This window comes from Galeopterus variegatus, unplaced genomic scaffold (assembly GCF_000696425.1).
Source record: "Galeopterus variegatus unplaced genomic scaffold, G_variegatus-3.0.2 Scaffold1274, whole genome shotgun sequence".
Taxonomy (NCBI): Eukaryota; Metazoa; Chordata; class Mammalia; order Dermoptera; family Cynocephalidae; genus Galeopterus; species Galeopterus variegatus.
Window position 1 is genome coordinate 201,958 of NW_007727385.1, and position 55,647 is coordinate 257,604.

Genomic DNA, 55,647 nt, shown 5'->3' on the forward strand with positions numbered 1-55,647 from the left:
GTGTGAGTGTGTGCGTGTGGTGTGTGTGAGAGTGAGTGTGTGTGCGTGTGTGTGCGTGTGGTGTGTGTGAATGTGTGTCTGAGATAGCAAGAGAGAGGGAGAGAGAGAGCAGGAGAGAAAGCAAAAATAGATTCAGAGAATGGGGGAGAGGGGAAGGAAGGGGAGAGAGAGACGGACCCAGGGACAGAGAAGAGGATCACAGAGGGAGAGGCAGCAAGAGAGGGAGGAAGAAGAGTGAGTCAGGCAGATCCTCTCCCCTGTGAGCCTCAGTTTTCTCATCTGCTCCCCCAAGTGGTGGGAGACTGCACAGCAGGGAGGCCTGGGGATAGGAGGGAGAAGCAGAGGAAGGAAACTGGAGGTCAACAGTGAAGTCCAGGGAAATAACTCATAATGTAATGACCAGCAGAAGGATGAGCATCTGCTCTGTGGTCACAGACTGCATCCCAGGGTCTGTTCCAGCACTTTCTTTCCTATTTTCTCTTGTGACCTCATTCAGTCATCCCCTCCTTCCCCCAACATGCGTGCGTGTGCATGCACACAGAGTGGCTGTTATCATTCACATTTTTTTCCAGTGGAGAAAGACTGTAGCCCAAATCTGCTGTCATTTCAACCTGCCCAGCACTGTACGTTGAAGTTGACTTGCCTCTTCTACAGCTGTGATGGCCAAGATTCCTAGAGGACACCTAACCCCCTTCCATCTGGAAATTTGGAACTTCCACTGCTGAGAAGAAAGGAAGAGAAAGAGAGGGGACCAGTGGATAGGAGAGAAAAGAGGGTCTAAAGAGAGGCATCAGTGTGTGTCAGTTACCTGGTACACAGTTGGTGCTCAATTAGTGCCCCTTCACACAGCAGGAAGGGAGAGGTGGCAGAAGGGAGGGAAAGAAGGAGTAGAGTGTGAGAAGGGGAGGCAGAGCATATAAAGAGCCTGGCACACAGTCGGTGCTCAATAAATGCCCATTCCCTTTTTAAGGAGAGAGGAGTCAGTGAAAAAGGGGAAGAAACCACTGCTGAGAAAAATGGGAGGAAAGATGGCCTAAGAGAGGGGCCATGAGTGGAGATTGTTAGGCATACGGTAGGTGCTTGTTAAGTGTTAGTTCTTTTCCATAGAAGAAAAGAGAAAAGAAGGAGGGGGAGGAGAAAACCCCAGCAGAGAGAACAAATAGAAGAAAAACTCTGAGGGAAGGAGATAATATATGTAAACCGGCTATACACTGTAGGTGCTTAATAAATGTCCATTTCCCTTCCTGGCCGCCAGCACAGAGAAGGAAGGCAGGAGGAAGGAAGCAAGCAGAGAGGAAGGGAGAGGAGAGAACAGAGCCCGTGCGGCAAGCGGATGGTGCACATGAAGGGGCAGCACACAGCAGCTGCCCAACATCTGCCTACTTTCTCCCCCAGGAGAGGACTGGCAGGGCAGAGCGCATGGGGCGAAGCTGGGGCAGAGAAGGAGCAGGCAGAAGGGAGGAAATGAGGACAAGTGTGCAGGGCAGGTGGTGGGCACACAGGTGGTACTCAGTAAATGCATACTGTCTTCCTCGGAGGGGAGAGAGAACAGGAGAAAAGGAACCCACAGTTGCAGGCGAAAGAAGAGGTACTGGCTGAGGAGGTAAAGGCAAGAAGACTTGGGCAGAGGAGGGAACACACAGGGAGGGGCAGTGCAGGCAAGTTATGGGGCAAGAGGAGATGAGGGGTGGGATGTTAATTGCCTGGGATACAGTGGGTGCTCCATAATTGCTTGTTTTCTTCCCCAAGAGAGAGCAGATAGAGCAGAAAAAATAAGTCAGAGATGAGGGAACAGGGAGAAGCAAGGGGAAGGGGAAGTGTAAGAGAATAGTGTGGTGCACAGTAGGCACTTAACAAATGCCTATTTCCTTCCTTGGCAGAGAGCAGAAAGAAGCAGAGGCCGCGGAGATCACAGGTCGGTGGAGACTGAAGGGCCGGAGGAAAGGAAAGAAAGCACATGGTTGCTTGGCATGCCAGAAGTGCTCAAAAAATGTGTCCCTTGACTTGGAAGGGCCCAGAAAGACAGAGAGGACAAAGGAGGAACAGGAGAGGGAAGAGGGTGTGAGGCAAGGAGAGAAGGTAGATAAAGTGCCTGGTACACAGTACCTGCTTAAGATGCGTCCGTTCCGTCCCTCAGGAGAGAGCAGAAAGGAAGGAAGGAAACCAACAGACAGGAAGGGCAGGAAGTGGGGGAGAGGAGAGTACAGTAAGAGAGGGGACAGTGTTCGTAAATTCCCTGGCGCGTAGTCGGTGCTCAATAGATGCCCATTTCCTTCTCAGGAGAGATCAGGCAAATAAGAAAGAAAAGAAAGGAATCAGGGTGGAAGGGACAGGAAAACAAAAAGGGTGGAAGGCGCAGAGGCGTGTACAGAGACAGCCCGTCAAACGTTAGCAACTTAGGAAATGCCCATTTCCTCCAAGGGAGGAGCCAGAAGCTCAGGAAGCGCAAGCAGAGGGCACAGAGCAAGGGACAGGCGAGGCTGGAGGGTGTAAAGAGAGGTGAGGAGGCATTTGGTGGGCTTACGGCAGGCGCTCCATGGTGTCTGTCCCCTTCCCCAGGCAGAGCAGAAAGCAGGTTAGGAGTAGACAGGGACTCTGGTAGGGAGGCTAGATGGAGGAGGGGGAATTGGGGGGCCTCCGTGTGGGGGCTCCAGAGCCTCTGCTGTGGCTGCCCCTCTCCCACGGCCCAGCCCACGGGCCACCCCCCAGCTGCCCCACTCCAACTGTGGGCAGGTGCCGGGACAAGGGGCCATTGTCTTGGGCCTGGCACAGCCTGGCTGGGAAAGGGAGGGAGGCTGCCCAGCCCTGCCAGGCCCTCGTCCCCTGTGTCTGTGTGCATGGGGGATGGGCTCTGCCTGGTCTCTGTCTGTCAGTCTCTGAGTCTTTCCGTGTCTCCCTGTCTCTGAGTTTCCATCTCCCCATCTCACTGTCTCCCACTCTCTGCCTCTGTGACTTGTCTCCCTCTCATCTCTGAGTTTATGCCCTCCCATCTTGGTCCCTTTCTCTGTCCCCGTCTCTGGTCTCTCTCTGCACGGATCTCTGTCCTTCTCTCCCTGTCTCTTGCTGTGTCTGGGAGGCAGGAGCCCCCACCCCCAGCCCTAGGGTCCCCCCGCCCCAGCTGGCCCAGGATCAGGGCTGGAGGCAGAGGAGTGAGGAAGGAAAGAAGGAGGCGAGAGGAGCGGAGCTAGATGAGGACAGAAACAGCTTTATTCAGCAGAAAACGGCAGCAGAGTGGGGGGGCTTCCATCCGGGGAGCTGGAGAGAGAGTCAGAGGGAGACAGCGAGGCCGACAGAGACAGAGAGAGAGGACGGGAGAGCGGCAGAGACACACACAGAGAAAGTCAGGGAGAGACAGAGAGGGAGAGGGACGGGAGTGGGAGCGAGGAACAGAGGTGGGGAGAGCTGGGAAGACAGACGAAGAGAAGCAGAGACAGACGGCGCAAGGCAGGAAGAGACAGGAGATGAGAGAGACAGAAGGAAGAGGAGACGGAGAGAGACGACTGGAGGAGAGAAACAGAAATAGAGCAGGACAGACAGACTCAGAAACAGGGAGCTACCATCTGGGTCCCTCCCTCCCACTCCTGTCTCGCCCCTGCCCCCACCAGGGAGAGAGAAATGGTGAGCAGGAGACAGGCGGGGAGAGCAACACAGAGGAGGACGGGGACAGAGCGGAGGACGAGACCGAGACAGGCGGGCGAGAGCCGCGGCGCCGTTGGGAAGTCGAGGAAAGTGCGGCCCCTCTCACCTGGCATCGGCGGCGGCCGCCCCCGGAGCCACCGAGAGATTTAAAGGGTGTCCCAGGGGCAGGACCGTCCCCCCACCCCGCTGCCTTATCTGGCCAGACCCAGGCTCTGCGAGCTAAATCGGGCCTCAGCTGTCTGCACCCAGGGGTGCGGGACAGCTGTCACCCCCCTCCCCCAGCACCTGCCGCATGACTGCAGCCCCTCCCCCATCCCATCTCCCCTCCCGCAGACTGGCTGGCGCCGAGAGGCCTCTGGGGTCCGCATGGGCTGCACCCAATGGGCAGCTGGGGACCAGCCTGGCTGGGTGTCCTGGTGCCAGGCGCAGCCCTCTGAGTCCCTGTAGCTTCCCTGAGAAGTGGGGTGTCCAGCGGGTGGGGGGCAGTGACAGTGGATGGGCGTTCTGCACTGTAAGGGGCAAACAGTAAGCACTCAAGCAGTGTGAGGCCCGGGCTGCCCCTGCTGTCGCCTGCGCGGAGTGGGAGGGGTTAGCACCCGAGGGAGGGGAGGAGAGCAGGAGGGGAAGGGCCTGGCCCCCGTGCCCCTCCTAAGTCTCACTCTCCACTGAGCTCCTCAGTCTGGACCTTATTTGGCCACAGCTGAGGAAGCACCTGGGGAGGTCACAGCCCCGCCTGCCACTCAGGCCCAAGAATAGAAACACTCAGGGAGTCCCGCCAGTCTGTCTGGGACCTGGGATGGGACAGGCGATAGGCACAGAGTGCAGGAGGGAGGGTCTCATAGGGGCAGGGAGAGCAGAGACAAGGGAGACAGAGGCACAGAGAGAAGGTGAGAGACACACAGAAGAGACAGAGATAAAAAGAGACAGTGAGACAGAAACAGAGACATAGCAGGAGAGACAGTGGGAGAAGGAGACAGAGATAAAGACACAGTGGAGACAGAAACAGAGAGATGAGAGGGATTATATCAAAGACACAGACAAATACCCAGAAAGAGAGACGAAGGGAGAGACAGAGTTAGGTAAGGAGATAAAGAAAAGCCTAGCGAGCTGGGGACTCTGAGACCCAGACTGGGGGGTCAGAGGAGAAAGAGACACCAGGACAGGCACAGAGGGAGGAAGGACAATGAGAAGGAAATGCGGGGGTCTGAGTGGGGCTGGGTGTGGGGGCTGCCCCAGAGTTGGGATGTCTGGACACCCCAACAGTTTTCCCTCATGTGCTGTTTGGGTTCTCACTTTATAAGCTGCCCTTTGACATTGGGAGATCTTGGAAACCAGACCCCACCACGCCCAAGCCCCTGCATCCCCTGCAGCAGCATCCGCTCCCCGCCTCGTTTTGGGTGTTAGGGTGTCGCTTGTGGTCCTGGGATGAATTCACTGCCTAGATGGATCCTGCCCTGTGGCTGAGTTGGAGAGTCACACCCCAAGCCAGGTTCCCTCCTGCCTCTCCCCACCTGCAGCCTCCCTGCACCTCTTAGGCTCCCACTTCTGTCCGGCACCTACTGGGGGCCCCCAGTTTTGGTCAGGCCCCTGGGCACTTTCTTCACTCCCTCCCTGTTCCTCACCCCTGCCTTTCCCCAGCCCACCAGGCTCAGCCCGTCCTCCTGACTCTGTCACCTCTTCTCTCTCCTTGGAGTCCTGACTCGAGCCTCATCCTCTCCCATCTGAACTCTCCTCCAGCCTTCTCCCGGGTCTCTGGGCCCCCAGTCACTCCCTACATGGCTCCAGAGGGGTCTTTCTATACCCAGGGCTGCCCTGCCCTTGCCCTGCTCAGAGCCCCCCACCTGCCCCTGGAGGCCCTGCCTGATTTGGTTCCTGGCCAGGACTCACCCTCATCTCCCACCACCTCCACAAATAACTGCTGTGATGAGTGGCTGTGCTTGTGTCAACAATCGAGGTCTCATTTAGGGTTGTTTCTAATTCTGGAAAGCCCACCCCTACCTTGGCCAGCCCTCTGCAGAGTCCTCCTCAAGCTTCTATAGCCAGTCTTGTCTCTGGGCCATTTTTTGTGACCTGCCCCTGTCTGGATCCATTCACCTCCCTCTGGCCCCCAAAGCAGCCTGTGGGATCCCCACAAAGTGATACAAGGAGTCTTGGCGTCCTCTTGTGCCCCCCTCCGCCATCTAAGGAGCTGGGAGGGAAGGCCAGGCCCAGAGGAGGGGCTTGGAAGGACAAGGGAGATGCAAGGAGAGGGACAACAGGCCTTGGGGGAAGGACACAAAACAGGAGTCCCGAGGATGAGCCTGGCTCAGGTGAGATGTAAAGAGAAAACATCCAGGGCCGGCCCGTGGCTCACTCGGGAGAGTGTGGTGCTGATAACACCAAGGCCACGGTGAGGATGAGCCTGGCTCAGGTGAGATGTAAAGAGAAAACATCCAGTCAAAGCCCCCAGCACACCCAGAGTCAAAGCCAAGCCCTCACTGCGGCCCTTCCTCTTCACCCCCTCTGCCCTCACCTCCCAGCGTCTCTCCCTCCGTCCCTCGGCTCTAGCCACACGGGCCTCCTCACTGCTCCTCGAACATGCCAGGCACATGCCTGCCTCAGGGCCTTTGCCCTGGCCGTCCTCTGCCTGGAATGCTCTTCCCTCTGATATCCCCATCTCTGCTCCTGCATCTTCTCCAAGTCTTTGCTCAAACAACACTTCTCAGAGAGGCCCAGCACCCTCAGTGAATTGCAGCAACACTATTAGTTTCCTATGGCTGCTATCATGAATTACCACAAATTCAGTGGCTTAAAATAACACACATGTATTCTCTGACACTCCTGGAGGTCAGAAGTCCAAAACGAGTTCCACTGGGCTGCCTTCCTCTTCCACTGTTAAGGACCCGTGTGATGGTCTCGGGCCCACCCAGGCAATCCAGGATCATCTCCCTATTTTGAGGTCAGCTGATTAGCAATCTTGGTTCAACCTGGAACTTTACTTCCCTTGTGCAGTGTAACGTAACACACGCACAGGTTCCAGAAGTCAGCACGTGCACATCTTTGGGAGCCTTTTTTTCTTCCTACTACCAATCAACAGAACAGAACTGAGCGTCAGAAAATACACCCTTGCTTTCCCCTCAGCACCTATCTCCACGGAACACACTAGACCGTGCCAATTTGTTTGTCCCTGGTCTCTCTTCTGCAGTGGAAAGTTAGCTTCCCGAGGGCAGGGATTCATGTTTTCTGCTGTGCCCTCAATGAGAGGACATGGGGGTCCAGAGAGGTGAGTGACTGGCATGAAGGGACAGAGAGCCAGGATCTAAGACAAAACTGGCTGGCTTCTGGGCTCTCTGATGAACAAGAGTCACTGAATGAAAGGGGACCTCAGCAGCAGCTGGGGGTCAGTCAGACACAGGCCGAGCCTGGAGCAAATCAGCAGATTTATTGAGGCAGCAGTGGCATTGGGCAGCAGGGTGTGCGGAAGGGGCTGGAGCCTCCTAGGGGACCGTGAAGTGCAGGCCCTTCTCCAGCACTCAGAAGCTGGATGTGGCCGTGCAGGGACCGTGCTAGGCAGGCAGCCAACAGAGTCAGCTGGGGGGTCAGTCTGTCCGCAGCCAGCTTCCTTTCTCCTCCACCTCCTTGGTCACCACCAGTAGCACCTCGCACAGGCCCTGGGTCAGTGCAGCCGCTAGGAAAGCCCTGGGTGGGAGAAATGGGGAGACTGAGGCACAGACAGCTTCGGAGTTCCCTTCCAGGGAATGGGGCTCCAGTACCGAGGCCCTGCCTTCGGAGCTACCTCTATCTGGGCTCACCTGACGCCATCCTCGCCTCCCAATGCTTCAGGTGCCCGCAGCTTGGAGTCCAGGTTGTAGTAGATGCCCTCCACCTGGCGCAGAGCCACCCAGTGCCGCCGGCGCAGCGGCAGGGACAGCAATCCCAGAGACACGGGTGAGGGCAGGTTCAGGATCAGCCCCAGCACCTGGGGCAGGGCCAGCTGGGACAGGGGTCTGTGTGGGCGGGGAGGGGGACACTGCAGTCAGGACTGGCACCCACTGGCCAAATGTTTGTGGGGCCCAGGCTGGCATGGACAACCCAGCTTCCTGAGCCCGCCAAAGGGCGTTTCTTAAACAGCCCAGCCTGTGTCTCTCTACTCACCCTTTCACCCACTCACGCAAACCTCCTGCCACCCACCATCCATCTGTCCATCCAGCCACCCACTCTTTACCCATCTGCCATCCATCTATCCATTATCCATCCAGCCCATCCGAGTTCTCACGTACCACTCACACATTCACCCCGATCTATCCACCTCCATCCACCACGCCGTCCACCCACACACTCACACCTGCCAGGCAACCATTTACCAGCCATCCACCACCCAGCTATCCATCCACTACTCACCCAAGCACCACCTGCCCACTCTGTGACACACCAGCCGCCACCCGGCCGGCCATCTGTCCCACAACTTATCGACCCTTCCCCCAACTCCTCATCTACTGTTTACTCATCCACTATCCATGCGTCCACCCACCCAGCTACCGTTCATCCATCCGTCAAAACCTCCCATTCACCCATCCAACTACCCAGCCGCCTCTTTGCTCTCCACTGCCTACAACTATGCATCTTTTACTCACTCAGTCACCCATCCATTCATACCCGCCAACACCAACGCATCCCACCGCCCCTTCAGCGTCCTCTTATTCACCCAGTTACCGCCATTCTGCCCATCACCCATCCCTCAACTCATTGACCATCCCACGTGAGTCACCCCCTTGTCCTTTTACCCACCAACTGATCCATCAGTCTGTTGACCACCATCTGTCCATGCAGACCCTGTATGCATCTACCCTTCCTTCCTCCTATCCAACCATTCCCCTCCCCCTGGCTCTATCCCACCCTGACTGACACACACTGTGACCTCTGTGTCCAGCCCAGCACTCAATGCAGCACTCTGGTCCTACCTCCTCCTGTCCCACCACACAGCGGCCAGGCCCAGCCCCTGCAGGGCAGCCATGATCACATTGACATCATAGTTGCCGGTGCCCAGGAGGCTGCGATGGGGGTTCAGCCGGGAGTCTGGGGCCAACCTGGTGGGGGTGGGGTGGTCAGAGCTTGAGTTGGGGACCCCTGGAAAAGCCTTACCCTTCCCACAAAGCAGGGGGAATCCCAGGGTTCATCAGTTAACGCAGCCTTAGACTCTTCCCTCTCTTCAATCCCCACAACTTATCAGCTCCCAAGTCTTCTCCCTCCTGTCCCCTCACTCTGCCCTGTCCCCAAGACCCCAGCTCGGGCTCTGTCTTTTCCCACTCGAACCCTCACCCAACCTCCAGTTTCCTCCTCTAGTCCATCTCCCACAGAGCCCTTGGCGACCACCGCACCTCCCCTGCTCACAGCCCTTCCATGGCTTCCCAGTGACCCTCAGCCTTTCTCGTTATGACCAATCCCTTCCATCGTCTGTCCTTCAAGACCCACTTTAGATGTCACTCCCTCTGAAAGGAGTCTCCTGACCTCCAGGCTGGGTTTGGGGCCTTCTCTGGGCTCCCCCAGTGAACTGAGCCACCTCAATAACGGTTGCTCATGTCACCTTGTTTTAACACTGTTTGTCTCCCACACGGGGCTGACCCTGCTTACAGCCCTCCCTGGCTCCCTATCACCCCCAGGATAGAGTCCCACCTCCTCAGCCTGGTGTTCGAGGCCCTGCATGGTCTGGTTCCGGCTGGCCTCTGAGCCTCACCCCTGCCACCTGTTCCCTAACCATGTTCCGTATGCTCCTGCCTCCCAGCCTTTCCTCCAGCTCTTTCCCCAGCCCAGGAGGCCCACCCTGTACCGCTTATCTCTCTGGGTCCTGCCTCCTCTGAACAACTGTATCTTTGTTCCCTATCCGGGCCCCTGGTGGAAAGGGCAGGGGGAGGGGAAAGTTTATGCATTATGTTTCTCTGTATCCTTTCCCTTCACCTCCCTCAGGGCATAGCTCGTATCCGACTCATTTCTGGGTCTCCAGCATAACCTGGCATGAAAAAGTTGATCAATTCCTGTTTTGAATGGTAGTGGAAGTGAATAAATTCTATAATAATCAGTCTGAGGGGCTGAGACTCTGCCTGAGGATGCTAGGGAGCCACAGGATGTTGTGAGCAAGAGGGGAGGGAGGTAGGGTCATCTCTGAGTATAGAAAGATCCCTCCAGGATCATGTTGGGGACTGACTGAAAGGGAGACTAGAGGCCAGGAGGTTGGGTAGAAGGTCGAGGCAGGAGAGGATCGGGCCTGAGCTGGGGCCAGAGCTGTGGGGACAGAAAGGAGGGAATGAGGCAGAGATTATAAAGAAGCGATGTTTGAAATCTTGAATAGTGAGGAGGAACATTGCAGGAGGAGGAAGCCATACCAGGCAGAAAGAACAGCTCGCGCAAAGGCCCAGAGGCATCATAGTGGGGCTCTTTCAGGGACTGGATAGGAGTCTGGTCTGAGGGGCACAGTGAGAGATGAAACTGCAGAGAGGGTGGGGACCAGAGTATTTGGGGCCTTGGATATCAGACTGAAGAACGTGAGACTTTTCCTAGGGGGACTGGAGAGCCATGGAGGACTATGGGCAGGGGACAGGGCAGGGTCAGCTCTGGGGCCGTGTGTAGGATGAACTGGAGAATAAAAACTGATAGTTGGAGGCTATGACAAGGCCCAGATAAGAGAGGGTGAGGCCTGAGCTGGGGCTGAGGCTGTGGGGATGGACGAGTGGAGGATGCGACATCTCCACCTGTGAGCCCCAGGGTCCAGCTCGGGCAGGTGAGCAAGGCAGAAGAGAGCCCCCAGGTTCTGTCCTGTCCTCACTGTGACTCCCAGTTGGCTTGCTCTGCCTCTCTGAGCCTGCTTTTCCAAGGGTTAGGATGAGTGGTGGTCACCTCTTGCAGATCTCATCAGCAGCCTCCTGGCTAAAGAGCTGCTGCTGCAGGACGTTGTTGAGGGCGTGGACAGCACACAGCTCCAGGCGTTGCCTTTCGTGGTACACGGAGGGCGGGCTCGGCCGTGCTCCCGGGGCCTGGGACATGCCGTCCTCGGCTCCTGCTGGGGGAGAAGGCACTCAGGGGCCCAGGATCTTGAGGCCCAGAGTCTGAGGTCCAACCTCCCAACAGACCCTTGGGGCATCGCCATTGAACTGGGGGCTTGGGAAGCCTGGGAGGGTACTGGGCCCCTGACTTGGCTCCCTGGGCCGTTTCCCGGCAATATTCCTAGAAAAAAAAAAAAAGCTCTTTCTGTTCACCTAGCAACAGAGTACCACCTCCACCACGTCTCTTACTAAAAGGGTTCCTATCATGGTCACCTAGTAACAGAGGAACCCACCTCCCCTGTCTCCAGGTAACAGGATCCCTCTCTGGTTACCTAGCAACAGAGCTCCAACCCCCCCACTAGGTAACAAAGTCTCTCTTCTGATAACCTAGCAATAAAGGAATCTTCCTCGCCCGTCTCTAGGTAACGGGGTCTCTTCTGGTCGCCTAGCAACAAAAGAATCCTCTTCCCCGGTCATTAAACAAGGTTCTCTCCTCTTGTCACCTGGCAACAGGGTCCCCTGCCCAATCATCTAAGCAACAGGATCCCCTCTTCCTATTACCTGGTAACCAGGCCCCCTCCACGAAAATCAATAGAGCCCTTTCCCGACCTGTACCCCAACCGCGGCGCTCGCCCTTTGCCTGGCAACGCCCCTCACCCCGCCTGCCTCTCCGCTCCCCCGAGCCAGGGGCTCCCGCATCCCCCTGGGCGGCGGCTCTGGGCTCCGAGTGCGGGGCGGGAAGCACCGCGCTGACTGAGCAGGCGGGACGGACTACAGCTCCCGGCGACCCCCGCGTGCCGGACTACGACTCCCGGGGGCCCCTGCGGTACTGGTGCGCCACAGGGAACGTCTGGGCCGTGTAGTCCGGAAGTCCGCAGTCGCCCCTAGAAAATGCGAGACTACAACTTCCGTCGGCTCTCGGTGCAGCTCCCAGAAATGCACCCAAGTAGCCGTCCGCCTCGCGTACTGCCACGCCCACTGCTTCTCCTAGGATTCTGGGAAATGTAGTGAGGAGGCTATCGCGATAGCTTCCGGGAGTTGGGCTACCGTGCGTGCCCGCCCACTGCGATGGCGTCATGCACTGTATGTAGACGTGGCGTGACGTCACGCAAAGGAAAGTAGGGATCCGAAATGCCAGACCATGCAGGTGGGAGAACCTCTGATCTTTACTGGAACGGGAGAGTGATAGTGGGAAAGTGAGAGCAGGGCAGGCGTGGGACAGTGGTGTGGGGAGGTAAATCAGAGGAGGATGTCCTCTCCGCAGGAGGAGGCTTCTCAGCAGAGATGGATTCCCGGCCTGGAGGGGAGCTGGCAGCAGCCTGCGGGACAGAGACGGGGAATAAGAAACTGAGACAGCCCTCTGAGATGAGAAGAGACAGACACCTGAAGGAGGGGATAGTGATGGGAGGAAGGGACAGACCAAGGTGGGGGCGGAGGAAGACCCAGATAGGCAGGGACAGAGACCCAGGGACACAAAGACAGAGACTAAGGGATGGACAGACACACACACACAAGAGTCCCAGAGACCAGGCACAGAGACGCAGAGAGAGGAGACCTGGACAAAAACAGACACACAAACATTCAAAGTTGTGGAGTGAGAAGGTTAAGGAGATTCAGAAATAAAGACCAACAGAGACAGAACTGCAGATCCAGACAGAGCCCGAGACCCCAAGCTCTGCAGAGCACGAGAACCTAAGGCCCGGGAGAGGGGCCTGGCCGCACCCAGGAGGCTGTGCCAGAAGGCTGTGACAGTGGCAGAGCCAGTGACAGCTCCTGGTTCAGCAGGGTTCTCTCTGTGGATGTGCACAGCAAAGCTTCGGCCTGTGGGGCCCGGGGGTCCACTCAGCTCCACATCCACCACGTGCATGTCTGTGAGGCTGGGGCAAGCAGGGGCTGTCAGTTTGGCTGGCTTAGACCCAGCCCAACCCCCTGCTTGGCTCTGCTCACCTGAGATCTGCCACAAGCACCCCAATCACCTGGTCGAAGCCCAGGCTGGGGGCAGCCAGGGCAGCGGCTGCCATGGTGTTGGAGTTTCGGGGGGCAAAGGGGCAGAGCCCACGGACAGGACCTTCATAGAGCACAGTGCGAGGCTCAGTGCTGTGGGCTGCTGCCAGAGGTCCCTCAAGCCGGAAGCCATCGGGGTGTGTGGCCATGGTGACATGAAGGCTCTGGAAGCAAGAGCTAGGGTCAGGGGGGCCAGAGTATTTTCAGGCCCCCTCCTGTTCCTGGGGAGCCCGGTGGGCCCCCACCTGAAGGCCTCCGGCTGCATCCAATCTGGTGATGTCCTCTGTGCCCCAAAGGGCTCCTCGGGCCACAAACACGGCATGGCCCCAGTGGTGTGAGGCCTCCAGGAGCTGTTGCTCTGTGGTCTGGTCAGCCAGGGCTGAGGGGGACCCCACCTGGGACAGATGGAGGTGAGGAGGGTTGAGATTAGGGCTTAGGGTGGGGTGAGACCAAGACAGAAGGGGTAGGGGCCTGGGTTATGGGGTGGAGTGGGGCTCACCAGGAGATTGGCATGGCGTAGGATTTGTGCCCCAAATTCGTGAATTATTTTGGGATGGGCCACTTCCACCACTAGATCAGGATGCCTGAGAGAGCGGAGAGAGAGGGGAAGGCCTTGGAGAGGTATTAGGCTTCCCCTCCCCTAGGTTCCCTCAGAGTCTATAGAGGGCTGTCACTCTTCACTGTGGCCTGGGAGGGGACATGAGATGGATAGAGTTTTCCCATTTCACATTTGGGTGAACCAAGGCCCAGAGAGGGTAAAGGATTTGCCTGAGATCACACAGCAGCTAAGGTAGGCCCAAACAGGAGCTTCAGGGCCCTACTCTCCCATGGCAAGCTCACTGACCTTTCCCCAAGGGCACCAAGGTTCTGGAGCTGCAGGGAAGGGGGCACACTCCCTGCCATTCGTCCTGAGTCACGATTCCAGACAAAAACAAGTTCTAGGCCCAGTTCCAGTCCCTGAGCCAGCAGGTGGGAGACAAGGGACTGTCCTGGGCAGAGGTAAAGGAGAGGGTTAGAGACTTGAGAGAGGAGAACATAGATCCAGAGAGAGGGGGACAGAGACCCAGAGAGAGGGACAGAGACCCAGAGAAGGAGGGAGACAGAAATCCAGAGAGAGGGTGAAAGAGACCCAAAGAGAGGGACAGAACCTGAGGGAGAGAGAGACAGAGACCCGGGTGGGTGGAAGATAGGTAGGCAGACAGACACAGCCAGGGGCAAAGATTAAAGACAGGTGGAAGCTCTGTTTGTGGAGGGCAGATGGGGTTTTGGGGCTTTAGGAAGGGGCCTGGAGAAGGAGGCCCAAGATGGTTCGGCACTCACCAAGGCGGCCGTAGCCCACCACCCCCACCCTCAGCGGGATCCTGTTGAGGGCCATGCCTTGAATCTGGTGGTCTGTTGCCCGAGCTCCCTCGGCTGCTCAACAACCCCGCACCAGGCCTGGGCAGCTGCTGATCTTTGGACATTTGACCCTTGAGCCCCTTCCGAACCTTCTCCCTATGGGCCCAGAGGCGGGGGAGTGGGTTTGCTGGCATGGGGGAGGGGTGAGAATCCTTCCCTGCCTTCCCTTCACTTTCCCTGAGACTGGGGGCAGTGGGTATGATGATTTGGGGTTCCAGGGTCCCTGCATGCCCCCCTTTACCCAAGGCTGTTCCTTCTTCTGCAACACGCCCTCCTCCCTTCCTGCTGATGTGGAAAATTTCCTCTGCAGTCCCCCACCCCTTTCTGGCCAGCCAGGTTGTCATGGAAACTGCATGTTGCTTGGGATGCGGAGAGATGGTGACAGGGACTCTGGGCTCAGTCCATCCCCATGCTCCCAGGTCCTCATCTCCTCTTCCCCACCCGTTTGGGTCCTCGAGTGGCCGTGGTCTGAAGGAGTCCTCAGCCTGGTCATGCCCCCATCCCCCCCAGATGGCAACTGGAGCTGGCGTTTCAGCTTACCCTACCTGTGCCCTTGCCTCGGTGGGCCCAGTCTCCCCCAGGTCCACGGAGGGGCTCCCCTCCCAGCACCCCTCAGCCCCCATCGAGACCCTCCCTCCCTCCAGGCTCTGATCATCCTTTCGTTCGCTTTGACTCTCCACCCTTCACTGCCCCGTGTTGCATTCTCACTCCCACATCCGTCTCTCTCTCCCCATTTCTCATCGCTGCAAGGCCTGGGGAGTCCAGTTTTCCCCAAACGAGCCCCGGCCACTGCGCCTTGCAGGTGCCTGGCATCGGAAATGGTGGAGGCTGCGGCAGTGCCGGCTCCCTGCCCCCAGCCACCACCTGGTACCCGCTGCCTTGTTACCATGACAACCAGGATCGGCACTGAAAGGGGACTGACGAGAAAGAGAGCATGAAAGAGAGAATGAGGGGGAGCGGGCACCAGGCGGCACAGAGAGTCCCAAGTTGACAGGCGGCGAGAGGAGATAGACGCAGACAGATAGGGCCAGAGACCCCAGACGCGTTGCTGCGGGGCGGGTGCTGCCAACGGGAGGCTGCTGCCACCGATAAGGGAAGAATTTGCTTGAAGAGCCCTGGATCCCAGAGTAGGGGACAGATAAGATACTGTGGGTATAGAAACAGCCAGGAAAGAGGGGCAGGAGACGGGCACATGGGCCCCTGTCCCGACCCTCACAGAGCACACAGGGTGGGGACGGGGGTGTGTGTGGGTCATCCTGCCCTCCTACACTTCTGTCATGGACTCCATTGGGGGCCTGGCTGTCCCCACGGTGCCTAGAGCTACCAATATGGGGGACAGGCTGGGCCAAGGAGAGGGGAGAAGGGGGGTTGAGCCCTGGCCTGCCCCTTGGGGCTGTGTCTGCCCAGGGGTGTCTCATTCTCAGTGTGGGAATGCGCTGCAAGGCCAAGTGTTGGCTCTGGTCACTCCCTCTACCTCTGCTGGCCTCTGTCTCCCTGGATAGCATGAGACAGCCCTGGCCAGCCCCTGCCCTCCCCTTGAGGCTGAAACTCGGCACATGTGTCCCCCAGAGACATCACACACTCCCCCCACCCCAGCAGCTGCCCACTGTCCTGGCTGAACCCCCATGCTTGCTCCCTGTCTCTGGCTCCTGACACTCTGGGAGCTCTGTCCCTGTGTGTGGTCCCTGCCCTTCTGGGCTACACTGTAGCCTGTTCCCACTCCCCAGAGCAGACCCCATCCACCCCTCCTGCGTCTGCCTTAAACAAGACCCTCAGGCTCTGCTGGCCACAGCCTCCCTCTCATGCCCACCCACATCACACCCCTTCCTCTTCAAGACAAACCGCTTTCTTCCAGAGCAGCCTCGAATGGGTTTGCAGTGGAGACAAACACTCCCTATTATGGGTTGAACTGTGTCACCCAGAATGAGATATGCTGAAGTCCCGACCTCCAGTTCCTCAGAATGCGGTCTTAACTGGCAATCAGGTGTTTGCTGATGACAACAAGATGAGGTTGTATTGGAGGTGGGGGGGATGGGGGCTCCTAATCCTAATATGACTGGCATCCTCGGAAGGGGAAAGGTGGATGTCCACAGACATACATAGAAAGAGGGAAGACGGAGTGAAGGCCATGTGAGGACTGCAGTGATGCAGCCACCAGCCAAGGAACACCTGGGGCCACCAGAAGCTGGAAGAGGCTGGGAAGGACCCTCCCTTACAGGCGTCAGAGAAAGCATGGCCCCACCAGCACCTCAGTCTTGGACTTCCAGTTTCCAGAACTGTGAGACAATAAATTTCTGTCGTCCTAAGTCACGCAGTGTGTGGCATTTTGTTATGGCAGACCCAGGGGACTAATACAATACAGGCGCCCTCAGTTTCTTCTGCTGTCATTGGAGGACGGGGTGGGGGCTGGGGAGGCTTGGGTGGGTAGGGCATGAGGCGGGCGAGGGAAGCCCAGTACAGACCTCAAAAGGGCTGCCAGGGAGATTAAATGTGAGTGGGACGTGTGTAACGGACAACCGAGCCCCTCTGGGGTTTCTGGGTTGCAGGTTGAGGGGCCTAAGACGCCCTGGAGGTGCCGACCCCCGCCGACCTCCAGGGCAGGCTTCAGTTTCCCTCCTCTCACTCTGCTCCCCACCCACATGCACTTTGTTTTCTCTCTCCTCTGTGCTTTCATGACCAAAAAAAATATTTTTTTACTTTTTCCATGTTTTTTTTTAAAGTAATTACAGAGCAGGTAGTCGTTGACGCAAACCTCCCTTCAGTATCAAAAGAGTCTGTGAGTCTGTGGGGCGTGTGAGGGCTGGGGGGGCGGGTCGAGGCTGCCCCCACCCCAGCCGATGGGGGCCAGGGGCCGGGAGTGGGGCTCAGCGCTGGGGACGGGGCCAGGGTGTCAGGAAAGCTCTGGCGACACGTCTGTCTCTTCAGTTTCAAGGGTGTAGGAGTGGGAAAGAGGGGCAGGCGTCAAACTTCAAAAAATGATCCATAAAAGGAGGGTGGTTGGGGGTGAGGGGAAAGGTTACCCCTCAAAAACCTCCTATCTCCCCTGGAAGGCGGTGGGCGGGAACAGTCGGTCAGGAGAGTGAGAAGGAAAAGAGGAGGGTTTGGGCCACTTCTCCTGAGCCCTGTGTCCCCTCCCATCACCAGGGATGGGTGGGGCAAGGCTGGAACCACGGGGACTTTGTTCTTGGAGCCCCACCCTTTCCTCACTGGGGGTCCGAGACCTAGATGGGGCTGGAAGCCATCCTTTCCCACCTTCCCTGTGTGGTCCCAGAGATGAGCTGGAGTTGTGGGAAGGAGTCCCAAGTCTGGCCGGCGCCTGGCTCTAGCATGGGGCGTGGCAGGTCTCCGAGTCCCTCAGCAGCTGCAGCCCCCCGCCCCTTGCCTTCAGATCTGTGTCTCTTGCACGTTCTCCTTGGAACCGCTTTTGAAGAGCAGAGGTTCATGGATGGAGTTGAGGCCGGGTGGGCCCTTGCCCCCGCAGCCCCCGCCGCTGGGGTTGCTGCTGTAATGTGCCTTGAAGGCAGCCGCCACGTAGTGGTGGTGGTTGAGGTGGTCGCGTTCCAGAGCGGGCAAGGCCAGGTGGCTGTCCCCACCGACACCCCCTCCGCTGGCCACAGCGGCGGCAGCGGCCACGGACACCGCGGAGGCAGCGGGCAGCTCGTCCTCCACGTTGATGATCTCCACCGTGCGTGTGGGCCCGTGGTGCTTGTGGAGCTGGTGCTGCTTACGCAGCTTGTAGAAGGCCACGAGCATCACGGCAGCCATGAAGGTGATGGCCACGAAGCAGCCAATGATGATCTTGGTGGTCTTCATGACGTCGTCCAGATCCTTGAGGGCGTTCTCTGTCACGTCCGTGATGGGCACTGTGAATGCCTTCTCTGTGGGCCGTGAGGAGCGCGGCGCAGGCGCTGTGGTGGATGACGAGGCCGGGCCAGCTGCGTCCCCAGGCCGGCCCCCACCCCAGACACCGTCCGTGGTGGGCCCTGGTGGCTCCTTCTCCGTCCCCCGTGGCTGCAGCGTCTCCTCTCCAGGCTGGGTCTCCAGGGTCTCCACAGTCACTGTGGTGAAATAGGTGTAGCCGCCACTGCCCCCTCCACCAGCACTGCCCCCGGGGCCACCCCCACCGCCGCTGGCACCCCCAGCTGCCATGGGGTCCACGGCCGAGACATTGAGTGTGGCCGAGGCAGTGGTGTTGCCAGCTGAGTTCGTCACCATGCATGTATACTGGCCCGTGTCCTGCACGGTGACATTGGTGAAGTTGAGCGTGCCGTCGTGAAGGACAGAGATGCGCACGCGGTAGGAACCATGGGTCATGAGGGTGCCATTGGGCGTCAGCCAGTTGACGGAGGTCATGGAGGTGCCCGTGCGGCACTTGAGCTCGGCGGCCATGCCCTCGGTAACGTTGAGGTCCGTGGGTGGCTCCACAATGACAGGCGCATAGCAGGTAAAGTGTGACTGGTCCAGCTCACCAATGTAGCGGCCCTTGAGGCCGGCGGGTGCATGGCAGCGGGCACAGCATGTCGTATTGCTGGGCACCGTCTCCTTGAGCCACCAGCTTAGCCAGAGCACATCACAGTTGCAGTGCCAAGGGTTATGGTTGAGGTGGACACGCTCGAGGCGGTGCAGGGGCGTGAAGAGGTCGTGGGGCAGCGACATCAGGTTGTTGTGGGACAGGTTGAGCTCCTCCAGCGACTTGAGGTCGTCGAAGGCGTTGCGCTCGATGGTGGCCACCTGGGCATGCATCAACCACAGCTTGCGCAGGCTGGTGAGGCCCTGGAAGGAGCCTGGGCGGATCAGGTCCAGCCGGTTGCCCGACAGCTCCAGCTCCTCCAGGCGCACCAGGGCTGTCAGGTTGGGGATGTCCTTGAGGTTGCACATGCCCAGGTTGAGGTAGCGCAGGTTGACCAGCCCCTCGAAGGCCGCTTCTGAGATGTATTCCAGCCGCTTGAGCTCACCCAGGTCGAGGCGCCGCAGGGAGGGCACACGGTTGAAGGCGTACGAGGGGATGCTCTCGATGGGGTTGTTGCGCAGCCAGAGCTCCCGCAGCTTGGACAGGTACTCAAAGGCCTGCGTGGGCACCGTCGTCAGCCGGTTGTCAAACAGCTCCAGTGTGTTGAGGCTGGGCAGCCCATTGAAGGCGCCCACCTCGATCTTGCGCACCAGGTTCTTGCTCAGCTGCAGGATCTCCAGATGCCGCAGGTGCTTGAATGTGTCCGTGCGGATCACCTGGGGGCGAGGAGGGGCAACATGGATCAGTAATGCTAATACTAATGATAGTAATGATAGAGGCAGCAAATGCTGGCGGGTGTGGGGCGACTGGATCCCTCACACTTTGCTGGTGGGAGTATAAGATGGTACGAGCACTCTGGTAAACATTTGATAGTGTCTTATAAAGTTAAAACTAGAGTTGCCATATGACCCGGCCATTGCACTCCTGAGCACTTCCTCCAGAGAGATGACAGCAGGTGTGCACGCAGGGCTTCCATGTGGGTGTCCACAGCAGTTTTGTTCATTACGGCCTAAACTAGAAGCCACCCAAATGTCCATCAAAGGGCAAACAGACAAACAGTCTGTGGTGTGTCCACACAATGGAAGGCTAGGATTCAGCCGTGAGAAGGAACGAATGACTGATCCACACAAGTTGGATGAGTCCTCGGGCATTATGTAGGACCAAGAAAGCCTGGCATGCAGGGGCCCGTGTGGTAAGGCTCTGTCCACGCCAGGCCCTAGGTGTTCTCTAGGTGGATGTCTCAAGCGCGTGCTGGGTGGGAGCAGACTGGGAAGGGGCTGGAGGAAACTTTCTGGGGTGATGGAAATGTTCTCTATTGGGGTGGTGGTTATATGGTTATATGGATGAATGTAACTGTCAAAACTCCCCGAACTGTACACTTAAAATGGGGGCATTTTATTATATGGAAGTTATATGTATTTTTAAAAATGAAAAAGTAAAAATAAAAAATATTAAAAATAGTAACACCAGCAGCTAACATCCATTGGACATGTTGGTGCCAGACACTGTTCTAAATACTTTACACGTAATAACTCATCTAATCCTCCCAACTGCCCTATGAGATAGGTGCTATTATGAATCCTTATTCAATATCTGCAATTCCAAAACTTATAAGAACCTGAAAACCAGATTTTTTAGAACTTTGGCACCAAATCCCATTTGGTGGCAAAACCTGATCAGAACTCATATGAAACTATTTAAAACTTTTATTGATTTCGCTCATGTGACTATTCAAATACTTCGCTCTAGAAATATTCCCGTGTTTGATAAGAAGCATAAGACCACAAAGATGTTATAAAATATATGCATTATATTATACTTATGCTATATATTATTATATTCTCCCACCCAAGTACTAACCAGGCCTGACCATGCTTAGTTCCTGAGATCAGATGAGATTGGGTGCGTTCAGGGTAATATGGCTGTAGACTATATATTATTATATTCTAATATCAGAATTCAAAACACATCTGGCCTCAAGGGTTTCACACGAGGAATTATGAATTGGGCACAGAGAGGTACAGCAACTTGTGCAAGGTTATGCAGAAGGGGATAGCAGGTTTGGAACTGGACCCAGGCTCTCTGGTTCGAGTTCTGGCTCTTAACCCCTGACTTTAGCTGCCATCTCTCGGGGCTGGGGCTGAGGACCACAGAAGGGGCAGTGCTGGGCCAGGCATGGAAGGCAGAATCTCACAGGATCCTCCTCAATGATCACCATGCTGGGGACACAGAGGCACAGAAGTTCACACAGCCATCAGATCACATGTTTGAAGCCTAGTTAATGACATTGAGAATGTTTGTGTTACAATATTAAGGGGGAGATTGAGAACTCCAAACAGCATACTGTGTAATCACAACTTCCTAAAGCTAAAAAAGAAGCTGAAGAATTAGATATCTGCATATATGCACCAAAAAAAGACTGGACGGAAATACTCCAAGCTGTGCTTACTAGGGAACTCCAGCTGTTGGGGATTATGGAGGATTTTTATTCTTTTGTTATTTTTTTCCTCAATGAGCAAAAATTACTTTTAGAATAAGCAGGAATAAAAACAAGAAAAAAGTTAAAGAAAAAAAGATATACCTGAGAGGCACTTGGCATAGTCATAGTCATAAAGTGATAATAAAGCCACTACTTATGCCAGTGCTGTCCAATAGAAATATAAAATGAGTCGCATGTATAACTTTAAATTTCCTAGAAACCACATTAAAAAAAAAACCCCAAACAGGTGACATGAATTTTAATAATATATTAGTTTAACCCAATATATCCAAAATGTTCTTTTGACATGTAATCAGGGTGAATCTTACGAGTGAGATATTTCACACTCTTCCCATACTGCGCCTCTAGGACCCCGCGTGTGTTCTGCCCTCACGGTGTGCCTCAGTCAGGATATGTGCAGCTCATGTGCTCCGCAGCCAGCAGTGGCCAGTGGCTGCCGTGTCAGATGGTGCAAGTTTACACGGTGCTTCTTGGCACTCAGTGCTGCTTTGTGAATATAATTGTATTTTATCCAACAGCCCTATGAACAAGGACTGTTATTGTCCTCTTTTAGAAAAGAGGAAACGGAGGCCCACAGCAGCAGCTGGCTTTGTGGCAGAGCTGGGCAGGGCTGGCTGGAGCCCGGGCCCCTCACCACCTCACTTGGCACCGATCACATTGCTGTTCCCTTTCAACAGATGCAGAAAACGAGGCCGTGGATGCGGCAGCAAAAGCCGAGCCCTGTTTAAATCCCACGTCCCTTTCCTGGCTGTAGGGCCTATCACTGGAGGTCTCTGTGCCTCTGGATCCACTCCTGCTATGAAGAAGGGTGATGAAAATCACTTCTGAGGGCAGCTGGGAAGATGCAAAGAGGTCACGGTGGGAGCGCTCAGGCGGTGCTGGCTCCTCCAGAGTGCTCAGGGGCTCTCAGCACATCATCACGATTGTTATTATTGGCCTTGAACAACCGGTGCCATGCCCTTGGAGTTAGAACACTGGGCTTTCCAACCCAAAGCCATGCTGCACTGCACCACCTGCGGAGGGTGGCTCTCAGCTCTGCGGGAGGGTCTCAGGACAAGAGCCCTCTTACTGCATCATCCTGACACTTGCTGGTGCTGCCCCCAGCCCATCAGTCCCCAGCCTGGCCCTCTGTCCTCTGACTCCCTGTTCCATCCCCTCCTCACCATCTCCAAGGCCTCAGCTCCACCTCAGCCCTTGTCCTCTCCCACCTAGACACAGCCTGGCCCAGCCCCAGCAGGGTCTGTTCATACCCCCAGATCCCCTGATTCTCCCATGCTCACAACCGTCCCAACACCACCCATCATTCCTAGTGCAAGATCCTTCCACTCTGCACTGCACTTCACGCCAAAAAACAATGACAGTGAGATCCCATAAGATACAGTCCCTGGCCCTGAGCAGACCTTGCCATGACCTTCCCCTGTTCCTCCTGCACTTGTCCTTTCTCTCATCTCCTGTTTCAGCAAGTCCCTGAACACAGCAAACACACTCCTGCCTCTAGGCCTTTGCACTTGCTGTTCCTTCTGCCAGGAACACCTTTCCTGCTCTTTTTCTCTGGTTATCTCCCATCTGTCCTTCAATGCCCAGCTCCAGTGTCACCTGCTCTGGAAGATGTCCTGGCCCCCTCTACTGCCCCAGTCTGTGTGCCGCTGCCTCTCCCTTTCCCCCCAAGTCTAGGCCCCTCCAGGAAGGGAAGGGACTGGGTCTCAACCACAGGGCTTCCAACCTCACAGTAGCGCACGCCCAGGTTTTAGGTTCATGTGCTGCATTCTGTAATGGAGGGAATTTGAAAGCAGCCTCTCTTGGAATCCCCTGTCTTCGGGCTCTTCCTGACCAGAATTGAGGTCCACTCCCTGTGTGAGAACCAGATATCCTGAGGCTGCCTAAACAACGCCAAGCACCTGGCCTGATGAAAGACTCTTTGTAGCCTCAGGGTAAAAGGGCTAGACAAGGAGACACATTTGCGTTGTTAAAACTTTGGAATTCTCAGGTCACGTTGAATGGTTTACAGGCACAATGGGGTGGAATCTGGGCTAACACGGGAAATGCAGAGAATAGAGGATGATGGCAGGAGGGGAATGCCTGCGCCTCCCCTGCTAATAAACGTTAACTAAAGTCTCCTGTGGGCCAGGCCTGTGCTGGGTAACATGTTAGAATAACAAAGCTTTCTATACACTGTTCTTTTTCGGTGATAGACGTAATATTACTCATTGCAGGAGAAAAGTATAAGAGAAGAGAAAAATCAGCCAAAATACATCTACCCGGAGTTAACTTACATAATAATTTGGTACAGATCCTTTCAATCTTTCTTCTATGCGCATAATGCTGGAATATATTTTTTCATCATCTTTTTAATTTTTTACAAAATTTTGATGACATACTTGCTCTCCTGGGTCCCGCATTTTCCCTTAATAACATTATATTGTAAGCATTTTCCCATCATAAAACATGCTTCAAAAACATGATTTGAATGGCTATATAGAATTCTGGCCCAGGCCTATACCTGCTTTTGGACATTAAACTTGAATTGACAGGGTGTTCTCTAATTTCCTACAGTGAACACGGCTAACTTTTAGAAATGAACAAAACCTCAGTAAATGCTATGTCATGCGAAGAGGGGAGGTGGGTCATGTCTGCAGGGAGCTGGTGGGTGACCAGCCTGAAAGATGCTCCTGCCAGAGAGGCAGTGGCACAAGCAGGACCTGACCGGGGGAGGAAGTATGGGCAGAGCACGACGGAGGACACCTTTGAAGGCTTCTGGGTTGTGAGGCTTAGGGACGCTTCCGAGCGGGCCTGGGATCTCTGCACCCAGCAGCGATGTGACTGTGCCCGTGCACGAGGCTGAGGGCAGGAGAAGTGGGGGCCTGAGAAAGTCTCTGGCCTGACTGGGCTTGTGCTCTGGAACGCCAGCTCTGCCACGTGGGCCCCTGGAGCCTCGGTTTCCTCCTTGGAGAGAATGTCCAGGGAAAAACTCAACCCAGCACTTTTCGTAGCCTGTTTTCTTGTAGGCTAGTCCCATGGGATGCTAACCAACAACAAGAAGAATCTTTCATGATCAAATATGTCTGGAACCCGCATGCTCCCTCCTGCTGTGGTGCTAAAGTTCTGTGAAGCCCAGTGGGAAACAGCAGTGTCTCTTTGCTCAGCTCTGGGTTTCCCAAACACAATACACCATAGAACCCTACTCACAGGACGCCTTTTATTACCGCCCTGGGAAATGCTGGCCAAGTACAAAGCAGGCTCTCAGTTGCTCTTTCTATTAATAATAACAACAACAATAATAATAGAAGTGGGAGGTTTCAATCATCACTCATCACTAGGGAGAGAATGAGGCGGACTTTTAAAAGGTTAAACTTGAGATTCTGGACCAAGAGATTGAGAAAAGAGAGGTTGCTGGTCCAGGTGCAGGTAGGAATTCCTTGGAAGACCCCCTCGCCTGGTCTTAGTAGCACTTAGATGGCCCAGGGGCCTCCCCGGTTCCCAGTAAACTCTATGTGCCCCCTCCCTGCTCCTCCCTTTTTCAGGGTCCTTGTTCTCAGAGGGGGGTCTCCATTCCACCTTCCCAGTCAAAAGCTGGGCTGCAGGCTTGCCTGTGGGGTCAGCCAGCAACGCCTGACAGCTCTATCCCTTTTTAACATCTCACGGCTATCCCCTCTCCATCTGCTCCCCATCCCTACAGCCCAGCTTAGGCCTCATTCTCTCTCCCTGGACCCTTGCCCCAGCCTCCTGCCTGGCCTCCAGTCTCTCCACTCCAGTCCACCTCTGGGGTTGCTGCACCCAGAGCTGACCCTGCCTCTGCCCTCCTCTAGCCGCCTTCATGGCTCCCCAGTGCCCTCAGGGGAAATTCAGCCTGTGTTGGAAGCTGTGGAGTCCCCCAACTCCCCTGCTTTCTTCCTGTGTCCTGACCAAAAATTGCAGAGCGCCTTAATCGCTCCGTGACCCAGCCAGCTGCAGGGTTTTCCCTGCAGGCTTGAACCCAAACCAGGGCCTTGAACTTTCCCAGGCACTGATAAAGCTATCTAGGTCATTGCCCAAAGCATTGAAAGAAACTGGCCCTGGCCCTGAGCCGAATTCCTTAAACTCTCATGTAAACTCCATAGCCTGACCCCCTGGCTGTGGACATACCAATGCAGAACACCCCTTTTCGCTTGCTGTCCATTGAGAGGATACGCTGTGCACTCTGTGTGTGTTTCCCTAACAAATGCTTTGGACTGATCACCCTGGCATTTAGTGCTTCTTTCTTTGGAATCCCAAGTGGCTTCATCTTGGGATGGCTTGGGGCACTCCCTTGTGGGAACTCCCCTACTGCTGCTTTTGGGATGACTCCAGCCACAGGATGAGACACAAGTCCTGCCTGGCCTGGCATCTGCCTTCTCCCTTCCCCTCTGCATAGCCCACTCACTTGCACCCCTCACTCCAGGCACATGCCAGCCAGCATCAGTCCTGGGGCCATTCACCAGGTACTCTACTCTTGCACATGCTGTTCTCTCTGCTCAGGACGCCCTTCCATTTCGTCCACCTGGAAAACTCCTGCTCTCCCTTCTGAACCTCTCATTCATTCATTAGGTCTCTCATTCATTCATTTTTCCATTGGTTATTTACTGACTGGGGATAAAGCAGTGTCGAAGGCACGAATGTGGTGAGGGGCCGTTATCTGTGAAAGGGCATCGCAATGTCAACCTTGCAGAGCTGTTTTGAAGACTCGAAGTAATAGGTGAGATTTGCTCAGCAGAAGGTTTGGCACCTGCACACTGAGCACAGGTGACAAATGCCAGGCTCTGGGCTGGGCAGTCTACATTTGCCAGCTCCTACTTCCACCAAGGCAGGTGTTGTTAGGCCTACTTTTCAGAAACGGGAAATGGCTCAGTGAAGCACGACTAGGAAGTGGCACCCTTCATGCTTGCCCCCTGCCTGCAGCTCCCTGGCCTCTGCAGCACCCCAGCCTCCTGTTTGCTCCCCCAGCAACCCTGGAGGTGAGCATCATACCCTATTTCAGAGACAAGGAGACCAAGGCTCAGTGAAGTCAAGTGATTCAGCAGAGCCACTGGCCCTGGGAAGTGTGCAGCTGGGGTTCCAGCCCAGAATGGCTCTTTTCCAAGTCTCCCTGGTGCCTCTGGACCCAGGACTGTGATACCAGCATGTCCATAAGGGTAGAGCCTGAGGCTGCTCCCCCTCAGCAAGCTTTGTCTCAGTTGCAATGGGAAGGGGGTGTTATGAAGGAAGATGAAGGGACACTCCCAAAGGGGGTGGGGTCCCCCTGCCAATCACTTTAATAATGAACTTGAGAACTAAGTGGGATGGGGCTATCACTGCAAAGGGAAGCCCGGTTTTATTAAAAGATGTGCCATAGGGTTACTTTAAATATTGAGTCCCTTTATTTTTTTAATTTTTTTTATTTTTTGTCCTTTTTGAGACCGCCTGCACTGCGCTCAGTCGGTGAGTGCACCGGCCATCCCTATATAGGATCTGAACCTGCGGCAGGAGCGCTGCTGCGCTCCCAGCGCCGCACTCTCCCGAGTGCGCTACGGGCTCAGCCCATTGAGTCCCTTTATTTTGAACAGAATTCCAATCTATTCTCTTCTCTATAGGATGCCTGCCAAGCAGCCTAGTGGGGAAGAGCTGGGGCTGGGTTTAAATCCTGTCTTTCCTGCTGGCCAGCTGTGTGACCTTGGGCAAGTATTCTAACCTCTCTGAGCCCACTTTCCTCATAGGTACCATGGGGTTATTGTGAGGCTTGGACAAGATAGTGAATTCTTGGGATAAGATAGTAAATGCTTGGGACATGGCAAATGCACAATTGTATATATATAAAAATTATTAATCCAGCTGATAATGATCATTAACATTTGTCCAATCTCTGGACTTTCAGTTTTCCCCCCAGCAGCATCTCTCCTCTACACTGGCTGTCAGATTGATCTAAAATGCAGTCAGACCTCGCCACATCCCTTCTCCCAGCTCTCCTGTCTCCCACCCAGTATGAGAGGTCCTTCAGAACCGGCCCCTCTGCCATCTCCTCTCCTCTCCTCCAGCCATAGTAGAGAGATGCATGAGGTTCCCCATTGTTGCCACACTCGGTCCAGTCTTTGCCTTTGCACAGCCTCTGCCCCTTTCCCGGAATGCTGTCCTCCTCCTTGTTGTGTGGAAAATTCCAACTGCCCTCCCTGGGAAAGCCTCTTACTCCTGCTCCCTTACCTGTCATATACATTCTCTTATTAGACTTCTATCACACCGATTGTAATCTGTCTCCTTGTCAAGGATGTGAGTCCATATGAGTAGAGACTCTGTCACAATGATTTCCACATTCCCAGCACCCAGTGCAAGGCCAGTTCATGGCAGACTTCCGTCAGGGTCCACTGAGTAATGGACTGGAGTGCACAAGGCTCCTACTGGAGAATGCCCCAGTTGTGTTGGTTGATGTGTGCCTGCACACCTTTTGGCCTGGGTGACAATGCTAACAAGTTGAAATTCTCAGTGACAGAACTTGGGAGCTGAAAAGCACCAGTGTTCTGGTTCCAACTTATTCTTTTTGCCTTAAAGTCCATGTGTCTGATATTATTAAAGCTACATCACCTTTTCTTTCTTTCTTTTTTTTTTTTTTTTGGCTGGCAGGTACAGGGATTGACCTCCAGCCCTTGGTGTTACCAGCACATCACCTTTCTTTTGGTTAGCATTTGCTATCATTTTTACTTTCATCATTTCTGTCTTCATGTTTTAGGTATGTCTTTTGGGTTTTTAAATTTAGTCTGAAAATCTCTTTTAACTGGAAGTTTAGTCCATTTACATTTATTGTAATTGCTAATATATGAGGTACTTCAAAAAATTCATGAAAAGATTGGCATTATCTTTTAATTCTATCTTTCCATGAACTTTTAAAAGTACTCTTGTGTTTGAAATTATTCCTACATCATTATTTTGTACTTTCTATTTGTTCCAATTTTCGTAGCCTATTCTTTTCCATCTTGTCAGCTTTTGTATTGATTGAATTTCTTCTGATTCCATTTTCCCTCTCTACTGTTTTAGAATTTATATATTTTCTCTTCTTTTAGTAGTTGCCCTTAAAATTTAACATGCACACCTAAAGACCAAAGCCAGTCAAGTCCTTTTTTCTCCTACCAAACAATACAAGGCTAATCCCATATCTGACTCTAAAACAAAGAACCATCTTGAGCAGGTTCTCAATAAAGTAAGGGGGTGGGGAATCATTATTTGTTAATGCCAATGAAGTGCCAGGGTCCGTACTAAACGTGCTGAGGTCATGATCTCTGATCTTATTTAATCCTCGCACAAATTCTGTCACATGGGGGTTATCAACCATGTGCCCCTACCCACCATCCCCCGATTTGAGAATTTACAGCTGAGGAAATGGATGTTCAGAGAGGTAAAGTCATTTGTCCTCAGTCTCACAGCTCCAAAGGAGCAGAACCAAGGCTCAAAAGTCTGCTTCTCCTGAACCCAAACACAGAGCCCAAACACAGAACCCAAACCATCATGCCCACCCACCCTAAACTGAGAGAGCCGGGCTGTCTGCGGCTTTCAGTGTGCTTTCTGAGCTGCAGACCCATTCATTCATACATTATCATGTATTGAGCTTCTCATTTGACAGATATTTTTTGAGAGTTGCTATGTATCGTGTCATGCTGGGTTCTGGGGATCCAGCCGTGGATAAGACAGACACAATCCTGTCTTCCTAGAGCCCAACCTCCAGTGGGGAAGAGAAACATTAAACATAATTATATAAATGATCATTTAACTGGCAATAGTTTTCACAGATTGTGGAGGCCCCTGATTGTAGGAGGGAGGCAGGCCTGGGACACCTCCAAGGAACAGTTTGAAACATCCCAAACCAAATGATCTCTGATGCCATGGGCCAGGTCACCCCCGAGGCCAGTGACATGAAATAGAACAGGCAACGTGGGGACTGGTTCTTGGAGCAGGTAAATCCCCAGCTTCTCACCCTGACATCTTTGGCCCGATGAAGATTTTGACATTCTATGATACAGCAGAGAAGCTAGGCCTCAGGCCTACCTCTGACAGTCCCTATGCCTCCAAGTCTCCTCAATCAGCCCCATTTGCTCAGCCCACCTCCACCTGTGCCAGGTTCTGTGCTGGGTGTCAAAGATACAGACAAGGGGCCGAGCCCGTGGCGCACTCGGGAAAGTGCGGTGCTGGGAGCACAGCAGCGCTCCCGCCGTGGGTTCGGATCCTGTATAGGGATGACCGGTGCACTCACAGCGCTCACTGGCTGAGTGCGGTGCGGCCGGTCTCGAAAAGGACAAAAAAAAAAAAAAAAAAAAAAAAAAAAAAAAAAAAAAAAAAAAAAAAAGATACAGACAAGAATCAGGGAAGGGGATGTGGCCCCCACCAGTGACTGCACCCCAAACTGCAAAGGGGGACTCTTCCATCTTCTTTTATCCTGCAACTTGGCTTATTCAAGGGACTTTCCACTTCAGTTGTGGTAGGTAAACATTACTAAAGCAGAAAAAAAAATCCCACTGTGTTCTGCTGGGGTTTTTTTTTTTTTTTTTTCCTTTTTGTCTTTTTTTGTGTCCGGCAACGGATCGCAACCCTCAGTGTCGCGCCCGTACCGGACCGGGACCGGCAACGGGATCGCAAACCTCGGTGCTGCTCCCACACCTTGCTCAGCCAGTGAGCGGGAACCGGTCTGTATGTGGGATCCGAACCCCCGGCGGGAGCGCCACCGTGCTCCCAAGCGGCTCACTGTAGCAGTGCGCCACTGGGCCGGCCCTCTGCTGGGGTTTTTAAGAAAACAAACTGTCAAGAAATCTTTTATTAAAAAGACCATAGTGGTGTGCTGGACTTGCAGAGGGGAAGAATACACTTAGGGTTGGCAGGGGGTGGAGGTGGGAAGGGGGACACAGGAAAAAACTGCAATTTGTGGTAATGCGCATGCTGATAGTATTGATCTGGTCATCACATCTTGGGTACAAGTGATGATGGTCATTAATACTTATAATCAATAAAAAAAAATCCTTTATTAAAAATTTAACTGTGGTAGGAAAATGATGAAGTGAATTGTTCATCTTAACACTATTGAGATAAGTTGTTTTTATACATTTCGAATGTAATGGACTGATAACAAAAGTTTAGTAAGCTTATTGGGTTTTTTTGTGTATGTGCACTAATTTTTTCACACTCAAAATTTTAAAAAATTGTTTTTTTTACACCAACTGTTTTTATGGTGACGTCTTATATTTCTTTCTCATCCCTGAGATAAGGGACTTGCGCCTCTCTTCTTCAACAGGGACTTGCCTGACCTGCAGGAAATGACTGGCAAGTATCTCAGGGGCCAGTATGGGCCCGACTGGGGCACTAACTGCCCAGGGCCTAGACTTCTCTCCCTCCTTCCTCCTTTCTTCTTTCCCTCCCTCCTTCCCTTCCCTCTTTTCTTCCTTTCCTCCTTCCTCCTACTCATCTCCTTCCATTCATCTATCTAAGAGTTGCCTCCTGAGCCTTCCTGAGGCCAGGCCCTGTCCTGGGTGCAGAGTCTGGCCAGATGGCTCCCCATGGGGAGCCCAGACAGGCATCTGAACCAGGGTGTAAACAATGGGGTGAGAAGATCTACATCAGAGGGATGTGCAAGCAGCTAAGTGCAGCCTGACTCTGCCCAAGGCAGCAGCGGATGGGGTGGGAGAGTGGGGTAAGGTGAAAGCTCAGGTCGTGGTCAAATACCCGCTCTGGGGCAGCCTTCCCTGGCCACTTCTGCACTCCCCCCCCCCCCCTTTACTGCTCAGCTCAGAGCTCATCACCAGCTCACGTACAGTGGCGTTGTTCTTCTTCTATATTGTCTCTTTCTCCACCCGGCTTCGAGAGGGCAGGGATCTGTGTCTGTATTGCTTGCTGAGCCTAGAGTGGTGCCTGGCACAAAATAGGTGCTCGATAAATAAATCAGGGGCTGAGTTGGGTGCTGCAGATGGACTAGCCAGGGCTGGTCAGACACAGGAGGAACAGGCAGTGCAGGGAGAGGGGCTCGTGGATCTCAGACTTGCCCCTCTGTTCCTCTTGGGGTGCTGAGGAGACCCACTTTATGGCATCATTGTGAAGACTAAACTACTGCGATCTGTAACCCACGAGCAAGAGTGCCTGCACAGGGCAAGCTCAGCCATGACTGTGGGTATTTAAGGGCAGGGTGTGAATTAAGGGGCTGGGGCAGCATCTGGCGCCCAGTAGAGGGCACTCCTGAGTTGGTATAGCTGAGGTGCTGGGCCAAGTCCCGATCTGAGATGGGGATGGGGCCAACTTGTGAAAGGTGTCCCCTGTAAGGGGATGACGTGGTGACTCTGGATGGGTGTGGGGAACACACTGAGGCCAGGGGGCTAGAAGGAAACTGGCGTGAGTGTCCTGAAGAGCAAGGACAAGACCAGAACTGGGCTGGGCTGTGGGGACACGAAGAGGCAGGCCTTGTTTACAGTTCTATAATCGAGTCACCAGGGTATAGAGCCCAGGACGATTATGAGTTAGAAAGCATCAGGAATCATGTTGAAGGTTGAAGAAATCAAGTTCTGCAGCCAGCCTGCCTGCCTGAGTCCTAATTCCATTTACTAACTATGGCATCATGCAAGAATGTTAGTCTCCTATGCCTCAGTTTCCTTACCTATAAAATGGGGGTAAAAATAGGACCTACTCATAGGACTGTTGTGCGGTTGAAATTCACTGACCGTACAAAGGGCAACTTGGAGCAGTTCTGGGGGGGCAGCTCGCATCACACACGCCCTCCCCCATCCCCTGGCTGCGGGAATGGTTGGTTCTGTTTTGCAGACAAGGAGGCAATCAGAGAGGTGTCTGGAGGCCTCACCATCATTGGTGGAGGGGAGAACATGGGTCTTGTGCCTCCTGGTGCCTCAGTCTGCTCAGCCGAAAAGTGGGGATGATGCCACATAGCTTTGCAAGACAGCAGGTGGTTCTGTGCACTCGTTCATTTCACAGGTGTACTCTGGGCCTACAGTTTGTCAGGCTGGGGCCAGTGACGACTGAAACCGACATTCACACTGTGATCAACAAATTCAGGAGTCATAGGGACCAGTGGATATGACCAGACAGGGGGCTCCAGAGAAGGCACCTCCGAAGTTGAGACACTTGTCTGAGTCGAGAAGGATGACAAGAGACAGCTGACCCCACACCAGGCCCTCCGCTAAGCCATCGTGTGCATGCCACCTCATCTGCCAGCGCCTTAAAGAGCACCTGGCACAAGGTGGCCCTCAGCACATGCTTGTTCAAAGAATGAAGGGATTGAATTTCTCAGAAACTCTGTGATGGCTGTTATTATCCCCAGGTCACCAGTGACAAAACTGAGGTCCAGACAGGTTCAATAATGTGTCTGAAGCCACTTGCCCAGGAAGCAACAGAGTTGTGAGTTAAACCTGAACTGTCCCCCACAATAGTAAGTGCTGACACTAACTAGGTTAGACAGTGGAAATGCATCCAGGAAGAGGGACCAGCATATGTAAAGGTGCCAAGCAGGGAGAAAGAGGAAGACGCCAATGTGACGCAGGAGGGAGGTGGCAGGCGGCAGGGTAGGTAGGCAGCACGTCCTAAAGGACTCTTGCTCAGTCATGGTAACAGGGACGGGACACCTAGAGGACTGAAGCTGAAAGAGGTGAGTGAGGTCCACGGCATTGGAGCGTGGTGTGTGCGATCTGTTCCCGAGCGGCTCTCTGACAGTCCCAGGAGAAGGGGCAGCAGGACTGCGGTCAGATCCGAGTCTGAGGCCGCCTTGGCACTGACTCCAGCTCCAGACCATGGCACACAAGCCACTCCACCTGTCTCGCTTCAGGACTTTCATCCATGGAATAAACAGGGAGGAGCTTGACCTAAGTCTCCCCTGGTGGAGAAATTCTAAATCTAAAATCAGGCAGGGTAAAAGCCCTAAACTGGAAACAATCCAAAAGTCCAGCAACAGGAAACAGACAAGTCACGGTATCTTCGTACGGTAGTATGTTCTACAACAACACAAAAATAAAGGAGAAGCAGCCATGGCTACATGAAACAACAAGGATGAATCTAAGCAACAGGATAGAGCCATGGAAGCCAGATGCGCAAGATTATGGATGGCACGATTCCATCTGCACGCAGCTCGAGACTGATTCTCGGAGTCAGAAGTCAGGGGAGGGTTATCTCTGGGGAGAAGGGAGAGGGTAATGGTCGCAAGGGCGTCGGGAGACTTCACAGAGGCTCTTTATGTTCCATTTCTTGACCTGGGTGGTATCTACATGGCTGTTCTCTTTCTGATCATCTTTTGAGCTGGACTTTGTCTTGCATTCTTTTCTCTATGTGTGTTAAACATCACAATGAAAAAAAGTTAAGAAACCGACAAAGTATCAGGAGTCCCCTTTGACAAGTGTGGAAACTGAGGCTCAGGGAGGTGACAAGGATTATCCAGGCCCCACGATGGTGCCCCTGAGGGAAGAAAGGAGAAGAAAACGAAGTTGGGAAGAAACAAGAGAGGCCAGAGTTAGACAGGAGGCCCTGGCAGTCTGGGAATGGGCAGCAGACAGCGGCAGTCCCTTCCTCTGCAGATGACCTCCGGGCTATTCACTGGCTTCAGGCGGGGGGCTGTCCCAGTTGACTGAAGGAGAGGGCCCTTCCAGATCTCTCCTCCCACCATTTTCTTCCTTAAAGGACTCTAACTGGGAAAAGTCATCCAGTCAAAAACTCTCTACGTTTCATGCTGCTGGAGGGGATCAACCGCCTGGAAAATCTAAAAGTAGTGGATAATTGAAAAGCCGTTTCTGGCGTTTGCCTTGGTAATGCACTATGGGGATTTTTTTCTTTGCAACAGATTTACCTTGCTAACTGCACTGCACTTTGGCGATCTGGGCCTGGCTTCTCCATGTTGACTCTCGGGGTGGGGCACAAGTCTAGCCTTTTAGGACAAAAGGCAGGCCCACAGGGGTTACAGCTAGCTGGGCGACCTTGGACAAGTCACTTGGAGCCACCTGAGCCTCCGTTTTCATGTCCATAAAATGGGAGAAGTAATCGTGCCCTCAGCAGAATAAATGAGAAGATTCAGGAGGAGCACTCCGAGCTCCTGGCTCCGGGTAAGGGCTCCACAAACTTTAGTTTCTTTTTTCTTCTCCAGGGAAAGGTTAGAAAATCCCAGGGTAGACTTTTTCCTTCTTGTATAACATTTTGTACTTATTATTTTTAAGTTTAATTTATCCTAATTATAAAAAGTATTAAATGCTCTCACTGAAGAAAAGTTAGAGAATAAAGAAAACATAAAGAAGAAATTAGAGATTCCCCATAACACTAGTGCAAAGAGAAAGGCACTGTTAACATTCCCAGGTGTTCCCTGGTCTTCTGAAAAATTACTGTTTTTAAAACAAATTGGAGATCCTACTTGTATCGTTTGAAAACTCAGTTTATGTTTTGAGCATTTCCCTTTGTCATCTGATATTCTTCCAAACTCCATTTTTTAAAAAAAAGATGACCAGTAAAGGGGATCTTAACCCTTGACTTGGTGTTGTCAGCACCACGCTCTCCCAAGTGAGCCATGGGCCAGTCCCCAAACTCCATTTTAAATGGCTGCATAATATTCCATCCTAAGAATTCGCTTAACTAATCCCCTTATTATCAGGAATTGAGGCTGCTTCTAAATGTTGGCTGTTGGGCCATACTTAAACATAATTCTTTGGAACCCCGCCGGTTATTTCCTTAGAATATGTTGGTTTGTTTCTTAGGATAGAATCAGACTTCCTCACCGTACGATCTCATGGTGGATCCCAGGAAGGACCCGGGGCAGCTTGCTAAAAGCCTCTGGTGGATCCATTGGAACTTTGTTAAATTAAATACACACATATCCTATGACCCAGCAATTCCCCCTTGATGCATATTCCAAAAAAATTATCACGCAGTTCCCAAAGGAGCCCTGAGTGAGGATTTGTGCTGGTGAAGCTAGAAGCCTCCTGCATGTCCATCAGGAGGTGGCGGGTGGGGAGGGGAGGCTGGGGGTGGGTGGGTGACCATCGAGGAGAATTCTGCAGCCGTTAAAACAATGCAGTAAACACACACATAGTGACGTGAATGGCTCTCAGAAACACAGGCTGAATGAAGACAGTGAGACAAAGAAAGCGATCTATAACACAGCTTCATTTGCATAAATAAAAAATACATGCATACAAAGCAACAATAAGCATTTTGCAAGAACACACACAAGGATAAAGATCCACAGTAAACACATTAGGATGGTCTGCTGTAGGGAGGAGGGAGGGGGGAAGGATAAAAGGGAGTGAAAGAAGGAGACGGGTCCAGTGAGGACCATGTGCCTGAATGAGGAGTGAGGAGAGGACTGGACAAGCCCAGCCAAGGTGCAGCTTCCAGCTGGACCCACGAGGAAGCTGAGGAACAGTCTGTCCATGGTCTGCTTCCCTGAGCAAGCACCCAGCCCCACCCCAGCTTCTCCAGGGAGCTGGTGGCATGTGACTTGGCCTGAGTGGCATGCACTGGAATACTATGCAGTCATTAAAAATGACATCATCCGGGCCGGCCCGTGGCTCACTCGGGAGAGTGCGGTGCTGATAACACCAAGGCCCCGGGTTCGGATCCCATATAGGGATGGCCGGTTAGCTCACTGGGTGAGCGTGGTACTGACAACACCAAGTCAAGTGTTGAGATCCCCTTACCGGTCATCTTTAAAAAAAAAAAAAAATGACATCATAGAAGAATATTTAGTGCCAAGGAGAAAGATATTTGTGGTTTTGCTCCTAGGTGTCAAAAACCAGTTTCAAACCAGTTTCAAACCAGTATGAAATAGTGATTCCACTTTTTGTTTAAAAAAAGAGGCAAAAAATCCATTTATAAATCTGTGCCTATCACACAACACACTGAGAATGTGTGTGGAGGATATCTGGATGGGAAGACACCCAAAGTTCATGACAGTTACCTGTGGCGGTGGAATTATGGTTGGCTTTTGTTGCCGTGTTTTTATTTAGGTATATTTTATAGTTTTTCTAAGTTAATTTGTATTCATTCTGTAATAAATAGCTTAAAAATATATTTACATAGGCACAGGAAAGAGCCAGGAAGGTATTAACACAAAATGTAAACCGCAATTTTTTATATCTAGGTGGTGGGACTAGGGGTGATTTTTTCATTTTTCATTTGGGTAATTAAAAAGTTATTATTATTACAACTGCAAGGTCAAGAGTTTGAGTCCCCATACCAGTCAGCCACCAAAAAAAAAAAAAGTTATTATTATGGAAAGTAGAATAGTGGTCACCAGAGGCAGAGAAAGGAAGTGGGGTGAGGGTGGGAGACAGGGAAATGTTGGTGGACTGGCACAAAGTTACAAAGGTGCAGTTAGGCATGGAGAATAAGCTCTGGTGCCCTAGGGTGACAGTAGATAATACTGTATTGTATATTTCAAGATAGCCAGAAAAGAGGATCTTGAATGTTAACCACAAAGGAATGATAAATGTTTAGGTGCTAAATATGCTAATGATTCTGATTGGATCGTTAAACAATATATGTAGGTAGTGAAACAACAAACTGTACCCCATAAACATGTACAATGAAAAAATAGTTAATTAAAAAAACAAAAAATATATTAAAAACTACGTTATTATTACTTTCTGAAGTGCCTCTGATAGCCCTCCCGGCGCCCACTGTCCTGCTGTCTGGAAGGCGTCCACTCAGGGAGGCCAGTTCGACTTGATGTTCACAAGCGTCCACTTCTATGGACTGGAATACACTTTTCACCCTTGGGAAACAGTTGGGGGTCAGTGGTCTCCGGAGTAGGGTGCAAGAGCCCCTGGGCGTGAGAAGTGAAGGAATTCAGATTTCTATTTATGCTTTTTCATCCCCTGACAATGTCCACTTTGGTGTATTTAATGTCTGCGGTACACGGACGCAGTAGACCTGTGCATGATGTACACATAAGTTAAGGTACGTCCACGGGCGATGCTCAGCAAATGTTTGTGGGACTCGATTGTTCACTGAACTCCCCAAAGAGAAAAAGTACAGGTTCTACTAAACGGACGGACGTTGCCACAGCCTTGGGCTGCTGGTGAGGGGACTCAACATGTCCTTGGCCCAGACACACTTCCTGATGCTCTAATACCTCTCACTCTCCATCCCTGGCTTCCATTTCTCTAAGGCATTTATCCGTGCTGTGCCATCTAATTTATTTCCTTATTGTTTCTTCCCCTCTAGAGTGTAAGTCACCTATAGGCAAGGCTGGGCTTTGCCAGTCTTGGACATCACCTAGGACAGGGCTTGGCACAGAACTAGTGCTATTAGTATCTGTTGAATGTCGCATGAATAAATGAAGGAAGGAGAGAGTACAGGGAACACGGGGGCAGATGTATGGTGGAATGTCAGCCCACTAAGGGAAACATGGACAGACCAGCTGAGACTGTGGCTTGAGGGCTGTGAGGTAGACTCAAAATGAGTTAGTAGAAATGGTAGCCTGTTAGAAGAGGCGACTACTGGTGAGGTGGGCCTGGACAAAAGGACAAAATCCTGCAGGACTAGCGTGGGGGAGGGGTGATGTGACAAGGCCCCTTATGTTTCTGGACCCCAACTTTGGCTTCACCTTGACCCACAGCTACTCAGGAAGGGACTGCCCCCTAAAAGGTCCCCTCTCTTCTGTGAATCTGACTCTCCAGGATAGTCAGATGAGGGCTGCTGACCCCTCTTTCCCCTTCCCAGAGACAGAGCATGAAGAAATGCAGCCAGAGAGAGGAAGGTTAGATCTGGGGGTTCTGGGACTTTCAGGATGGGAGCTCTCTTCTCTCCCAGCTTTATGAGCTGGGGTAGGAGGAGGCCTGTGCTGGGGCAGGGGACTGACCAAATGCCTTAAAAGCAGTGGTTCTGGGCCGGCCCAGTGGCGCACTGGATAGTGCGCCGCTTAGGAGGCGCGGCAGCGCTGCCGCCCGAGGGTTCGGATCCCACATACAGACCGGCTCCCGCTCACTGGCTGAGCGAGGCGTGGGAGCAACACCGAGGTTTGCAATCCCATTGCCGGTCCCTGGTCCGGTACGGGGGCAACACTGAGGGTTGCAATCCGTTGCCGGACACAGAAAAAAAAGACAAAAAGACAAAAAAAAAAAAAAGAAGTGACATCCCATCACTTCTTCATATTTTATTTATCAGTAGTGAGGTAATATATTTTGCAGCCCATGTTCAACGAGTAGGTACTAAACACAGATACAAACACCAGAAGGTGAGGAATACTGGGGACCACCTTAGAGGCTGCCTGGTACACACAGTCACCTGGAAAAATTCTTCTTCTAAATTCATTTTCCTGAGAAAATGCTAATAATGTCTGCAGACATTTTTGGAACTGGGGGCGGGGTGCTACTGGCATCTAGTGGCCAGGAGCGCTGCTAAACATCCTATGGTACACAGGTCAGCTGCCCCCCCCGTCCACACAATGAAGGATGGTCTGACCCCAAATGTCAATAGAGCAGGGTTTGAGAAACCTGCTTTAAAACAGCACAGCTCTACCCCCCAAGGTATCATTTATAGCCTATCTTAATCACGTTCATAATTAATCAAATGGCAACTGCCCCATCCTGAGCACCCCCAGGTGTCAACACAGCTCCAGGCACTGGGGAGCTCCCAGCTCTCCGATTCCCACACTAACTCCAAGAGACAGGGGTGTGAGCCCATATTACACAGCGAATGATGACAGAAATAACTTGCATCCACTGACCGCTCGCAGGTGCCAGAACCAACTCTAAACCCTTGACAAGTGTGAACCCTCAGCCTGCAAACCACCGCTCAAGGCACGGGCTCTTATTACCCCAGTTTTCAGATGAAGAAACTGGGGCTCAGAGTTATACTGTCACGGCCTAGGCCACACAAGGGTGGAGTGGCACAGATGGCACAGAGGCCCCACTGGAAAGGTTGCTCTCAGCCCTGGTGACTCCAGGGCTCAGCTCAGGCTGAGGGCTTGCCTGTCCTGTGCTGTGGGGGTGGGCAGGCGGCCCTGCGCCCAGGGCCCCAGTACACTGGCACAGAGACAGGGAGTACTGTGCTGAGAAAACCCAGATAGCCTTGGCTCCACCTCATAAGCCAGGTCAAGCTAATAGGATACAAACTGCATCTCACAGGTGCCCAGGGGATGGACATGAAGAGCTGGTGCAGGGATGCCCAGAAGGACCCCTGCCAGTGCAGGGGCTCGGAGGGAGACCAAGGCCAGCTAGAAGGAGAGGAGGCTACCGTCTGCGCACCTCCCCCAGCACCACCTGTCCCTGTCCCCCCCAACCGCCTGCCCGGCCTGGCTCACCTGGATGCCATTCTCCTGCAGGTTCAGGTACCGCGTGTTGACAGGGATGCTGGCTGGGACCTCGGCCAGCTCTCTTCGCGTACAGATCACCCGGCTGGCCTGGTTGCTGCAGGAGCAGGCCGCGGGGCAGGAGGTGGCTGGTGGGGAGCCCCCTCCAGCAGCCGATGTCACAGCCACGCCGCCCCCACCAGCCCCCAGGGGTGGGGAGAAGAGCCAGAGGAAGAGCAGTGCCCCATGGGGCCAGGACATCCTACCAGGCGGCAGCGGGGGGCACGGGGAGCCGAGGGCACGCGCCATCCTCAATGTTCATGCTCCAAGTGAACGCTGGGGGGCTGTGAGGGGGAGACAGGGGGAGAGATTCAGTAAGGGGCAGGGATCCCAAGTGGCCTGGGTGCTCAGCAACACTCAGGCAGCTCTATCCCCACCTCTCTGTCCAAAGCTCAGGACCAAAGGGGGCAGGGAGAGCGAGACAGATGCAGCTGGACCCACCTAGCAGGCTGAGGGAGGCAGAAAGAAGGGGTGGCCTGGCCTTCCCCCGTGCTCTTCTCAGCCTCTCTGTGCTGCGAAGATCTCATGCCCACTGTGCAGAGAGAAAAACTTGAGTCTGGGGAGAGGGAGTTATTGCCCGAGGTCATCTGGCCAGTAAGTGAAGAAGCCAGATTCAAAACTTAGTTCTTTGCATGATTTCAGAAAGGTAGATAACTAGGTAGAGATGGAGTGAGAGAGAGACAGACAGGGCAAAGGTGACAGAAAGGGTGAAGAGGAAGCCAGGCAGTCTGGACTGGGGTCCGGCTCCTACCACAGTACCCATCTAGGTCCCTTCGCCACCTGCGTGAGCCACTGGGAGGTCGATCCCAGCCTCCTATTCACTCACCTCTCTACTCTCTTGAGCGTTAGCAAAGAGGCGAGTTGCCCAGCACCCCAAGCCGGCCTGCACCACGCTGCACACCCTGCTCCTGGGTCACCCTCACCTGTCTAGGCACTGTGGGCCTTGCAGCAGCTGCAGGGACTTGAGTCAGACGCAAGGAAGAAACTTGGGGAAGAAGCTAAAGTGCCAGACAAAGCGAATGCTGAGGTGAGGGGTGCGGGCAGGGGAGCGCTGAGGGCCAGGAGGCAGCAGGCAGAGGGAGGAGGCTGGAATGGGGGAGGAGGTGGCCAAAGGGGGCCTGGGGTGGCGGCACAGCTGGGAGGCTTGCAGCAGCCCACCCGTTTGCCCTGAGATTGCAGGTGCTCAAGGCAAAGACAGCCTTTGGCGGGACCCGTGCCAGCAGCTGCCGCAGGATAGTGCTGGTGGGGGTTATGAGGAGGGGGATGGAGGTCCAGGGACCCTGTGCCTGAGTTCTGGGAGGGAAGTGTGCAGGGGGGAGTCAGGTACTCTGAGAAGTCGTTGCTGCACCCTCCTGCCCCTGCAATCTGTCCTCCCCCGCCCATTTCCATAGGACCAGAAAGAGAAAGAGGATGACAGTAACAGTGGTAACAGCAACGACAGTAATTGCTCCTGAACACTGGGTAAGCCTTTTCTATGCACCAACACTGTAAGCTGGTCGTCTCATTCAAGCATCACAATACCGTAGGAGGAAGCTGTTAGGATGCCCAATTTACAGGTGAGGACACTGAGGCACTAGGAGGGAAAATGGCTCGTCCGAGGGCATGGAGATGGTCAGCTGAGTGGCAAAGGAGGATTTCAGGCCTGGGTCTACCCCTCTGGCTTCCAACCCTCCCTTCCACGCAGCATCTCTGAGTATATAAAAATGCACCCACACCAGCAAGCTCTGCCCCAACACAGGCCAACCCCAAAGAGTCCCCAAGAGATGGGGGTGGGGGGAGAGGTTCACACAAACATGCACACCAACCCACTCCTACAAACAGCAGTGACAGGGGCACGCCCTCTCACGGAGGACCCTCAGACCCACAGACACAGGCCACCCCCACACACGTGCATGCACACACACGCACACACACACACACGCATTCACTCCCTCCTCCTGCAGTTTCAGGATCATTTTAACCCAGATAAAAACACGTATGCATATGCCTGGGGCCAAGTGCGCGTGTGAGAGCAAGAGCGAGAGGCAGATAGAGACAGGGACAGAGAGAGGGAGAGGCTGACGCCACACCTGTATCCTGGCTCATTTTTCACCTGGGGGGCTGGGACTGTGTCTGTCTGTATCTATTCGTCTCTGTGAGGGTAGTGGGGGTCTTCGTTTACCAGCACGTGACCAGGTAGGGTGATGCTCAGTGCTTGTCCTGGGTTCACCATCCCCACCTCATAAGAGTCAGGTGATGACCCAGCTCAACTCTCTGAGCCACGGGGTTGGTGCAACCCAACAGGGCCAGGATCTGAGGCTGGGGGTCCTCACAGGGCCTGTGTGAGCCCGCGGCCCCTGACCCGGTCCTCCAGGCCTGCTGCTGCTGTCTTTACCTCCGCATCTGTCCCCGTCTCTCCTGCTGACAGTCCCCCCACCCCCACAGCTTCTGCAGCAGGCTTGGCCTCCCTCCCCTTCCCTCCTTCGCCCTCCGCCATCTCCTGTCCTTGTCTCTCCCCACCAGCCCACAGTGAGGGACACTCACCCTGGTGGCTCGGTTTCTGCTGGGCCTCTCCCTGCGCCCCAGGCCCCCCCTCCACATGCCTCCAGCCAGCCGGGAGGACTCTGCCTCCCCAGTTTTCCAGGGCTTCCCGTCGAGATCGTGTTGGGGGGGCGCAGGGGCTTCTTGGGTCTCCCCACGCCCCCCCCCCCGCCTGTCACCTTCCCACAGGGAGGCCGTCCTTCGGCCACTGCAGCAGTCCTCTTCTCCTCTCCCTGATGGCCTCCTCTTGTCTTCTTCCACCCCCACTTCCACCTCTACCTCCACTCTCCCCCCGCTGCCAGCCTCCTTTCTCTCCAGCCCCTGACCCCAGCCCCCTTCTCCTCTCTCCCTGCCCCTCTGCCTCTGGTCTCTGCCCCCCTCCTCAGCCTACCCCTCCTCACAGTCTCGCCTCCCTGGGGACCACCGGGACCCCTCTCTCCTTCTCCTCCATCTATTCCTCACTCTTGCTCTATCTCTACCACCCTCTCGTTGGCCCAGAGCCCGTCTTGGTCAGATTCTCTGTCTGTCTGTCCGTCTGTCTTGCTCTCTCTCGCCCAGCTCTGTCTGTCTCTCTCCCTTTCTCCGCGATTACAATTTCTAGTCACACGGCAGTGCAGAGCCAAGCTGTGCCTCAGCTCCCTCCCTCCCCGCCTCCTCCCTCCTTCTCTCTCTCCTTCTGGACGGGGAGGGCGCCTTCCTCTCTCCGCCTCGGCCCCCCTTCCCTATGCCGCCAGGGGGAGGCCGCCCCCTCCCCCGCTAATCAAAGTCTCCGTTATCTAATTAACCCATTGGTTCTGGGCAGCCAGGGAAGGAGGGAAGGTCGGGGGAAGTGGGGGAGGAAGGTTTTCGGCTGGGCTGCCCAGGGAAGTGGGGGCTGGGCTGTGCCAAGCCTGAGCCTCGTGGCACACAGACAGCCTCAGAGGCTGCATAGCCAGGCTGGGCTGCTGCTGACCCCCCTTCCCCACCGCTGGCCCAAACCACCCCTGCTGCATCACCCACCCCCAGCCCGAGGCGAGGGCAGACAACCTTGCCCAGGCTCCACTGCAGGTGCTCCTGCACCCCAGGAACTACCCCCACTCACCCTCCGCCATACCACACAGCCATTTACTGCAACCCTCACCCATGATACACCAGCGAATCTGGGCCTATGTCACTGTCACCCCTGTCCTTCAGCTGAGGTTCAGTCCCTACTCATGCCACAAAGAAACCCACCCCTGGACGCACCCTGCTCCCCTGGATCTTAGCCGTATCCTACATACAGCTCCTGATACACTTCTGCAGAAAGTTCAGGGCAGCCACATTCATTCATTCAACTTATCCATCCATCTATCCAGCAAATATTTGCCAAGTCCCTACTATGTGCCAGACACTGGTATAGACATTGACAAATGCTACCTACACCCGAAGCTCAGGATGCCCGCAGGGGTGCCCGCAGGCCACAGAAGGTGAATTTGCAACAGCAGAGCTGCTGGTTAAGTGCCAAGAGGCCTGGGCTTGAATTCGGAAGCTGCTGCTCACTTCCCGTGCGACCTCGGGCCAGAGACTTCATTTTTCTGAGCTACAGTTTCCTCCACTGTGAAAGAGCAATAATCAAACTGTCTACCTCAGGGCTGTTATGGGGATTGAGTAGCTAAACGCTCAATAAATGGCTATATCTCCACAATAAATGCAGAATCAGATCACTTTTCATCCCCAACCCCTGGCCACCTCCCTGGCCTGGCCACCGTCTCCCACCTGGACGACCACAGTCTCCTCCTCGCTGTCTCCCCACTTCTGACTTTGGCCCCACTCCCTGTCTGTTCCCCACAGGCAGCCAGAGGGATCCTGTCAACATCCAAGTCAGATCCGGGCCCTCCTCTGCTCACCAGCTTCCTGCGGCTCACGTCTCAGAGTAAAAGCAACGACTTTACCTGGGCTTACAAGACTCTGCTTCCCAGCCGGGGCCATTTCTCTGACCTCGTCTCCTGCCTTCCTATGCTCATTCATCGACCTCGGGCCACACTGGCCTCTTCACTGTGTCCAGAATAGGCGTGCACGCTGTGGCCTCAGGGCCTTTGCATTTGCTCTTCCCTCTGCCTGGAGTGTCCTCCCCAGGTGTCCACAGGTCACTTCTTGTCTTCTGTCAGGCCTTTGCTGCAATGTTACCTACTTTGTGAGGCTATCCTGGCCATCCCACATCAAATAGCACCACTGTTCTTCTCCAGAATCTTCTCTGTTTTATTTTTTTATATAACGTTTATCACCATCTGACCTCTTATACAAGGGTACTTCAAAAAGTTTGTGGAAAAATAGAATTAAATGATACTATGAATTTTTTTGTGAACTTGTTGAAGTGCCCTCATATGTCCATACTCTTGAATGTAAGCTCCCCAGGGGCAGGGACTGAGTTTGCTTTGTGCATTGTTTCATTCCCAGGACCTATGACAGTGCCTGGCACATGGCAGGCGCCCAGCAAACATCGGATGAAGGGGTGAGCAAATACGCTATCATTGCTGTTGGTCTACATTCCTCCCCAGTTACACCGCACTCCCCCCACACTCACACACAGACACGCCTGCTCTGCCACATCCCCAGTTCCGCATGCCCAGGACATGCAGGAGATTGGAAATGGTAGACTGGAGTTTAGGATAGAAGTTTAGAGACTAATCAGATTTGAAAGTGGCACATCTCCAACAGTGGCACATCTCAGGCCCACCAGACTCTGGACATCTCCCTCTTCTGAGGTCTCCTCCCATCCCAGGAGGACTGCCTGGCAGAGGCAGCACATCAATATGCCATAATACAACTGCCTTTAGCTGGACACACATGTCCCAGGTCTCCCTCGAGGCCATGACACCACCTGGCTAAGTCTCAGATACTAGACCCTAGGTCCCAAACAAGAGGTCCCCAATGCAGCTCCATGCACTTCACTAAAGGTCCATGTTCTGAGAAAAACCATATCTCTGTCCTAAACCTCAGATACCACCTGCATGAGCCACACTCCTGGATACGGCTCTGTGATGAGGGGACACCTGGCCCCATCTGTCCCCAGATATATCCTTTCAACACAGAAAACAGGAATGTTGACTAACCCCACCTCTTCCAAGCATGTTCCCCAAACCAGGCATGGTGTACACACTTGACTTGGACCAACCTGAATAACATAATTACCAAAAACTGGTAATGTCCAACATGAACCTGGCACTGACCAGGTGCCATCCCGGGAGCATTACTTGCATTAGCTACGTAGTTCCCCCATCAGCCCTGTGAGAGGAGATTGCTGTTAATCCTACTTCACAGATAAGGAAGCTGAGGCACAGAGAGGCCAAGTCACTCGCCCAAGGCCAAACATACAGCTAGGAAGAGGTGCTCGCCTCCCAGGTCAGTGTCACCAGAGGTGAGGGGCCCCAGAGACTCCCAACCTTGTCATGCAAAACCAACAATTCCAGGGGGGGCAGGCAAAGCCACAGGCGTGTTGAACACCAGCTGTCCTCCCTGAGGCCCCTGCCCTCATCCGTGCTCACAGGGTGCAACATATGCCTGACACCCCACTCCCAGCTCCACACCCCACTGGCTCTGTGGCCTGTCTCCCAGCTCCTGGCACACCCCTTAGTGATGGGAAGCATTTATTGAGCACTCACTGTGTGCGGGTGTCCTGCTAAGCACTGCTCACTGTTCAAGCCTCTGGCTTCTCCCCATGGCCCTAAGAGGAAGGGACAGTTCTTACGACCATTTTACAGATAGAGAAGCAGATTCAGAAGGCTGAAGGAACTTGCCCGGGGTCACACAGCCTGCAAGTGGCACAGCTGCAACTGGAACCCAAAGCCCAGAACTTGGGCAGGACACCACACTGCCTTTCTCACCCCAGCCACCCCAGGGGAGGCCTCAACATGAGGGCACACTTGTTCTCCACCCCCACCTCGTACAAGGAATGAGGCAGAGGTGCGGAGGCAGCAGGCCCCAGAGAGAGGAGATATACAAAAGGCAGAAAGGGCCAGAGACACAGCCAGACAGAGAAACAGAAAGACAGGTCAGAGATCGACAGATGCAGGCTCAAGCACACAGCGGGGCAAGTGAGGGAGAGAGAGCATGAGAGGAAAGGGAGAGCACGAGAGACCCAGAGAAAGAGCTGAGCTCCAGGGGAAGGCAGAGGCATGGAGGGGCCCAGGCACTAGAGGCGTGGGGCCGAGCCTCACCAGCTTCGCCATCCTTCCCAGCCCAGGCTCTGAGAGAGCTCAGGCTCTGTGCCTGAGAGGATTCCCGCAGATGGCAGATTGGAAACTCAGGGACTCAGGGGAGGCAGGGTGAGGAAAAAAGGAAGGCAAGGAACATTCCTGTCAGGCACACTCATTTTTCTGGGTAAGTTCAGAAGAAGATAAGAGAAAAGATAGGAAGTTGACATCGCAGCAACAGGGAAGGAGGTTAGAGTTAAAGAACTTCCCAACTGCGAAGGACTGGGGTGGAAGTGGAGCCTGGAGCCAGAAGCTCGGAGAGACATCAAAACCAGGGAGAAATGAACACTTCCTCCTCTGGAAGCCCGTCACATGGGAAAGACTGGAGGCTGTTCAGGAGGGGCGGGAAGGTATGGGCAGTGCAGGCTTCAGGATGGATGAGACAACCTCATGTGCGTGTCCCTGAGTCAGTCAATGTCTTGAATGCCCCCAAATAAAGCAACCTTATGGCTCCAAGAATTGACAGTCCCCTGAATTTTGAAGTAGGAGAACCTTGGGAAACGGGGAGTCCAGGCCCCAGTAACTGCTGGTGAGGAAGCAGGGCTTGGGGCTCAGCTCAGTTCACGACTCACCCAGGACACTGGCCGCGGGGCAGCAGAACCAGCCAGACTTCCCCAGTGCCCGTGGAGTGGGTGGGGGTGGGGTGGGTGAGCTAGTGACTTGCTTGGAGGAGGGGGTTGTCCTGTTCCAATCTAGCCACACTGGCCTCCTCCAGGATCCCCCCACCCACCAGGCACATTTGCACCTGCTGTTGCCCCTGCCCGGAGTGCTCCTCCTTCTCACTCCATTCTGATCTCTGTTCCAGTGACACCCAGAGATTGATTTGTTCCTGTGCTTGTCATCTGTGTCTGCACTAGAAGTGAGCTCCTGAGGGCAGGGAGTTTCCTCTGGCTTGTTCACTGCTGCATTTCCAGGGTCTAGAACAGTGCCTGGCCCCAACAGAGCCTCAGTCAACATCTGCTGAATGAAAGGAGTAGCGAGCTAGCACCGCCCACCATCAGGTCTTCCCTGGCACCAGGTACACAGAGGCAAATGAGACCTGTCTGTGTCTTTAGGGAACTAGTAGTTCGGAGACATACAAGGGCTAAGTGAGAGGGTGAGCACAGGATGGGGACCCTGAAACTTCAAGGATGTGAGCCCGGAGGAGGTGATGTCAAAACTGAGACCTGAAGGACAAGTGGGAGGTGTGTAGGTGAAGAAGGTGCATCAAGGTGGAGGGACCTGTATGTGTAAGGTCCTGGGAGATGGAGCTGGCATCCAGGAACTGCGTGGAGTCCAGATCAGTCACAGAGACAGTGGCGACGGGGTGGGTGGGACTCTTTTCTCCCATACCAGGCTGGGGGCTGGGGCTGGGGGCTGTGACAGGGGAGGGGCAGGGTCAGCTCTGGGTGTGAAAGGCTCCTCTGGATGAACTGGAGCAGGGGTGGGAGCTGGAGCTGGGAAAGAGCAGAGCCAAGGGTCTGGGAAGAGAGGATGAGGCTGTGGCTGGGGCCAGGGAGATGGAGGAGAGCGAAAGAACGAAAAGAGATAGCAAATTCATAGAAGTGGCAGAACTTGGAGGCTGTGTACGTGCTGAGCGAGACGGAGGAGCCAGGCTCTTCTCATAGGTCTGGGGGCCAATTTTTAAAGTCAGGAAAAGAAAGAGGGAAAGAGAAGTGATCAAGGAGAGGAGAATGGACAGGCCCCTGGACACATGCCACATCCCCCCAGCCCCAATATTTGCTAGAAGGTGGCGAGCGCTCTCTTGCCAGCACGTGGACGGCCCTTTCTAGTCACACACCCAGTGGAGCAGTGGGCAGGGACACCCCACCTGCCTGGTTCCCATCCAGTACCGGCTGTGGGACCTTGGGTGAGCCCCTCTGCCTCTAGTTTCATCCTCTATAAAACAAGGACGGTGCTCACAGTTCATGCTGCATAGGGCTGTGGTAAGGGGGCCCAAACAGGGCCGGGCACATAGCAAGTGCCCAGTAAATGTGAGATGCGACTCGGAGCCTAGCTGGCAGGTGAGGAAAGAAGAAAACCTGGGCTCCAATTCTGTGTTGCTGCCAATTTTCTGTTAGGAACAGTACTTTACTGTCACTTGTTTCCTCATCTGAGAAATGTGAGTTAATAACAGACACCTGATGACAGAAGGCGGGGGATAGGGGGACACTTCAAGGGCTGAAGTGAGGGCAGCAGCTATTTACCAGCCAGTGTGGAACTATGTCGATGTTTTAATGCATCGCGGTCCAACAGAACTCTGCCATGATGGAAACGTTCTATCTGCACTGTCCAGCGTGGCAGCCACCAACCACATGTGGCTACTGAGCACTTGACATGCTGTGAATGTGACTGAGGGACTGAATTTTTAATTCAATTTAATGTAAATGTTAGTGGCCACATGTGGTGGTGGCTCTAGTGGCTACTGTATTGGACAGGGCGGTTCTAATCACTGGTATGGTTGTTCCCAGTCCTGCTTGGAACGGCTTCTGCCTGAGTCCCCAAAGCTCTCCTTCTGCTCTTTCGCCTGGCCTGGTTAGCTCACAGGACTCTTAGAGGACCCACAGAGAAGCCACGGAGATCACAGCCAGAGAAACAAAACAGAGAGTGGGACGCCTGAGAACTCGGCTGGCTCTGCCTCTGCCGTCTGAGGGCTGCTCTGGGCCAGGCCTGTGCTGAGGGAGCAGCCTGCATGAGCTGGTCCTCCCAGAGCCCATGGTGAGGAGCTAGAGCAGCCCATTTTACAGCAGGGCATACTGAGGCATGGTGAGGCCATTCTGAGATAGAAACAAAACCTCCAGGCCCCTACACTCTTTGTGACTCTGCAGGGGTGGGGAGCGGGAGCTTAACACCCCTGAATTAAATCTACCTGAGAAAACTGGGACCTAGCCTGGTATTGGTGGTTTTTAAAACAGTGTTCATTGCCAAGGTTGGGCAGGGGGTGTGAGGGTGAGTTTGCAGGTGGAGTGGGGTGTGGTCCGAGCCAGCCGGACCCTCCCTGGCCTCCCTAGTTGGAAGGGCGCTGCTGTGATCGGTGTTTTATCTCAGGGTTGTGCATAATTATTCCATGTAAAAAATAACAACAACAAAAAGGGTACTGCTAAAGTAATAAAAAGTTGAAAACTATTTGAACTGGAGCAGTGTTTCTCAGACACTGATGTGTGTTCAGATCACCTGGAAATCTTGTCAAAACGCAGAGTCTGAGTCAGTGAATCTAGGGTGAGGCTGAGATTCTGCACTTCCCAGGGGATGCTGGTCTCAGGGCTCTGAGGAGCAAGGCTTAGCTAAAGGGTCTCTAAGTGCCAGGATGAAGAACGAACTCCCCTCTTTTCCTCCCCCCAGCTCTGTACAGGGGTGCAGCTCAAGGGTGGGTTTTGGAGTCCACCAGACCTGGGCTTGAACCTCAACTTCCACAATTACTAGCTGTGAAACCTTTGAAAGGGGACTTCACACCTCAGGGCCTCAGTCTGCTCATCTGTAGATGGGGAAGGTCTGATATCTGTGACGGGCTTAGCAAAGCACCTGGCACATGGAAAGTCTGCAATAAAATTCTTCTATAACGACGAAATCCTCCTCCTCAGCATTGCCAACCATCCTTCTAAGAGGAAAGACGGAGAGGTAGAAAGAACGTTGGTGTGTGTGTGGGAGAACTGGGGTTAAACTCTGACTCACCACTTCTCACTGTGCCCCCACCCCCTCTCAGCTCCGTCTTGCAGTCTGAAGACAATGACACCTAGCTTTGTGGGGATTCATGGTGACCAGGTACAGTGCTGGGCACTTCAATGACAGCTATATTAAAAGTTATCATTTATTCTCACGGGGTCAGAAGAACAAATCTTTTCTTCATTTTGTGACTCAGTCCATACCCTCCCCCTCCCCAATATGTAAATCCACTATTTCTGGCTGGATCAAAACCAGTCACCTGTCAAGGAGCAGGGGGCCCACAGAATCATGTTCAGGTCTTTGCCCTTCCCCTGCAACAAGATTCTACACCCCCCCCCCCCACATTGGTGAAAGCTGATTCTCCACTATAAGTTCTTTCCTGTCTGGGGTTTTAAGAGTATAAAAGATCAAGACACTGAGAGCCTCTGAATTACAAGAACTTGTTTTTTAAAAAGTCTAACCTTCTATGAAAGTACTGTTATTATCAATCTAATTATTGTTATCATTAACAATCCTAATTTCCACTTGGAGGGCCTGGTGGACCAGCACATTCCCCTCTCTGGGCCTCAGTTTCCCCCTCTGTAAAGCAGACTTCTTAGCTGGGGGAGGCAATCTGCCAAGTGGCCAACACCTGGGTTTGCAGTTTTGACTCTGCCACTTCAAGCTGTGTGATCTTGGGCAAGGGACCTCATCTCTCTGGGCCTCAGTTTCTTAATCTGTCAAACCAAGGATGATATTTGTGCCTCCCCTGCAAGGTTACCACAGGGAATAAATGGAACAAATCCACATTAAGTGCTTAGCACAGAGCCTGGCTCATGGTAAAGCTCTCAATAAATGTTAGCTGTTATCGTTATCGTCTCCAGCTCTGCTCTCTTCCACGTTTACCACCTGGGGGTTGCCCCTCCGGTGAAGCTGTGGCTGGCACTGTGTTCTGACCTTTGTTGCAGTGTTTGAACAAGAGCTCTGGGAACTGAGCTCGACTCCCCGGGCAGGCACAGGTTCTGGGGGACATAGGTGAGACAGGCGTGGTTCAGGCTGCGCTGCCCTCATCCCTGCCTCATTCCTCCCTTACTCTTCCCTCCTACCTCCCCCCCATCTGAGTGATACACACACTTAACCTCTCACCAGAACCCCAGATACTCCTAGACACCAGTTCTGCTCCCCCAGTCTCACTCTCTGCAGCCCTTCTGTGGACCCAGCAGTCCCCTGGAATGGGCTCCTGCCTGCCTCCCAACTGCAGGGCCCCCACTAGCCCATCTCCCAGGCCTCTGATGCAGCCCTTCCACCTCCGCCTGTCATGACAACAGTCGCGCGTGAGTTTCCAGGCAACAAGGGGCATCCTGTCACTCTACTTATTCTCCTGCCACCTCCTGTCTGGCAGAGCCACTCCAGCCTCAGGGACCAGGAAGGGAAAAAAAAGGAGGTTCTCCCCAGTGGCAATCAAGGGTCCCCAAACTCAGAGAAGATGAGGTTTTCCACAACCCGTCAGAGAGGAAACAAAGATGTACTCCCTACACCCCAACAAGGGTGATGATGGAGAAACTACTGCTGGCTTGAGCACTGTCATGGCACAAAGGAGACCCATGTCATCTGCACCCTGATCTGGAGGTGAGAACAAGTGAGGCCCTCCCCCTCCTGGAACAAAGCCCTATGCCCATCCCATCGCTGTAGCTTGATGATAAGAAACATGCCCTGTGTCCTCTGAGACAGCCCCAGCTCTCCACCAGCACTCAGGACAAATGTGCAGCCTGCCCCCCACCACACAGGGAAACCTACTCCTTTCCTCTGGGCTGTGATCAGGCCATGCTGGGGTCTGTGGCCAGCCCCAGCCATCGGCCAGCTGAGGAGGATGGGCTGCAACATGGTGGCTTCATGCAACACTGTCCCTAGAACACTGCAAGGGGCTGGCAGTCTCAAACCAGACCCTGGCCTTGAGGAACTTGTGTGTGCTCTGCACTCTGGTAGTCTTAAGAGCCACTTCTCCCAGACAAGGGACTCGTTCTGTTCTTAGCATGGAAGGGAAGCCATTTAGGTGGATACAGGGCACAGTCCACTGAGGCTCAGAGTTAGAGCAAAACTGATGGAGAGAATGATGGAGGGCAAGGAGGGGCAGAGAGAGCCCTGGCAAAGGAAACCAAGGGGATGAGAGTGGAGAGAGTGACAGGGCAAAAAGAGAGCCAGGCGGAGAGGAAGAGAGAAGAGAGAACAGCAGGGGTGAAAACTCAGCTGAGCAGGTTGAAGTGGAGAGTGGGGAGTGGTGGCCCTCAGGCACCTGAGCACAGCTGTCACCCACGGAGGAAGAATTTTCGAAAAGAAGCTGGTAATCTGGGTTTTTATGTGAAATTGCTGTTTTTTTTAATGTTGACAAACAGTAAACATTTTGAAAACACAATGGGAAAATAACACTCATGGTCCACAGGACCCACGTGTAAATACTCACAGATGTGGGGACAGCGAGCAACAGAGAAGCAGCACAGGAAAGGAGTGGCAGGAGGCAGGGACACAGACAGGCTGGCGGCAACAGCCACAGAGGTGAGGGCGAGTGCCACAGGAATTCAGAAAGGCACAGAGAACGGTGTCGAGCAGAGACGGAAATAGAGGCAGGTTTCACCGCAGATGGGGTGGGAGAGAGAAAGACTGATGAATGAGTCCACGGGCGTAGACAGACGAGTGAAGACGAGACAGTGGAGGCTGCGAGAGGTGATAAGTAAGTCCCAGGGAGGAGGGGAAGAGACAAAGGAGAGACGAAGCCACCTGCACAGAGACAGGAGGTCCAGGTGACACCTTACGACAGATGTCCTGCCAGAGTTGTATGGGAAGTGAAGAAAGATGGGGAGAGATGGAGGATGAAGAGAGAGCTATGGTCCCAGCAGGCATGACCGGTGATCAGCAGAGACGGGGAAGTGGGGACCCTGGCAGGAAGGGAGGGTTAGGGCAGTGGAAGGGGCTGAGGAGCCAGCACTTCCCGTCCTTCTCACAGTGCCTCTGCCTCTCCATGTGCGCCACTGGTGCGTGTGTGCGCGTATGTGTGTACGTTTAGCCGCGGCTCTGCTCACGAGAGATATGTCAATGGCCCTCTGATTCTTGACGTCTTAATTCTGCTGTCCTCTCAGATGGCGAGGAGATGCCCGAGGAGCCCTTCGATGTGGAAAGCATCCTCCCAACTGTCTCAGAGTGGGATTATGGGTGACTGCTGTGGCTCGATGGGGCTGGATGTCCGTCCAGTACACATGTGCCCCACACGCTGGGCTCTGGGTTTGACCGTGTGTGCACGGCTACTGTATTAGCAGCACGTGGGACTGCATCTCTAGCTCCGGGGTCACCTCTGTGCCTCTTGCTTTGTATCTCTCTGTGAGCCTAGGCCATAAGGGAACCATGTGCAAGGACCTCTCTGCTGTTGTATTTCTCTCCAGGTCTCTGCATGTGAGGGACTGTGTGTCTCTGTGTGCACATGACTCCAGGCCTGGGGACCACTCCCTTTTTTACCTGGCCTCTGGCTGACTCTGCGTATCGCGGACCCGTTTGTAACTAGGTCTCTGATTCCACATCTGGGTCTCTGGCTGCCAGTGAATGACTCTGTGAGGGTGTGTGCACGTGTGTGTGTGTGTGTGTGTGTGTGTGTGTGTGTGAGGTGCGCAGGCATCTCTGCCTCCACTTTCCCATCTTTCTCACACGCTCCTGCTCTCTGTCTGTGGCTGATATGGGGTCCCCCTGACAAGTTAGAACTGTTTCTAATCCCCTCTGCACCTCTGGGTCTCTGGCCCCTCGCCGGCACTGGCACCATGGGTCTGTCCCCACTCTCCCTGAGTCTGTGGCTCCCTGTGTCTCTGCCTCGCTCGCTCATTTGCAGTCTCTCACCCTCCGTGTGAAAATGGTGTGTGCTCCCCTTTCTCCCTGACTCTCCTTTTCTTCCCGAAATCAAGTGAGTAACTCTGTGTATGTCTGACTCCGCGGTGATGCACCCTGATTGTGTGTGTGCGTGCGTGCGTGCGTGTGTGTGTGTGTGTGTCTCTGGTTGGGAGGCTGGGTCCCCTTCTCTCACTCAAGCACTGCCTTCCACTCTCCGGCTCCCACCCTCCCCTGCTCCCACCCTCCCCTGCCTTGTCTTGGTGTCTCTCTCCCGCCTTTCTGTCGCTTCAATCTGTCCCTCCTTTAGATAATCAAGTGGCCAGGATGAGAGACCTAAGGAAGAGGAGGAAGGTGGGAAGTGGAAGAGGAGGCTGCAAAATGCAGGTTAGAAGGAGGGAGGAGACAGAAGATGCCACAGGAAGAGGGAGGCGCTGATCCTGGCCATGGTCCTGGGGTGGGGGTGGGTGGGGAGTTTTTAGGGGGGAGAGGATGCTGCCGGCTGCCTGGGCCAGGAGGGAAGCCGGCTCCGGCTACTCCCAGCTGCCGCTGGAGCCTGAGTTCCTGTCTGGCGGCTGCGCGGCCAGGACTTGGGATGTGAGGTGCATAGCAATGGGGCGCTGCGGAGGCTCAGAGGCTTGACTGCAGCTCCCAGCTGGGGACGGGGGTGGGGAGGGGTCTGAGGGGCAGCCCTGAGGCTCCCTTCCTCCCTCCTCCTTCCCAGCTGGGCTCTCCCCAGGGGAATTCCCCACCCGGAGAGAACTTCGCTGCAGGCTGTAGCCAGCAGGGCAGCGAGGAGGGGAGGGTGCTCAGGAGGAGAGCAGAGGTGGGGGTGCCAGGGGAAGTAGGAGATGAGAATGGGGAAGGCGAAAGGGGTGGATGGGTGAGGGGGCATCATGGGCACTGGGGACTCAAGAGCCCTGGAGAAACTGGCTGGACCCCTGGCTAGAGGAAGAAGAGCCCATAAAAGCAGGGCCATGAAAACGTGGGAGGAACCCTGGGTAGAGCCGGGCCTCAGGGTCCCTGAGATTGATGAGGAGTTGGAAGGAGATGAGGGTCTGAGAAGGAGAGATTCCAGAGAGGAGGGTCCTAGGGTTGGGGACTTGTCTCGGACTGGGGATCCCATGAGGTTAGGAGACAGGGATGGAGGGGTATCTGAGTGAAGAAAGGCCACAGAGGGGGGTCCCCAAAAGAAAAGGGTCTGAGGAGAAAGAGGCTGGAGGTGTTAGGGAGAAAGAGGAGAGGCTGGGGTCCTAAGCAGGCAGAGGAAGAGGGTAGGGGCTGGGGGCTAGAGCAGAGAGAGACTGAGGTTGAGGTCTCCTGGACCGAGGGTCAAGGCAAGGGATATCTTGGTGGAGAGGGTCAGAGATGGGAGTGTGAGAGGATCCTGAGGGGCAGGTGAGGTGCTGTTAGAAGGTCCTAGAAGAGGAGGTGTGAGGGTGGGAAGACTGGGGATAAGGCAGCAAATGGGGGAGGAGAGGTCCCCAAGAGGAGAGCTCTAAGGAAGGTGGGATAGAGGTAGTGGTCCCAGAGAGACACGTGTCCAAGGATGCAAGGCCCTGAGCAGAATGGGGTCAGGGAAGGGGGCTCTTGGGAAGAGGGAGGGGAAGCTGCCCACCAGGAGGGAGTGGGTGACCCCAGAGGGGGAAGGGCTGAAGATTGGGGAGGGGGTTGTCTCACTCCCTAGTGACCCCCTCCGTCTTTCCCATTTTCACTTCCCAAACTCCCCGGTTCTCCCTGGTTGCCACGGCAACCGCTCCTGCCAGGCGCGGTCACCAAGGAAACCCCGTGCCCGCCTCTCCCCCCATCACGGGCATGCCCCCCCCAAGCAGCAGCGGTGTGGAAGGTGGGAGGGGTACTGCGGGGGGGGGGAGCACCCAGAGTCCCGCCCCAGAAGGGGGCCCACACCTACACTCGGTGACCCCCCACTCCAAGCCTGCACCCTCAGCTGCACAGCTGGGTATGCAGCGGCTGCACACACCCGGCCCTGGGCACTGGCGACCCCCTGCACAGCAGTCACTGGTCCAGAGAACCCCCCCCCGGCCGCCCCCCCCACCGGCTTTTGCTCT

At 54.1% G+C, this 55,647-nt stretch overlaps 3 protein-coding genes across 4 annotated transcripts; all 3 read right to left on the bottom strand.

The window, feature by feature from the left end:
* Positions 1-7,039: 7,039 nt before the first annotated feature.
* Positions 7,040-11,548, bottom strand: JOSD2 (Josephin domain containing 2). Of its 2 annotated transcripts, XM_008576017.1 has the most exons (5): positions 11,313-11,548; positions 10,510-10,669; positions 8,580-8,705; positions 7,431-7,625; positions 7,040-7,317 (listed from the first exon to the last, which is right to left on the bottom strand). In XM_008576017.1, exons 2-5 carry the CDS (start codon positions 10,653-10,655, stop codon positions 7,218-7,220), a joined length of 567 nt encoding a protein of 188 aa, XP_008574239.1. In that variant the 5' UTR covers positions 10,656-10,669; positions 11,313-11,548; the 3' UTR covers positions 7,040-7,217. The 2 variants fall into 2 exon arrangements, with proteins under 2 accessions (XP_008574239.1, XP_008574240.1); XM_008576018.1 differs by lacking the exon at positions 8,580-8,705 and having other exon boundaries at positions 11,313-11,370.
* A 249-nt stretch (positions 11,549-11,797) lies between these two features.
* Positions 11,798-40,253, bottom strand: ASPDH (aspartate dehydrogenase domain containing). The gene is made up of 9 exons (XM_008576020.1): positions 40,249-40,253; positions 29,680-29,686; positions 13,980-14,075; positions 13,504-13,648; positions 13,159-13,243; positions 12,905-13,054; positions 12,603-12,823; positions 12,378-12,532; positions 11,798-11,974 (listed from the first exon to the last, which is right to left on the bottom strand). The coding sequence occupies exons 3-9, from the start codon at positions 14,032-14,034 to the stop codon at positions 11,931-11,933; spliced, it is 855 nt and encodes a 284-aa protein (XP_008574242.1). The 5' UTR covers positions 14,035-14,075; positions 29,680-29,686; positions 40,249-40,253; the 3' UTR covers positions 11,798-11,930.
* Positions 16,744-41,994, bottom strand: LRRC4B (leucine rich repeat containing 4B). Its single transcript, XM_008576019.1, has 3 exons — positions 41,883-41,994; positions 39,312-39,643; positions 16,744-19,283 (listed from the first exon to the last, which is right to left on the bottom strand). Exons 2-3 carry the CDS (start codon positions 39,606-39,608, stop codon positions 17,442-17,444), a joined length of 2,139 nt encoding a protein of 712 aa, XP_008574241.1. The 5' UTR covers positions 39,609-39,643; positions 41,883-41,994; the 3' UTR covers positions 16,744-17,441.
* Between the last annotated feature and the right edge of the window lie 13,653 nt (positions 41,995-55,647).

What these genes read in the sequence shown, in the direction of transcription:
- LRRC4B (XM_008576019.1), bottom strand. Translation starts at nt 39,608, where the DNA reads ATGGCGCGTGCCCTCGGCTCCCCGTGCCCCCCGCTGCCGCCTGGTAGG. An exon ending in TGCAGGAGAATGGCATCCAG is followed by an intron (nt 19,284 to 39,311) that starts GTGAGCCAGGCC and finishes CCTCGCCCCCAG; the next exon opens with GTGATCCGCACGGACACATT.
- ASPDH (XM_008576020.1), bottom strand. Translation starts at nt 14,034, where the DNA reads ATGGCCCTCAACAGGATCCCGCTGAGGGTGGGGGTGGTGGGCTACGGC. An exon ending in ATGCAGCCGGAGGCCTTCAG is followed by an intron (nt 12,824 to 12,904) that starts GTGGGGGCCCAC and finishes TCTTGCTTCCAG; the next exon opens with AGCCTTCATGTCACCATGGC. An exon ending in GTGCTTGTGGCAGATCTCAG is followed by an intron (nt 12,533 to 12,602) that starts GTGAGCAGAGCC and finishes TGCTTGCCCCAG; the next exon opens with CCTCACAGACATGCACGTGG.
- JOSD2 (XM_008576017.1), bottom strand. Translation starts at nt 10,655, where the DNA reads ATGTCCCAGGCCCCGGGAGCACGGCCGAGCCCGCCCTCCGTGTACCAC. An exon ending in GTGTGGTGGGACAGGAGGAG is followed by an intron (nt 7,626 to 8,579) that starts GTAGGACCAGAG and finishes CCGCCCACACAG; the next exon opens with ACCCCTGTCCCAGCTGGCCC. An exon ending in GGAGGCGAGGATGGCGTCAG is followed by an intron (nt 7,318 to 7,430) that starts GTGAGCCCAGAT and finishes TCTCCCACCCAG; the next exon opens with GGCTTTCCTAGCGGCTGCAC.